The following is a 72089-nucleotide window of genomic DNA, read 5'->3' on the forward strand; positions in this document are numbered from 1 at the left end:
CAATTGCAATGATTTTCGCTGGATACCAAGCAAATTAGTAACAGGATCCAGTTAGTGCACAACTTAGGGGTGTTAACAAGCCGAGTTGCTCCGAGCTAGTCGAGCTTGGATCAATAAAAAGCTCGAAACAAGCCAAGCTTTTTTGAGCTCAAGCCAAGCCAGAGTCTCAATTGAAGCTCGTTTTGTTGTCTAGCCCAAGCTCGAGCCTTGTATGGGAAAGCTCGTTTAGGTTTGTCGAGCCTTTTGTATTTTTAAGTTTGACCTCTTTTGGACTTCTATGTATTAAGTTAACACTTCACAGCCGAACTCGAGCTGAGCTTTTACTCGTTTAAGGTAATAAACGAGCTCCAGTTCAGCTTAGACTCGTTTAAGACTTTTCTCCAAATATATAACAAATACTTTAAAAAATGTATATAGGGGGGGGGGGGGGGGTGGCCAACGGAGAAGATTTGCCAGACACCAAAGAGGCCCATCAGTAATCTCTTGTTAGACAGTACTCTTTCGGTAATCCCTTCTTAACCTCCATTGAGAATCCGTGGATGACTAAATTACTTGGGCTCCTATTACTGTAAAGGTTTTCATAGATGGAAACTCGTTTGTGATGACTTCCACCTACGGATCAATTAATGAAGTGGCCGTCGAAAATACTCATTGGTTTATGAATATCTTCGTTGAACTTCAATTGTACTCAATGTATTGACTAAAGAATGCATTTATTTTTCAGTGTAAATTATTTAATTGATATTCAAACAAACAATTTTGTAACACAAATAGTATATGGAACAAAATAACATAACGTCCTAAAAATATAAAGTACACATATGTGAACTTAAAGTTTCATGCATCTATAGGTGAGAAGTGATTTTCTTTATGGTTGTTTAGAGCTGGCTGTGCAGAAAAAAGATGTCCCTAATAAATAATAGGCAAATTGGATGTTATTACTCACATTTTTGTGATTGACCGATTATAATCTCAACTCTCAACTGTGAATGTTCCCGCTAGAGGTCCACCTTTTAAAAAAAAATTCTCAATGAACCTCCGTAAAGAAAAAAAATAGCGACTATAAGTTTTTTGCAAATTTCAAACTGATGTTTTAATTAGTCTTTTTATCGGAAGTAGGATACGAGTTGATTGAGGTAAAACTTACCTCGAAACGGTGTTCCAAATGACGAAACGGTGCTTTACTTGTGTTTGAACTTTGAACTTTTAATTAAAAAAAAATCAAGTCATTTGGAGGATCATTCGAGATAAGTTTTATATCAATCGAGTTGTATCATAGTTCCAATCAAAAGCTATAAAATATCAGTTTGAAATCCGAATAAAACTTAACATCGTTAAGTTTTTTTAACAGATGTTCAATTATAAAATTTTATTTAAAGGGTGGGACCTCCAACTGGAATATTCTCAACTGAGATTATTAAGCGCCAACCGCTCAAAGATATGATTATTAAAATTTAACTTGCTTAAAAATAATAATCATCTATCTCAGATCATATTTTTGTTGGAAGAAAGAAATTTATAAACTTAGATCAGATCCCGACCCAGTTTATAAAAGTACATTCAACTTTGTATAATGTTGACCGAGCACGTTCCTTTGACTTATATCGCTGTCACGGATACCAAATCCACAACTTCTTGATATTTATTCTCTCCTTTTTGTTTTGGTACATGTCAGCCTATAGGAACTTTTTCTTTGTCATCAAGTTCTCAACTTGTACTACATGTATAAGTCCCCAGTTACAAAATTTAAATTTAATTTAGTTCCATAATAAAATGATATTAAACATTATCGACTATTGAGCATCCAACGTCGCTGGTTTCTTCGGCTGATTCAGCAGGAGGAGGGGCGAGGTGGGCGACCGTCCAATGCCCGTTCTCCCCGGTGCCAGAAATTTTGCATTAAGTGTCTTATGTTTTTTTAATACTTTTTTTTGATAAATATATTTTACGGGCCATTTATCCTACTCAACCTGGCCCTCAGATTTTCGGGGATTCCTGGAGACGGCTCTAGCTAGTTCTACTAGAGTTACTACCGCCAAACACATGGTTTGACTATTTCTTCTAAAGCAAGCATTTGTTTGTAAGGTGGAGTGTTTGATGAGAAAATTCCAACTACAATAACTTTCTTGATTCAATGCATTTTAGTACTGCTAGTTGCAATGTTAATGATTCATTTTGCGTGCTAATTTATATGTTGATTTTTAATTAATAAATCATTAATTCGGATGTACTGGTACAATCCAAGTGGGCTTAATTTAAGTTTGAAATAATATTAAACTTGGTGTTTGGTACAACATAGCAGCCATTATTGGCTCTTAATTAGTCTACCTTGGAAAATTGCTAATGTTAAGTCATTTTCGGTACCTCAATGCATAATAATTCATATGGCGGCTTTGGAACTAATTATTGATATAGTAACCGTAAGTGGAACATCTTAAATAAACATATGAATAGTAAAATGTTTTAGAAGGTTTTCATAGGCTTGCTTGTGAATCAAGTTAGATGATATGAAGATAATGCAAACTGGAAAGAGAAAACGAAGCTTGTTTTTGTAGAGAAATTGCAAATTTGACATCATGTAATGCCAAATGTTAGAAAATCAATCCTGTTATCGTCTAGAATAAAAAAAATAAACAACAAACTAAACGAGGAATCGGCATTTCGTGCATTTATCAAAACAACGAAATTTGAAGACAACTCGTCACAATCAAAACTAGGACTCCGGTTGAGAGAGTTTGGGTCAGAAAGAATGACTCGTAGACCATTTTCGTCCATACTTCATGGGTCTCTTGCTTGGTTTTATCTGTTGGTCCATGTACAAATTAATTTGTCAATTCTTTGAATGAATAAAATTTAATAAAATTGAATCTTTATCCGCCATATGATATGGATGTTGATAGTGCCATTTCCATAATTCTAGTACCTAACACTTTTCTAAGGCTGACTTGTAATTTATAAATACAGCTCATTTATTAAAATATAAACATAAACAAATTGAACTTGCAAGGAAACAACTAGTTGGCCCTCAGAATGTCTCAAACTACAATACTCCCATATTTTCATGATCGAATTTCATCAAATACATACTCAATCCATGATCACACAAACTAAGTTGATAGATATCAACATGTTTCAAAACAATGGAAAAGTGTTCAAGATTGCATGCTATACACAGTTTCTTCTTATACTTTTACCTGTGGTGGTTAGCGGAAGGTTATTAGATCACAGCACTTCTAAGCTGATTTCAGACGGCGGAGATGATCTGGCGCAAGGATCCGAATCGTCGTTCTTACGTCTCAAAGGACTTGATTCTTCAGAAGAGCATTGTGAGCAAATGTATGGATTCTTACCGTGCTCGGAAAATATTTGGGGCCATTTTTTTCTCATCATCGTTTATGAATACCTGTTGTATCATGGAGAATGTTATGTTTCTTCTGGAGGTAAAAGGATTTTCAAGATTCTTGGTCCTGGAGTCTTTGGAGCAAGTGCTTTTCAAGTTCTTGGATTTCTTCCCGAATCCTTAATACTTCTAGGTAAACATGATCTTTATATAGATTATTGTTATTGTTATTGTTTATAATTTTATTTCTAGCTACCGTTTCTTGGAATTTACTCTTGATGCCAATCAGAACTAAGACACTAGGTCATGTGGTATATTCTAACGCCCAACATAAATTAAAATGACATGTCACTGTAAAGATTGATTAAATCACTAACAGAGTCATGGAGTATGTTTTTCACGTGTTAAAAGACAAAGAACAATATATTAAATTAACAATTAATAGGAGTGAGATGGAGTTAAATGGGTTAAACCATTTTTTTTGGGTGAGATTGAGTGAAATAGAGAAAAAAAAAAGTGATGTGGTGCTTATGTGAAGTTAAGAGAGGTTAGAGTACACCTCGTGGCTATTAATGAATGCATGACTTTAAATACCACTAGCTTATTTTGAGCAACTCCATAATTAAACGTACTTGGATGAGAGTAATTCTAAAATAAGTGACATCCAGTTTTTTATTTCTTTATGTTATTTTATTTATTTATATTTTGAGGTTGTGGTGATTTAGATATGGAAAATGTTTGTAGATGGGTTTGGGTTTGTAGTTGTTTCTGTGTCGTTCATTGGTTGAGTAAAACAGAGTCTAGATATGTGTTTTCTTCTCCTTATATTTCTTTTTCTTTTCAAATAGTACAATTAATTTATAAGGGTTCAATTCCTTTAGAGTGTAACATTTAGTTTCAAAAAAGTTTTTATAATATAACTTTTCTCTAATTAATAACTTGTTATACATAATTGAGTTTTCAAAAGAATCTAAATACACATTTAGGGGGTGTTTGGATGAGCTTTTAAAAATGTTTTTTTTTTTTGCTTATTTGTTTTTTGAAAAGTAAAAAACAACTTTTTAAAAGATCCAATTTGAAGCTTTTTTGAAAAGTAAAAACATATTTTGCTTTTCAACAAACAAAAAAGCATATAAACAAGTTTTAAAAGCTCATCCAAACACCTCTTTAGTTTAATTTGCTTCTTCTTCTTCTTTTTTTTTTTTGACATGTTAATATAAATTCTACTAAAAACCGAGTTAAGTATTTTTCTTCTTTTAAATACAAAAAGAATACTTTATATTGAAGGAACTTGGTTTTTAATAATATTTATATTGAAACGTAGAAAAGAATATAAACAAAAGTGTGTATTTGTTTATTATAATAAAAGTTAAATATTAAAAGTAATTAGATAAAATTGAATTATATGTTAAACCAATTATTAGAAAAAAAATAAAAAAATAAAAAGATTATGCTACTTCCACAAGAGAACTTTAAGTCCGCTTACCCAACCAGCAGACTACCAAGAAACCTTTACCAACCCAAAAATCACCTATAAACGCTTTCCATAATCCTGAACCACTTAAACATCAAAAAAGTTCATGACATTGTGGGAAATATTCACTCGGGCAACCAAAAACAAAGTCATGAGCATCCAGCTGAAAGCAAAGTAGACAATATTGATTGGTATAAGATATCCGATGTTACAACCATCTTGTATTAATATTTATGTGTCTAATTACAGTTTCAGGACTTTTCAACACTCAAGAGATGGCACAAGAATATGTTCTAACCGGAGTTGGATTACTAGCTGGATCAACAATATTTCTTCTCACTTTATTATGGGGAACTTGTGTCATCATTGGCAGTAAAGATTTCTCCTCAGAATCTGATTCAAATGCTTCATTGAGTCCCACCCAAAGCCCTTACAAAAAGCTTTTTTCATTTCTTACTGGTTAAAATCAAACTCTGTTAGTTTATTATTTCATAGTTGTGTTTCTTCTTTGTTGTCATTTTCGTTCTTTTTGCACGACGATTTCAGGTTCTGGTGTAACAACAGATCCGGAAACAAGTTCAACAGCAAGAATCATGCTTCTTTCACTTATACCATTTCTGTTTCTTATAATTCCAAAATTGTTTGGAATGACATATACTCCCCATGGATATATCTTCATCATTACACTTCCTATTTCGGTTGCGTTCTTGCTGGTATACTTCATTTATCAGGTACAAGATTTATCTTGAATTAAGTTTTAGTTTTGTGTTTTAATAATGGATCAATCGTATTGTGTTTTATCACAAATGGATCAAACCCATATATAAGTAAAAGAGAAACCGGCCAGATGGATTGAAGGAGACAAAGGGGTTGAAATAATGCATACAAACTCCTAAACCATTAAAATTGTTCCGGTAACATTATTAACTCATTGATTACTAATGTTAAGCCCGCCCTCGTGTGTTTCAATTCAACCGGCTCATTATAACTGATTATCCAACCCACACATGATAATTTTGAATTTTTTCTTGTGTAGGTGTTTGAGCCTTCTATCCAAAAGAGACGATTATCGTATGTCAAACACGAGCATTTAGTTTTAGACCTATTAAAACATATGCAAGAACACACCGCAGAAAAAATACTCACCGAAGATGGTCTAGCAAACCTGCCTGCAATAAAAAGGTCTTTTTCTTTTTCCTCTTTTTACATGTGCACTTCATGTCAGACAGGAGTGGCGCTTTAATAACAACAACGATTAAGTTTACAAAATTTTATCAAGATTGTACTGGTTTGCAGTTTGTTCACAAAGATTGATCAAGATGGTGATGCATACATATCTTTTCCTGAGCTTAAAGGAGTACTTCAAGATATCAAATTCAGGCAATTAACTTGGGACAAACAGCAAACAATTGAGCAAGTTATGAATGAGTTTGATGGTGATGGTGACACAAAAGTAACACTTGATGAATTCACTGATAGGATGACAAATTGGCTTGATGAAACTAAAAGCGCAGTCAATAAACCGTATCGATCAGTCAGTTCCTGGAAAAATTTATATCAGGTACTTATTGTAAATTATTTCAAATTTGAAGCCAATTAGTATGCTCTGATATTGCTCTCTATATATGCATATTATGATGTATTATTAAATGTATAAATTTTAGGTTGTCCAACCGTGGGTTCAAGCAAAAAAGAATGAACAAGAAATGATGAAACTACTCGTATCAGAAATTATCAGCCATACTAAAAACTCTCCACTTGGGAATTTTTATAAAGAAGATGGCAAACCAAATGTATCCGCCATAAAGAGGTATATACGTATATAATATAAGACTTTGAATATTTGATTGTTGGAACGGAAAGTCACGTTTGGTAAATGATCGGATTCCTGTTGAAAATGTTTAGATTGTTTAAGAGCTTAGATGTCAACAACGATAATTCTATATCGCGATCCGAATTAAAAGCACTTTTGATGGATTATGACTTTGGTGAGACATCATGGAATGTGGATGAAGCAACATCTCACATAATGCAAGATCTTGACAAAAGTGGAGATCAACAGATTGATGAAGAGGAATTTGTTGATGGGTTTAAATACTTGCTATCCACTGATCAACCGACACCCAAGACACCCGGGCCTAAAGATATATCGCGGGTAAGCCTGTAATTTTATAAAGAAATTATTTTTGTGGTACAATTAAGTTGACTTTCTGCATGTCTAGATCAAGCCAAATTTGAAAAACTGAAATTAACTGCATAGTTACGAATATACATGAATTACTCAAGTCAAAGATTCACGCGCTTTACGTAGATAATGAAGTAACTTAGAACTTAGGAGGAATACTCAGTTTCATAATAAAATATAATGTTTACATCAAGACAGACAGAAGGACTCATTTGGAATTCATGGTCCAACAATAGCACATTGCTTATGAGCCTTGTAACTTTATATGTAGCCCGTACTAAACATATTTTTTAATAATGGCACATATACCCCTAACAATTAGCACAGGCTGCCTATGGGGCCAGTAACTCTAGACGTAGCCCATTTAACATTATTTTTAAATTAAACCATTTTCTAGCTCGTTTGCACTATAACATATTGCAACTTATATTTTTGAAGTGTATAATGAAAATTTTCACCTATATTAACATGATTTGATGAGTATGCAGAAACCTTGGGAAAAATGGGTAGATGGTGACGTGGATCGATCAATGTGGGCATGGACAAAGGCCATAATGCTATTGGTTCTTGGGATTGCCATGTTGGCACTTCTGGCAGAACCACTTATACACAGTGTTCAAAATGTGTCCAACTCAGCAACCATACCATCTTTCTTTATATCTTTTATTTTGGTTCCTTTGGCCACTAATTCTAGAGCTGCTATTTCAGCAATCCAAACTGCAAGTCAACGGAAAGAACGAACTACTTCGTTGACTTTTTCCGAGGTTTGTTCCTCATCTTTTCACTTATCATCTTTAAATCCATATTTGTGAAGGCGTTAGACGTGTTATTGGGTTGGGTTGCATAACTTTATAGATGTGTTAGTGGGTCGGATTGTGTAAATAATTAGTGTGTTGAATATCATTAAAGTAATAATCTTCTTTTAAATATGAACCAACTTAAGAGGTTATGTGCATTTGAATAATAATCTTCTTTTAAATACACTATGTAACACTCGACCAGTTTGACTAGTTCAACTCATTTGACACCTGTTGCAATATAACATAACATAACATAACATAAGTGAAGCTTATGCGGGACTTTATGTTCATTGATTACCGATTAATTTTCTATGCTTGATGCAGATATATGATGGGGTGTTCATGAACAATGTTCTTGGATTTTCCGTTCTTCTAGCAGTCGTATATTTTCGAGGATTGGTATGGCATTTTACGGCTGAATTGTTGAGTGTGTTTATTGTTTGTGTCATCGTGGGCACAACAGCCGGCTTTAGATCAAAGTTTCCTGTTTGGACATCGATCACGGCATATCTGCTCTATCCCTTATCTTTGATCTTTGTCTATGCTTTTGCTGATTTCTAATAGGAAAAGAAGATAAGTAAATTAAATTTTGTTTTGTCCATGTATGTTATAACATGTAACCTGTATTAAATTTATATTTTCCATGTATAGAATTTTTTTTAATTTTTTTTGTAGTTGTGGAATTTTGTTGTTGAAATCACTAAAAAGTGAAAACTACATTATGTATGGTGGAAGTTTTGTAAGTCCCCCGGGGCGTCGCTGATCGATACGAGATCCGCACGAGGTCTAGGAGTGCGGAATCCTCCTAGACGCGTTTAATGGTGTAGAAGACGAAGAACACGATTACACATAAACAAACACACGAACAAACACACGAATGGAATAAACGAATCTGCAGATGCTTTATATAATAACCATAACACGTTACATACCGAACATAAACAAAACACGGCCGACCCGAGGTGAGCTCTACCTCGGGTCGTCCCACACGACTCTCCCTCTCTGTTTCTCTCTAGACAATTGAACTGATCACAAAACACTCTGACTTTCTGGATACTAAACCCTAAACAAGACACACATATATATAGATAAACCAACTTCGCGGGCTTGGGCTTGGGCCAGTAGGCGAAGCTGTTCTAACTTCGCCTAAGGCGAAGCTGTTCTAACTTCGCCTAAGGCGAAGCTGTTCTAACTTCGCCTATGGCGTCTCCGCTGGTCAGAATTGCATAGCGACGGTCACAAAATGCACCAACAAGTTTTGTTTTTGTTTTGTTTAGTATTTTATAGTACGTATATTTAATACTTCATTGAACTTATTATGTTGTGTTTGTTTCCTAAAATTTAAAGAATTAAAATGTAAATTTCATTTTTAATATGTTTGTTGAGCATAATTTGTTTTTTCTTTTTCTCTTTAAGAGGCCAACTAAGAAATATTTGATAGAATAACAAGAAAGACATACAACAAACCGGGCCTAGCAAGAGGGTAGCCCAATCCCACTACAAACCAATACGGCAATACCATACAGTCATACACCCCTTATACACCCGTTGCAACTCAACCCAGTTACACTTTGAAACCACACCAATCTTTCAATGATAATGATATCCCACCTAATTATTTTTTTTATCCAAAGATTAAGAGCTTTTATTTCCCCTACTATGCATTCCACCATAATGATGTCCCACACGATAATGTGTTTGTTGAACATCTTGTTAGAATTAAAATCTCAAATTCATCTTTGGTGTGTGACTGAAAAATAAATCTAATGTAACATAAATTTTGTCTATGTGTGTGAAAGTTTTCTCACATATGAGAGTAAACAAAGTTTAACATAGTTATAAATAAGAAGTTACAATACTTGTATATATTTTATTGGGATAATTCTCAAAATGATCCAAAAGAGGAGAGAGAAAATAAAAAAAAAATCCTAATTTTGTCCACATTCCCAAGGTAACCCATGAAATATGTACTGACTAGACGTTTTGGGAAAATAAACGACGAGATTTTCAATCCAATCAAAAGTTGACATGTGTAAAGGTTCTGACACACCAGACGAGATTTTTAAAAATCTCGCCTGTTCCGACCATATTTTTAACTAAATCCACTTTTTATAAAACAGTCTACCAAGACTGTTTTTTATGTTTCTTCTCTGGTCAATCCATATTTTTTTTCTTGAGATTTGAACTTTTTTAATTTCGTCTTGGTAGACGCATTTAGATTGAATTTGTACCAAAGAGTTCATATTCTCAAGTTTTCTTATCTTCTTCCTATTCTTCTTCTTATTAATGATGATGGATAGGATACAAGATAAACAAGCAGAAGATATAAGAAGAAGATAAGAAAACTTGAGAATATGAACTCTTTGGTACAAATTCAATCTAAATGCGTCTACTAAGACGAAATTAAAAAAGCTCAAATCTCAAGAAAAAAAAATATTGACTGACCAGAGAAGAAACATTAAAAAATAGTCTTGGTAGACTGGTTTATAAAAAGTGGGTTTAGTTAAAAATATGGTCGGAACAGACGAGATTTTTAAAAATCTCGTATGGTGTGTTAGAACCTTTACACATGTCAACTTTTGATTGGATTGAAAATCTCGTCGTTTATTTTCCCAAAGCGTCTGGTCAGTACATATTTCATGTGTTACTTTGAGAATGTAGACAAAATTATGATCTTTTATATTTTCTCTCTAATCTTTTGAATCATTTTGAGAATTATTCCTATTTTATTTGTATTATACATGTGTACTCTTTCAACACATAGTGGTGTCAAAATAAACTTAATTGACTTTTAAAATCTATAATTAACCTGTAAGGATTGATATAAACATGAAATTTATTCTCTACTTCGTATGTGGCATAATAATAACTATTAAAATTAAAGATATATATAATGTGGAAAGAAAAACTTTATTGTTGCACAAATAAAATATATTAAATTAAATGAGTTTAGACAAATTACATATAAACATACAAATTTTGGTGGGAAAACCAAGGTGGTTAAAATACCAGCATCTGGTGCCCTTTGCACCAGATGAAACAAAATGTTACCTGTTATGTGAGATTGCAATGGAATCGATCAATGATATCTTACCATCATACTACGTGGAATCGGTAAATTGGAAATTTGTAAGTAGTTGGTGTGTCCTTTCCCCGATTTATGCATTTAAGGTAAAAGACTTAACTTACACCATGAGATATGAGTATACGACGGTAAGACACGAGTGATTCAATTGATCATCCTTAAAGTACTGGTGCTTATAGAAGGCAAGGAATGCAACTCTTTTTAAGAAAAAAAGGTTTCGATCAACATGATTCAATAGACATAAATTTTGTAATTATTTATGTGGGTAAATTAGTGGGATTGGATTGGACAAATTTTGGCAATACCAAGACTTCTTTTCATCATTAAGATTCGGATAATAAGATGTTATTCCCAATACTCATATTAATTCTATTTATTTTGTTTGTTGAATTTTTAGAAATTCCTTTCAATCAAAATGTGAATATATTATCCAAGAGGTTAATCTCGTCTATAAATCTTTTACATAAAAATTCCAACAATTGGTGCTCGTTTTCATTTTGAATAGCCATTAGATAACTATAGTGTGAATATGTAATCGGTTGTGTTGTATTATCAATGTCTTATCTACTTGCTAGTCTTGGTTCTTGATATTAATAAAATTGACAATTCAAAGAAAAATATAATATACAAATTAAATGACAATTGTCAAAAGTCTTGCAAATGTCCCAATCACTTTGTGGTAACGGGCGTGGCAACTTGTTAACTTCGTGAAGACCTGCACTACAGATGGATGGTTTGAATTTGCAAGGCACAAAGATAACAAAATAACATATTTTTTTAATCAATATATAAATCGATATTAAATATCTATTCAACCTTATTTTATTTTATATATATATATATATATGGAATGATCAAAGTCATCGAACAATAGAAAAAAAACAATGGGTGCGTCGGAGACCAAAATTTATAATGTTTTTTTTTCTTCTCTAGAAGCAATGAACAAATAAAGAAATATATATTGTATTTTAAACTTAAAATTACAACGTTTTTAGAACTCAATTATAGTAGAAAGTATGGTTGAAATAGAATATTTTAAATTGTGGAAAATTGCATTTTATAATTTTTCACATCATTATATGTGAATCTAGAGTGTGTTGATCTACAAAATATGTGGATTTTGGTGTCGTGACTTGGCCAACATCGTTGAAGAGGAGACTTATCTAGTTCAGAGTCCTCTTATGATGGTGTGGTGTCACTCTTTACCTTCTCGGGCCAGGAGAGATATTGTAAACATGAGACATATGCTAGAACCATAGACCGAATCCTCCATTTCACTTTGATGATCAAGTGAGTCACATATACAAAAAGCGTCATATATTTATACGAATATGTAGGGTGTAAGAGATGCGGGAGGTTTTTCTAAGAGAATTAGGATGAAAGGCTAAAGATGAACCTACGTCATGGTTGGTTAAGTCCCGTTATCAGTGATATCAAAGCTTAACGAGCGTAAGTTATGTGAGCATGAGCTCATTAATTGGAATAAGCCGAAAAATAGATATTTTCTACAATGTTCTTAAAGATGCGTCATTAGATTGTAGCTTAAATATAAGGTGTTAAAAATTTTCAATTTATTGTGTATTTCTGCAGCGCTAATGATTTGTAAGACCTAAATATATTTTTACTCTTCCATTGTTTTAAGTTTTGTTGCATATTGATGTTATTTATTAATATAGTTAAATAATTTTTTTAGAACAGTTATTTAGCATCAATATTTTCACTTTAGTGAGATGGTCATGAGTTTTTCCCTTAGATCTCTTATGGTTTATTTTTTCTATTATTTTTTTTACAATGTGGATTACATTGTGTTATATCTCAAGTTTAAGCATGGATGAAGCGCCACTGGGTGGATTCGGCGGTCTCACGACATAAGACCCCTCCGAAACTGGTATTCGAGGGGTTTTAGCCGGTGTTAGTAGATAAAAAACAATTAAGGGAGGTGGCTCAAGTTATAACATATTTAAGGTTTTTTACCCAATCATAACCGCTATAAGTTAAATTATGTTAATTATATATTGTTAACTTTAGTACTTGGCAAATTTGAATATTTGAATGTTGTAGTTGATGAATATTTGAATGTTTGTAGTTGATGATCCACAAATAGGATAAGATATGGATCAGACTGACAGGTGGGTGGTTTCAATAAGTGAGTCACAACAGTCAATCAATATATAATTTTATACTTTATATAAAACATCATCAAGACACATAATGATCAAATAAGACCATAAAGATAGAAAAAATGTGGGACTTACCAACTGGGAGTGGAGGCCATACTCCATGTGTGAGAACTGAGAAGACACAAACACCCAAACATGCCACGTAGAAGGAGATATTTTAGGCAAAATCCATAGACGTCGACTTATAGGGCTATGTCGGTATCATGTTTTGAGGTTCATGTTTTTGGGGATGAAGCATCCGTATTATCATAAAGTTTAATATCTTTTTCTCTAGGTTATAAATTTAAAGCTTTTATACTTTTATAGTCTAATTTATAAATTTAGAACTTGTAAAGTTATATTTTTTGATAAATATTAAGATTTATATAAGTTATAGTTTATCGAACTTTACAAAATAAACTTACTAATTACTTCGGAATGATAGAGATTGTGCTAATATGTCAGGTGACTATGTGCGTTTTTAAATGAAAAAAACATTTATTCGTATGGTAACGTTTTTTATAACTTAAATATTCCAAATGGTAAGCAAAATACATATTCTAAGGCTATGTTTTATATTTTTGGATCATGCTAATACATTTCTTGGTAAAAAGCTATTTTGGGTGAGTATTAACAAAAAAATAATTTGTCATAATAACAACCTGATAGCTCAATAACTAATTAGATTGTTATGTCTATTTACACATTTTGTTTCAACAATTTATATATGAGTCTTATGTTATATATTGTTTTAAATATAAATAAAGTAATTTGGAAAATTTTAGCATCCAGTTTTGGAACGTTGAAAAATGACTTGGCACCTTCTTGATTTTGAGTGGCCTGCAAAGTCGTGATGACTTTTAATGAAGATATGAAATGACAAGTGGGATGATATTTGTTTGTGTATTATGAATGGTCGTGATAGTTATGTAGCATGCTGCATACACATACGAGTATTAGTATATCTTTTTGTTGTTTTATATATGTTGTTTAAATACTCTTTAAAGGGTATAGATTTATATCAAACGTTTATAAAAAGTGGAAGAAAAATGTCTGTCCATAAGTGTGTAACATCAATCAAGGCGTATTATTACCTCGTCTTTGAATTGTGAGTGAGCTTTAGATTTATACAAAGAAGAAATCATAGACATAAATACATATTTCATCAATCATTTAAAGTATCCTTGGACGCAGTCAAACAAAAATCTCCAAACCAGAGACATAGTCTAAGGAGATGTAAAGTTTTCTTAAACAATATACTTATCATATCCACGCCATATCATGTTGGGTAAAGTTTTAAGGTGTTGTAAGCGAAGCAAACTCCGCTTGACATATTTATTGGGACTTGATGATCATAACATGTCAATAGAATTACCTAACGCTATCACATGCAATGTTTCATGATTAGTCCTCGGTATATGGGCTACTTGCCTACTTGATAGTGTAAAGAAACATGGGCTATCAAAAAGGAAAGACGAGCTGGTTCAAGTGGTATTAATGGTCACTTTGTGGATGTTATGGAAAGCAAGAAATAACATCATTTTTAGTAGCAAACCTTTATCGCTAAGCAAGTTGGTGGAAATAAAGTCAACTTCATTCCTTTTACTCTTCGAGACAAAAGATTGAAGATGAAAGGAGAGAAATGGTGTAGTTTTAATTTTGAATAATTAGATTTTTATGTGCTAAAGGTTGTGCTTAAATTCCCTGGTATGATTGTAGTTTTCTTTTATTTTGTGTTCTTTGAGGCATGGTACCTTCCTTTTCCGAACAATGAATTTATATAAGCAAAGGTCGAAGCCGCAAGCAACCTCCACAACCTAGAGGAAGGCCAAAACAAACAAAACAATTACATCAAAGAAAAACTACGCCAATTGTACCATTTATTAATTTGCACATAGATATATGTTTATACCAAAGAAAACTAGAAGATCTAATGTCACAAACAATGTCTTCAACCTTCACCTATTTGCCTTCGAAGACCTCTTCGTTTCAGGCCTTCCAAATACTCCAGCAAACAATTATAAAATTACCATGAAAAACCTCCATATCCCTCGGTCCAAAGCCCCACATGCTTATAAACCTCTAAAAGGTCTCTCACCGAGAACGCGAAGAAGGACGAAGCTTTACACCAAGAAAAAACAGCTAGCTTTCCTAACATCCTTTGTAACGGGACATCCGATATAAATGTGTTCGGATGATTCCTGCCCAACATCACAAAACACATACAAGAAATCCGTAAGAGAAACATTCCTGACCAGTAGCGCCCATTTGGTGGGAAGCTTTTCTACTTCCGATACCCAAACACGAATATTGCACTTAGACGGGACCCACTTACATTAATTCAACACATAATTAAGGCTATTGTCCCTGCTTAATATAATTTGCTTTTTATATGCTTTTTAACCGACCTAAACCTAGAAGTATCCCAAGGGTCCCCTAGCCAAGACCAGGAGTCGGATCCGGTTTTCCGGTTGACCGTCATTATAATTCTGAAGCTTGTTTCCCATTCTTCCGTTTCGTGAGTTGTTCCAACAGATTTGATTTTCAACCTAAAAAAACCTTTTAATAGAGCTTTATTCTTTGTAAGTTGATAAAGTTTTGGAAGAACTAATAAAGGGGATACCTTGCCCGTTGTGTCCCCATTGTTTTTTTTTTCGGCCAACGAATCCTTAAAATGATCTACTTACTAAATTCACCGCATCGGGACACACTCGTCTTTCTTTGATCCAGGAAAAACCTTCACTTAAGGCCAACGACCGTGAACACTCGCCCAAAAACACAACAATGCGGTGAGATAAAACTCGTTTAGTTCAAGGAATCAACTAGGGAAATCTACCTACGCGTCTAGTCTCCCATCATTAGCCTAGTCCCTCTAAAACTAAAGGGAAAATTCCCAAAATAGCTCATTTATAGTTAGTGTTTCCAAGTTTATCCCCCATAATTCAAGTTTCCAATTTTAGCCCTTTGCTATCTTGTCGCCGACGACATGATAGCGAAAACCGACTATGCGTTAGCGAAACAAATAGAATAACAACACATGTCCAACGACTCACATGTGTTATTGTTATCTCGTCGCCGCGATGTGTTCTTCGGCCCAGACGATGTGTTCTTGTTAACGAAGTCAACGACTCACATCGCCGGCGACTTGTTAGGTATAACATAGGGTTGACGACGCGTTATGTTACTAACGTAGGATAGCAACGATGCGTTATCACTAACGTAGAGTCCCGGCGTCATGTTATATAACCTAACATGTCGTTTCAGCATATAGTTTCCCAGACCCGTTTAGAATTGAAACTCCCGCCCAACCTTTCAACTTCCACCAGCCCATATCTCCTTTTTACCTTTATCCCCTGGTAACACCTACGTCTGCCACTATCTCCTTTTTACCCAACAAAGGTTCCGGCTACAAATAGGATCTAATTTCAACTTACCTTTCTCAGCTTGAACAATAAAGACTCTTTTTCAACCGGAAAAAGATCGTTAGAAGAAATAGGATCTAATTTCAACTTACCTTTATCATCTTGAACAACATACACATAAGCTACTGAATTCTTTGATTTTTCTACACGTTTAAAAAAAACCGACATGTCATAGTCGTCTTCTATATCAATAGGGTACATGTTTGTTGAGAGCATATAAGATAATCTGAAAATATAGGTAAAATTAAACCGAAGTTTAATATATTTTATCATGTCTAAATAGCTCATGTTAGATCTTAGAGTTACACAGTGTCGTTTACAATCAAATGGAAGGTACTCACAAGTTCCTTTTCTAAATTCCCAGTTGCCACCATAACAAACTACAATGTTATCAACTTCCATTTTTTAAGTGAAGATGTTTTAGTGATAGAGAATCAAAAAATTTAGTCTCTAATCTAAGTAAATAACCATATACTCTGAATGTAGGTGCTTAACGATATGTTTGTGGTGAAGAGGAAAGGGCACGATGCATTAGTGGACAACAAAGGGGTTAGGCGATGCATTAGTGGATAACATAAGGGTTCTACGACATGTTAATGCTTAAAGCAGAGGGGACACTGGATTTGTAGCAGGCCATACAACATTGAAGGCGGCATCGGGCAAGGTTGCTAAACACGAGTGAGGTCCCCTCTTGTTGGGATTAGGGACACTAGATTTGTAGCAGGCCAGACAGCATTGAAGGCGGCATTGGGCAAGGTTGCTAAACACGAGAGAGCTTGTTTGGAGAATCAACACGTGTTTATCCCCTTCGTCTTTGACACTTTTGGTTTCTTAGCTCCGGATGCCGTGGACCTTTTGAATAGGGTTCAGAAAGTTGTGTATAGTAACGTATTAGCCCATAAGAATCAAAACTTTGTTTTTAGTCGGATTGGGTTTGCTATCCAAAAGGGGGTTGCGGCGCAGCTTGTTACCCGCTTACCTGCCACTTCATTGTAAATCGTTTGGATTGGATGTTTCTATGAAATATTTCATGTTTTGTTTTTTGATAAAAAAAAGAAATCTTTTTACATCCCTATAGCTATCAGTATCACATTAAATTTTGATACGCATTTACTTTTCATGATCTTGTACCTTAAAACTACTTTCAACTTTAAGTTTAATTTCAACACACCTTCAACCGTCACACCAACCAACCCACGCCACATGGCATCCAAACCTCTTCTTCTACTTTCAATCTCATCTCTCTTAATCCTAACCGTCACCAGCCGCCTAATCACCACCACCACGTCACCAGATCTCATCTCCGACGGCGTTATCAGCAATGAACACTCATCCACTATACTCCGTCTCAGTCCTTTCATTTCAACCACAGAAGAAACACCTGAAGCGTGTGAACAGACGTACGGATTCATGCCGTGCACTAACACGGCACTCGGTAACCTGTTTCTAATACTGGTGTACGGTTACCTTATGTTTCTCGCGGCTACTTATTTATCAGCTGGAAGTGAGCTGTTGCTCGAGATTTTAGGTCCAGGTCTTGTCGGTGGATTACTGCTTCCGATGCTTGGTGCTCTTCCGGATGCGATGCTGATTTTAGGTTATATTCGTATTCGAATCGGTTTATTTATATTATTATTATGAATTTGAGCTTAATTTTGTGCTCTTCTCGACTCGATGCTGATTTTAAGTTAAAGTTGCAATTGAATCTCTTTAGTTATTATTATTATTATTATTATTATGTATATGAGCTTATTTTGGTTTATAGTTTTTTTTCTGATCTAATAAGTTAGATTTGAAGTTGAATCTTTCAAATTATCATGAATTAGAGATTGATTTTGCGCTCTTTGATTCGATGCTTGTTCTAGGTTAACTTTGCAATTGAATCTGTTAAATTGTTGTGAATTTGGACTTAATTTTGCTGTATAGTTTGTTTCTGATCTAGTAAGTTAGTTTTGAAATTGAATCTGTCTTTTTTTCATACATTTGAGCTTCATTTTGTGCTCTTTCGGACGCGATGCTGATTCTAGGTCAAATTTGCAATCGAATCTGTTAAACTGTTAAATTATCATGAATTTGAGTTGAATTTTGGTTTATAATTTGTTTTTGGAGATGTGAGTTATTGCGTTTGATATTGACTTATTTAGGTTAGGCTTGTGCTAGATCCAATTGTTTGAAGATGAAATTTGTGTGTTGTAGGTAAAATTTTCAGTCAAATATGTTAAATCATCATGAATTTGAGCTTAATTTTGGTTTATAGTTTGTTTATAGAGATGTGAGTTATTGCGTTTGTTGCTGACGTGATTAGTTTAGGCTTGTGCTAGATCCAATAGTTTGAAGATGAAGTTTGTGTATTCTAGGTCAATTTGCAGTCAAACCTATCAACTTATCATGAATTGAACCATAAATTTGATTTATATTTTGTTTTCGGAGATGTGAGGTTTCCGTTTGTGATTTGTTACTGACATAATTAGTTAAGGCTAGTGTTGGATCCAGTAGTTTGAAGATGAAATTTGTGTATTCTAGGTTAAATTTGCAGTGAAATCTGTTAAAATCATGAATTTGTTCTTAAACTTGTGTTAGGTCCAATAGTTTGAAGATGAATTTTGAGTGTTTTGAAGTTAATGTTTTCTATACAGATCTATCAGATTATACTGAATGAGTGAATTTGATGTTACTTTTGCTTTCTAGTTATGTTTCCAGAGATGTGAGTTATACATGTTATACTGAGCAGATTAGTTTGGCTCGTGCTAGATCCAGTAGTTTGAAGATGAATTCAATGTTAATTTTCGCTTTTGGAAGTTAAATTTTGTTGATTTCATTAGTTTGATTTTTTTGAATTTTGAGTATTGTTTGTGGATTTTGACTTTTGAATAATTTGAAAAGTAAAAAGTTCAAGATTAGGACCTCAGGTAGATGAATGCTTTACCTTTATGCTTTGTGTCAAATCAATCATAGATTTCCACTATGCTTTTGTTATTTTCAATTTTAAAGTTGCTCTTCTATATATTTTGTTCTTTTTGCTAATTAACTGTCACATTCTTAATGAACTTTTGTTCTGAAGCTCCATATTTTATTATTGACAACCTGCGATTGGACCCTAGTCAACATGTTTGACTTTTCTAATTTGAACATCATTAGATTAAAGCTTAGAAAAGTACTTTTCAACATTTATCAACTGTAATTTACTAGTATAAGTTATTGTAGGCATATGTTTTTCGCTTTTGAGTCGTAATTTTAAACATTTACCTCATTTATGTATGTATGTATGTATGTATGTATGTATGTATGCACCTTATGATCTGCTTGCTTCTTGTAGTATCTGGAATCACTGGGACCATTGAAGTTGCTCAGGAGCAAGTCTCTGTAGGAATGGGCTTATTAGCTGGTTCAACTGTCATGCTTATTACTTTGATATGGGGAACCTGCATCAATGTTGGCAAGTGTGATTTACAGAACTCAGTTGCCATTGATAACCAAGATACTAAAGGATTTAACTTAGTTGGTATGTCCCAAATGGCCAAGTCTTTGTATAATAAAACCAAGCATGTATTCTTCTTAAGTTAACTTTAATAAATCTTATGTATGTTGAATCTGTCACACTGCAGAATCTGGTGTGAGTACTGATATCTGGACAAGCTATTCTGCCATGATTATGGCTGTATCTGTACTCCCGTTTATTGTTGTCCAATTCCCACAAATTATGCATTCGGATTCTGGACGACACTTGTCGGTTTTGATTGGCCTTATTGTATCAGTTTCTCTTTTAATTGCCTACTGCATTTATCAGGTGAATATTGGTACTCTTGACGATTAGGCTTGTAAACGCACTGAACAGTTAAACGAATGGGGTTTTCTTGTTCGTGTTCGTTTGGCAAGAAATTGAACGTGTTAATGTTCGTTTATGATCATTCGTTAATAGTATAGCGAGCAATTCATGAACGTAAACTAACATAAACGAGCATAAACGAGCGAATATAACCGAACATAAACGAGCAAACACCAAACTAAAGTAAACATGAATTGTAATGGACCTAACAATTTAAATGAATACATAAATATACAAGCTTAAACAAACGTAAACTAGCGAACATAAACAACGAATGTTCACGATCATAATAAATGTTCAAGACATGTGTTCATGTTTGTTCGTTTGGTAAGAAAATGAATGTGTTCATGTTCGTTTATGTAATTATGTTCACAAGTTAATAGTATTAACGAGCAATTCATGAACGTAAACAAACATAAACGGGCGAATATAACTGAACATAAACGAGCAAACACCAATTAAAAGTAAACATGAATTGTAGTGACCTAACAATTTAAATGAATGCATAAATGTACAAGCTTAAACAAACGTAAACTAACAGACATAAATAACGAACGTTCACGAACATAATAAATGAACAAGATATGTGTTCATGTTTGTTCCTTTAACTAAATTGATAGAATTATGATTGAATCCCTGCTCATTCTCATTAATTCAGCCCTTTAAATAGGGAATTACAAATACAAGAGATAACTCTAAATTTAAATAAGATCATATTAATTATGATTATGATATCATGATAGAATTATGATTGAATCCCTGCTCATTCTCATTAATTCAGCCCTTTAAATAGGGAATTACAAATACAAGAGATAACTCTAAATTAAGATAAGATCATCTTAATTTATACAAATATTATACAAATATTATTATTTATAATAGTTATCTATTATAAATGAACAAAATTTTTTGTTCATGTTTGTTCGTTTATTAACAATTTAACATAAACGAACTTCCTGCCGAACGTTTCACTGAGCGTTCGGATCATTTACAAGCCTATTGACGATTGTTGTTTTATATCGTGACTCTTTAATTACCCAATTAGTAACTTGCATGCGTTTTTCAGGTTGTTCAGCCGAAATTGCAAAGAAGACGTCTTGCTTTTGCAAAGCATAAGCATGTAAAATCAAGATTTCTCAAGTACTTAAAAGCGCGTGCACTTGGAAGACTCTTGGACGATCATGGAAAACCTAACAATGAAGTTTTAGAAAAGTCGGTTCATTTTCATTTTTTGTTACTTCTATTTGCACTTTTTAAGTATGCGCTTCATGTTAGTAATCTTTTACAAAAACACACGACAGGTTATTTCAATCTATTGACTCAGATGGTGACTCACATCTCTCACATTCTGAACTTAAGGCTTTGGTTGTCGGAATGCGATTATTTGAAATAAACTTAAACGAAGACGATGCTGTTAATAAAGTAATGAAAGATTTTGACACATCTGAAAACAACTTGATCGACGTAAACGAATTCGTTGCTGGAATTACAAAATGGCTCGATGAAGCCAAGGCTTCCCAAATAAACACTCATCTTGCTGGTCCCGACACGTTAAAATACATTCATGACTATTATGAGGTAAAAGAACGCTTTTTTTACTTTTTTTTAGATTTATTTTCATAAAAGATGTATTTTTCAGGAGACAAAAAAAGAGCATGATCTGTTAGGGGATGATGCTGGTGAAGATGATGAAGAGGAAGGTGTTGATGATCCACGTGGGACAACAATAAAAGCGGTTTTGTATTTGTTGATCGGCACGTTTATTGCAGCTGCTTTTGCTGATCCACTTGTGGATGCTGTTAGCAATTTCTCAGCTGCCACAAGTATTCCTTCATTTTTCATCTCATTCATTGCTTTGCCTTTAGCAACTAACTCAAGTGAAGCGGTTTCTGCAATCATCTTTGCTTCACGCAAGAAGCGGAGATCTGCATCTCTTACATTTTCAGAGGTTTGTGTGTTTCCATTATTAGATTTGATCCAATTTGGGGTAATGGAAGGGTCAGACGGGTTAGTACGGGCTGCAAATTCAATTAGGGATGTTCATCGGTTCAAATATCGATTTATTCGATTCGGGTTTGAATTTTTTCTTTGTTGTTAATCGAAAACCGAACCGATCCAAATTAAATGTGCCTAACCGAACCGAATTAAACTGGTTTATTCGGTTCGCTTATTCGATTAAGCCGTTTGTTATTCAATTTATTTGATTGAATTTGGTTGGTTATCCGAATAAGTAGGATTTGTGGAACTGATAACTGAACGGAAAACCGAATTCACAATTTGGTTAGGTTTTTTTGGTTACCGATACGGTTTAATTTTTGGGTTTTACGGTTTTTGGTTGTTTTTTCCACACCCCTAATTGCATCAGTCTTTGCCAAGTTGGGTTGACCCCAAATATGTTGTTGTCTAATTTTATATAAACAGTTAATGCATCAGATATTATTGCATAAAAAGGCTGCAATAATTATTATTACATAAAAAGGCTTTTAGGAAAATTTTTAATCTGATCTGGCAGATATGCATTAGTTCTGATTATAAAAACAATATTATTACGATAGTAATCTTGTTTTTGGAAATAAACTAAACTAATTGCAACTTGTAAGTATTGAAAAAATTCTTTGGGCCATGGTTAACAACCACTGATCTTTATCTTTTTTTAGGTGGTTGGTGTTGGTTTGTTATTTTTGTTAAAATATTGTATTTTTATTATGAATTATGTCAAAAAGCTGTTTATTTTGTGATTATTCAAGTCTTTTTAGTATTTTTTAGGGACAAACGTGTATAAAAGTATACAATATATGTTGTTAAAAAGTCCTCACACTTCATTTTATGATTTTATCTATCAATGAGATCCCTGAAAATTTTCCTTTTGTAACGGTCCAGTTTTTGAACTGAACTCGTCTGATACGTTTGGGCTGAACCGATTCATAAGTAACGGGCCAAGCTTGCCATTTACCACCTCTAGATTTAAGTGATTTGAATAGGTGACTTTTATATTGGAACTTTTCAGATATTATATCACTTGTATTTTTTGTTGCAGTTATACGGGGCAGTAACGATGAATAACATACTTTGCCTGTCGGTCTTTCTAGCGCTTGTATACGTGAGAGGATTAACATGGGATTTTTCGTCCGAGGTGCTCGTTATTCTGATTGTTTGCATCGTGATGGGCGTGTTTGGAAGTTTAAGCACCACTTTCCCTCTATGGACATCTTTCATTGCGTTTGCCCTCTATCCGTTTTCCCTTATCCTGGTGTATGTTCTCGACTTTGTTTTTGGTTGGTCATAGGGTTAATGTTGTTTTGGACGTGTTCTATTGTTGTTTTCTACACGAGCTTTTTTATTTTGAAAAACGAGATGTGTAGGAACGAACCTCAGTTTATTGGTATGGGATTTGATGTGATCTTTTGTAACTAATATGGAAGTTACTTAAATAATTGGTTTGGTCCATTTTTTAAAGATCTTAAGAGTTTTATGTCATGCTGCCATGCTGGTGTGACCTGACGACCTATTTATTAGAGGTGCGCAAACCAGGTTTTTGGCCCAAACCGGTTTTGCTGAAGCTGGGTCGAAGAATACATGATGGTCAAATCATGTAACGGAGAAAGTTAGGTTGTTAAATTCAACTTGTATTAATAACCGATTAGTGAAATGAAACAAGTAGCCAAAAGTTTGTATATTTTCCTATGTGTTCTTTTCTAAATCCTTAACTAAAAGTGGTATCAGAGCTATCTGATCCTTTCGGTAGCTAATTGGTGGCGTCTCCTCGTGGCGATTCATGGCGGAATTTTTTTAAGACGACTAAAACATATCAAGGGAATTGTTCTGCAACTCTGCAAGTACTTGTGGCAGTAGAAACTAGAAAGGACGGGGCATAACTGTGCAGAGATCTAATCGAATTTCAATGCTTTTAGGAAAGTTCACTTCCAAATATTAAACAAAATGAAAACCGAATTTTTATATAATTTGGTATGAATTTCAGGGGTTTCCAGTCCTATTCAAACATTAAACATCTCGACTAAAGTTATCGACATCATTATACGTTATAAAAGTGTTTAATTAGTACGAGGCGAAGTTGACTCAAAGTAACAGGTATGGTCATGAATTTTGTTAATTTCAATTCCATGGTTAAAGTTGAACTTATTTCAGGGGTGTTTGGGATTCCTTATTTTACCTTCTTATGCCTTATTTAAGGATTTAAGGCATAAGGTATAAGTTACAATGTTGTTAACTTATACCTTATACACTCACAAAATCCAACTTTTCCAAACACCTTAAAACTTATAACACATAAGTTATAAGCTATAAGGAGCAAAAATAAGGAATCCCAAACAGCCACGAACACCGGCATCGTTGACTCAACTAATTTTGTGTTTTCCGACTTCGATTCATGTAGAGATATTCTCCTAATTAATCAAATCTAATGGATTAAATCTAATCCATCTAAGTTTAATCTTGGCAATTCCAAGTTGAGGGTGACCCATTATAGGGTTGAGCCACCATACTCCTATAATCTTCCTCAACATTCAACAAGTTGTTTTTCTTCCCAATACTATATGGCTCTGTATATAAAATTACTCTCATACATGTGAACAATGATGTGAATCTGAGACGAGCGTTCGTATTTCGCAAATATGAGACAAGATGATGAGGGATCATCATTGATAATTGCAAAAACATTCATTAGAAATGTCTTTTGGTTGAAGGATTTGATATTCGAGTAGGTGTTTCCAAATTTCCTTCTTCGGTTCACATCATTAGGAAAAATGTGTGCTCGTAATCGACAAATTTAATTCTCCAGGTGACATCGGAAATCGATTGTCAATATGTAAATTCTTCAAAATCAGGTCTTGCCATCTAAAAGTTTAGTGGGAAGCCGATTTATGGTATAAATATCCATGCTAAAGGCTTCAACCCAATAAGCGGGAGGAACATGTCCATTAAAGAGCTTGTTCAAACCGGTTTCAACCAAATGTCGGTTCTCTTGTTCAACCTGTGGTTTTGTTGCGAGGTGCAAGGACACGGAATTTGGTGAAAGGTGCCATTGGTCTAAAAAAGTTGTTTAACATGGTGGTTTACAAATTCCGTACCACCGTTACTTTAAAAGACTTTTATCTTTCAAGAGAATTGAGTTTGAACAAAATTCATAAAAACTGTTAATATAGTATGAACCTCCAACTTTGTTTTGAGGGGGTAGAACCACGTGAACCGAGAGAAGTCATCTATAAAAAGTATATAGTACTGGGGATTACTAACTGATCGGAGACATACTCCATACATCACAGTGAATTAAGCAACAGTTTGAGTGCATGATTGGTAGTTAGATCAAATGGTAAACGATGACACTTGGATAATTCACATGAGTGAGAAGTAATAGGGTTGGGAAGTAATTAAAGATTTAACAGATAAATGCCCTGCTTTATTTAAATACAAAATTGTATCAAATGATACATGCCCAAACGTAAATACGAAAGTTCAAAAGATGCTTAAGGAGTGCTATAATCAACATAAAATGCCCTTAGAGCAGTGTGCAACACATAGAGTCCATCTTCACAGCGGCCTTGGGCGAACTTGTTTAGTGCTCCTAATATAAAGAAGATTTTTAGTTAAATTAGGAACAACCAAAACATCATTTAAGCGAATACGATTAGATAGTTTGGTGTGTCCAATACGGGAAACAGGAAGGGACTTGTAGTTTCTATACGTAACCTTATTATCCCTGGAGTATGGGTGGCATTGTTCACGTTGTTGGGAGAGAGAGTCGTGTGATCAGTGGACCCCGTATCAGCACACTAGTCTGGTTCTGAGGATGTAACGTGGCATTGAGCAAGGAAAGATTTGGCTAAATCAGTTTCCGAAGGTGCGGATCGAGAGGAATAGCTTGGAAGATTTGGATAGTGTTAAACTTTTAGACAAGCCAATTAAGAACACGAACACGGGATTTGATCAACACACGATCAACTATTTTATTAAGAAAACGACTAACGAGAAAAACTTAATAATTAACTAACAATTAAACCAATGGTATATATAAACCCAAGGTTCTAATCCTATACTAACTCAAATACATAATTTGAATCCAAAACAAATAGGATTAAATAAAATAAGACTAACTTATCCAATAATAATAAACTAATTATTATATTAATTATTCTCCATGATTCTAGGAGTCTTCAATCTGAGTTGGTGTTGGACACGTTTAACACTCCTTCTCAACACCAAACTTCTTCTAACCGTGACACACACGAAAAACGTACCTTGACTCGAAACAACCCATGATTCAATTCAACAAGCCGTGTCTTCCGGCTTTGACTCAAGTGTTGAATTCCAACACTCCCTCTAGATCTATACTTGTTCCTCTCAGGTCCTTCACAACCCGCAACATTCATATCTCTTTGGACTCGTCACACGCCTTCAAACGAAGTTGCGTCCTGGCCAGTTACGCCTTAATCTACACAAGATCTAGGACATATTCAACTCACCTCCAAACAGACTTATCACAAGCCTTGATCATCTTCGGTGCTCTCCTACGAACCCACTGTTCGTACAAACCGAAACCATTGAGCCCACTGTCTTCTATTTTGACAGCCCCAAAACCATAACTATTTGACCATTTTTAGCCACCGGTTCTAGCTCCATAACGCATCCCTCACGGTTGTCAACAACCTAAACTGCTGCTGACGTGTATGTTATGATTTGGTCCCGAAACCGGACCCCGAACATCTGATGTTGTTGTCTCGTTTAGACAGCCCGATAATGTTACCACTCGGGACTGTTGGATCATCGATCCAACCCACTAAACTACCCCGACACACGGAGATTTAACCATACCTACATACGATCATGGCACAACATCATTGCTCGACACGTGGAGATTTAACCATCCTGACACACGGTGATGGCACATCATCGCTGCCCCGACACACGGAGATCTAACCATCCCGACACACGGTGATGGCACATCATCACCGCTCTGACACACGGAGATCGGACCATCCTGACAGATGGTGATGGCACACCATCAGTGAAACCTTCAACTAAACGAACACCAAAAACAAAGTTAACACACAACCTTGTTATACTTCATTATACCGGCAAACCCAAACCACCTTGTAACTCCCTCATGTCACTAGCTCGCCACTGAACCGTTGTGAATCGGTTATACGTCGCCCAAAAACAACTTCAAACTAAACGTGAACACCTAAATCGAAAACTAATTACAACCTGGATACATTCGATAGGAAACTGCAATAGAAACCTCAACACCTTCGATCAAAAACTCACCGCCGAAGGGGACCTGGACACACCTTAGATTGGAAATTTACCGTAATCGGTTTCATCGGTGGCTGTTTTACAACTTTTTATTTCATTTCTTTGATAAATCAATACTCCAAAGATATTTGCAAGTCAAGACAAATAAGCTTGCAAATAATTCTTCCTCCTTGGAGACTAGTGCCACGAATCAATTTGCTTCAAGCCTTCAAAGGTAGACTTTGACCTAGAAAATAATAATTCTTGCAACTAGTTACGAACAATGAGGAATAAATTGTTCCTTTGGCTGCAAGCAACAAATCCTCATGCACACCAACTTTGATTTGACAAACAAAAACCAGGAGTTTTATTAAGAAAACCAGCAGCATGAAAAATCTTCTTCACATGAGCCATTAGCCAACCAAGATTGAGTATATCTCCTCTTTTGCAGCTACGAACGCCCCTGTAGTCCCAGACGGAACTCTCGCATGACATGACAATGTACGAGCCCTAGGCTCTGATACCACTTGTTAAACTTTAGCCCTGTGAAACAAAGGCCTGGGCGTTTAAGAATCTTGGGTAACTTGTTCAAGATTGGAGTCGTGATCGAGATTGAAGTCATGGCACATCTTCACGTTGTAAGTGGTATTACAATTAATTGAAGGAAAAAGAAAGAAATAAGCAAGCAACCTCCTGAATTAATTACGAGGCGGCTACTGTTGATTGTGGAATTTATTTGGAAGTAGGTTGATGATATAATTAAGCAACCGAGTTTCTTGGTGAAACTCTTATTTAGAGTCGTAAACAAGACTTAGCAACAGTAGCATGTGGACCCGGGTTCCGATGGTGAACGAGTTGCGACCTATTTGTCGATTGAATCGATTGAAGTCGAAGGAAGCGAGGGCCGGAAAGGTGTGTCCAGGTTCCGCGATAAGTTTCCGATCAAAGGTATGTCGAGGTTCCAGTTGTGGTGAGTTTTCGATCGAAGGTGTGTCCAGGTTTAGATCGCAATAGGTTTCCGATCTAACAAAGGTGTGTCCCGGTTCAGATCGAGGTGAGTAAATTTTCGATTAAAGGTGTGTCCGCGGTTCTGAACGATGGTGCGTCCATCACGAAGATGGTGCTATTGGTGATAAACTATTCAGTTATTTGGTGAATTGTCTCCAAGTGAACATGGGTTGCATGATAATGTGGTTTTTTATTTAAGTGGTGAAACTTTCTCATGCAAGTTGGTAATTGTTAGAAAAAATATTTTGTTTGTCAAATAATATTCTAGTTCAGGTTCTTTGAATTCGTTAGTCGAATAAAGGTGAAAAGCTTTCCAACAACTGTTAGTCGGTGTTAGTGTTTTGTTATTGATCTCCGCTTGAAAATCGTAACGTACAGGGCAACAATGGTTCACGATGTTGACAACAACGAGGGATGAATTCTGGAGCTGGAACCGGTGGCTAAAAATGGCCACATAGTTCTTGTTAAACTTTTAGACAAGCCAATCAAGAACACGAAAACGGGATTTGATCAACACACGATCAACTATTTTATTAAGAAAACGACTAACGAGAAAAACTTAATAATTAACTAACACATTGAACCTAGGGTATATATAAGTCCACGGTTCCAATCATATACTAACTCAAATACACAATTTGAATCCAACACAAATAGGATTAAATTAAATAAGACTAACTTATCTTATAATAATAAACTAATTATTATATTAAATATTCTCTGAGATATTAGGAGACTTCAATCTGATTTGGTGTTGGACACGTTTAACACTCCCTCTCAACACCAAACTTCTTTTAACCGTGACACACACAAAGCACCTCGACTCGAAACAACCCGCGCGTCTTCCGACATCGGCTCAAATGTTGAAATCCAACACTCCCTCTAGATTCATACTTGGTAATTCCAAGGTCTTTTACGGTCCCGCAACACCTGTATCTCTTTAAACTTGATTTCTGGTCTCGTCACACGCCTTCACACGAAGTTGCGTCTTGGTTCGTTACTCCTTAATCTACAGAAGATCTAGGACATATTCAACTCACCTCCAAACAACCATATCACATGCCTTGAATATCTTCGATGCTCTCCTACGAACCCACTTTTCGCACAAACTGAAACCATTGAGCCTGCTGTCTTCACTTTGACAGCCCCAAAACAGTAACTATGTGGCCATTTTTAGCCACCGGTTCTAGCTCCATAACACATCCCTCACGGTTATCAACAACCTGAACCGCTGCTGAATTGTACGTCACGATTTGGTCCCGAAACCGGACCCCGAACATCTAATGTTGTCTCGTTTAGAGAGCCCGGGACTGTAGGATCATTGATCCAACCCACTAAACTACCCGACACACGGAGACTTAACCATACCGACACATGATCATGGCACAACATCACTGCTCGACACACGGATATTTAACCATCCCGACACATGATAATGGCACATCATCATGGCCCAACACACGGAGAACTGACCATCCCGACAGACGGTGATGGCACACCATCAGTGAAACCTTCAACTCAACGAAACACCAAAAACAAAGTTGACACACAACCTTGTTACACTCCGTTATATCGGCAAGCCCGAACCACTTTGTAACTTCCTGGTAACAACCCTCACTGTCATTGGCTCTGATACCACTTGTTAAACTTTTAGACAAGCCAATCAAGAACACGAACACGGGATTTGATCAACACACGATCAACTCTTTTATTAAGAAAACGACTAACGAGAAAAACTTAATAATTAACTAACACATTGAACCGAGGGTATATATAAGTCCACGGTTCCAATCCTATACTAACTCAAATACACAATTTGAATCCAACACAAATAGGATTAAATTAAATAAGACTAAATTATCTTATAATAATAAACTAGTTATTATATTAAATATTCTCTGAGATATTAAAAGACTTCAATCTGATTTGGTGTTGGACACGTTTAACAGATAGTTAATTCTATCTAACAATTATCATGAACATGTTTCTCTTTCTTATCATAATTATCTCAATATATGTTCTCTTTGCTGTTGTTAACTTATTATGCATTTGTTTCTTTGCTACAGCTGATACACGATAATGGTGTCGTGTAACACATGACTAGATGAATAACTAGTTATTGCAATGTTTTCATAATAGAACTAGACATTGAACCGATCGTCTTACAGGTCTACTAGTTGGACCAATAAAACGACTTTAACTTTAACTGTTTAATTGTACGTTATATATAAAATAAAATTATTATACGTCATTATGATATTATCAAGTTTTATTACATGATCTAGCAACTTTTTCTTCGTTTTATCACTAAACTTATGATTACACCACCCAAAGTATATACTCGATTGTGGCTTCGTGCTCTCCATATGTAATTCTTTTAGGACATATGTAATTTTTCCGGGGTCTTTAACTACCGCTCTCCTAACTTTTACTATTTGCGTGCTTCTTGAACTCAACAACACCTCATGTTGTTAAACACTTAAACTAACATTTATCATTTTCTCGCTAACAAACATTTTTGACTAATCCCGCTAATTTCTTTACCATCAATATTCTAATTTGTATATATTAGTATTGGAATTTCTTTAACCCCAATAACACTCTAGGATTATGATATGGTCTTCTCAATTCATTATTTTGACCATGTTCATTTTTAGCAGACTTGCAAGAACTCAAAGTTTATCAACAATTTTCTTTGGTTCTTCTAACACATTTCAAAATAACACTTTTAACAATTCATCTTTACTCATAACTGAACATGTCATGTATAACCCAAAATCTCTAACTTGGTTAAATTTCCATACATTAACACACATAGAAACTCTTAAAGGTGACTAGGATCTATGGCTATTGAAGTAGAATGATATACAAACATCAAACTGGTTGGTTTAAACAACACCTTAGCTAGTCATTAACTTTAGAATATCACCAAGATATGTTACTAGATCGTTCCATAGTGCCAGTGCGCCTCTAGCCATTTTTAAATTACTATTTGTTAGTTATTATCATGTGTTTTTTTATTTATAATTGTATTTATTAATACTATTTATTACTTATTATTAACTATTATTATTGGGTGGCCCGCCGGTGATTCAAATTAGCCGTTAAAAAAGTAGCACTAAAAATAAAGAAAAACAACATGATATGAATGGAGCATGGACCCACCAACCTTTGAATTTACCCGTTCTTTCTCGCGTGCATCACCCTCATGTGCCACAATAGCACAACCCCTATTGCAGCATGCCTAACGTACGTGGCTCAATCTTTATGGAGGTATGTTTTACTGTGGAGGTCTTTATTAGTTTCATCAGAAGGAAAAAGAAAATTATTTATGAAATGGTTAAATTGGTTAAACATCAAAAGACATGAACATATGAAGAGAAAATGTATGACCTCTATGTTCAAATAGGAATTCAAACAAGAAATCAATTGCAAACGACCTAGCTCCCAAGAATTCTTACTATTTTCCGGGGACGGCCCTAGCTCTCATAGTCCATTTCCAAACAAGATTATGTAAAACTTAGAGCAACACCAACTTGAAAGACCCGAATGGTTAATACGAAAAGTATAAGGGTGATACGAAAGATCTCAAGGGGCGGTTTGGTGGAGATCTAAAGTTCAGGGACCAAGTTGAATAACTTGGTGTCATAGTTATCTTTTTATTTATTATTAAATAAATTAGAAGTCTAGTATTATTATGTATCCTAGTTTGAGTAGGATTAGAATTGTGGGTGTTATATAAACCCATCATAAGTTTCTTTTGTTTAGAGTAGAGAGAGTCGAAAGTATTTGTTCTTGTTTCTTATTAATGAAAAGAGTCGCATAAACGTTTTATGCAAAATCGTGTTTGGTGTTCTTGATTCACTTGTCTAAGGTTTAACAAGTGGTATCAAAGCCTAACGATCCAGGCTCGTGTTCCGACCGGCGGCAAGTCTTGATTGCGGTGGTAGTTCAATCAAAGGCATAAGAAGCCAAGAAACCTATCGTAGTTAAGGTTCCGGTTGAAGGTGTTAGAAGAAACCGATCGTGGTCAAGAAATAGTTCAAGATCGCTACGGAGGAGAGACTGGAGGCTACTCGAAGATTGATCGAGAGTCATCGGCGGTACGTATCCGAAGCGAGGAAAGGATCCTGAGGTTTTGAAAAGCTCAGTCGGTAGTTCCGGATTGTTTGATTAAAGCCCAAGTAAAAGAAAAGTTTTGTTTACTTTGTTTTTTTGTGGTCGCCGTTGAAGAATAGAAAAGAAAAAGAATTAAAGAGGGCAGAGGGGTTTTGTTTGTGTTTGTCTTATATGTAAGACATATTAAACCCAGGAAGCAAACCATGAATATTATATTACCTACAGCCACCATCTTATATTGCAATTGTATTTGAAATATATTGCAAATTAGTTTCTAGGATAACCACTACTGCCAAAAGTCAAAGTTGCAATTTTGTGTTCATAAAGCGGCCAACAGTTTGTGATCCGTTGATCACGATTAACCAACCAGACGTGACAATATTGACAGTCAAGAAACCGATACGATGTCAGAGTTACAGGTTGTCGGGGGAATTAAGAAACTGAACCAGAGCAACTATAAACAATGGTCGACATGCATCAGGTCGTATCTTCAAGGTCAAGATCTTTGGCAGGTAACGAATGGTACCGAAACGAGACAACCTGCAAACGATATTAATGGTAGTAACGGGAAGTGGCAGGTGAAAGCGGGTCAGGCGATGTTTATCATCAAGACAACAGTTGATGATGATGTTCTTGATCGCATTCAAGATCTCGAATACCCAAAGCAAGCGTGGGATACGCTGGAGACCTTATTCACGAAGAAAAACGATGCTCGATTGCAACTAGTCGAAGGTGAGTTGATGACGATTTCTCAAGGTGATCTTCCTATTTCATAATATTTTTGTAAAGTGAAGAATCTATGTCGCGAGATTGGAGAACTCGATCCACAATCTCGGGTTAGCGACGCTCGTATGAAGCGGATACTCATCCACGGGTTAAGGCCGGAGTATCGTAGTTTCGTTACCGCTATTCAAGGGTGGGCGACCCAACCGAGTATTATCGAGTTCGAGAATATTCTTGCTGGACAAGAAGCCTTAGCAAAACAGTTAGCCAGTGTGTCGGTTAAAACCGAGAGTGAAGCCTTGTATGTCGGAAGGAAGGAGAAGCATCGGTTCAACAAAAATAAGATCTGTTATGGTGAGAAAGGCAAAGGTAAATATTGGGAGAACGAGAAACGTGACCGACCCAAGAAGAGAGAATGGAACCGGAAGGGCCGGGTTGACAATTTTGAAGAAGATTCATCGGACGAAGAGAATCGAGACAAGGAATCAAGGTACCAATCAAAGGAGTTTTCTTTTAGGTGCCATAACTGTGGATAAAGAGGGCATATGGCAAAGTAATGTCGAGAACCTAAGGAGGAAGGTAATGCAGTTGTTGTTAGAGAAGAAGAACCATGGGATGTGGAGGCTAATATGGCCGAGGTTCAAGGAAAATACGCAGTTGACACCGAATTCAAACCGAATCTGGTAGATGAATGGTTTGAAGAAGGCTCCTGTTGGTGGACAGATAAGGAAGTAGTGCCAGAGTCGCCGTTAAAGGTAACCTTGGAATCATCTATTGTTATTTTAAATCTAGATGATGAGGAAATCATGGTTGAAGAAGAAGATACGGTTGATCAAGACGTAACCGTGATTGGAACCGAACAAGACGAGAGAGAAACCGTGTTGGAAGAAGTGCACGAGGAGGTAGCTCCGTCTCATGTTACGGGTTGTGTAACATCCAAAAATATTCTAATATTAAATAAAGAAAGTTGTGTTAAATTTTCGTGTGCTAAATAATATTAACTAGCATCTAATAAGGAAAAGATCATGGACTTGGACTAATTAAGATGGATTAAAGAGAATAGGCCTTAGGTCCATGGGCTTTAAGGGATATAAATACCCCCTAAACCAACCTAAAACCCTAATCCTCATTCCATCTTTCCATATATGCCTACACACTCCAAACACACACATAACCACCTTACGGCCGAGAGAGAAAGAGGGAAAGCAAGATCGAGCGAACATTCGTTTTTGGTGGATCTTGACTATTCGAGCCATATACGAGATTTATAGTTCATAAACAAGCTAGCCTAGACCAAACGAAAACGTAAAGGTATGATTTCGATCTTAAAGTTTATGTTTTTATAGACGGTTAGCCTTGAAACTTGAGTCTAGGATAGATCGGGTTTAAACAAAACATAAAGTTGTAAACTTGATAACAAAACATGAGTGTAATGAACCCAAAAATGGAAACGGCTCGTTTAAAATGGAACCCTAAGATCTAGTTTTGAACGTTTTAGCTTAAAGGTCCAAACTTTATGTGTTTTCGGGCCGAATCTTATCCAAAAATGACCATGGGAAGGATCGCGGGTTGGTTAAATATCATATTCAAGGATTTCACGTTGAACGGAGATGATTATGGGAGGGTTAAGAGCGACGGTGGCTGCGGCTGGGCAACTTCTCCTGCAGCTAAGCTCGCTGCACAAGTTCGCCAAGCCAAGTTCGCCAAGCTAAGTTCGCTTAAGGATAAGTTCGTTTAAAACTAAGCTCGCTAGTGTTAACTTCGTTGAACATTAAGTTCGCCAATGTTAACTTCGTTGAACATTAACTTCGCATGTATACAAGTTCGCTGCCTTAACTTCGCTGGCGTTAAGTTCGCCACTGATGAGAGCACTTAAGTTAAGTTCGCTTAACCTAAGTTCGCTTAAGTTAAGTTCGCTTAATGTTTGGTTCGATTAAGATGCTACGTAAAAGTAATCCAGTACTAGACAACGAATCGGATAGCGAATCAGACTTAGTTCATTATGAAGAATGAGTTAACGAATTAGAAAATAAATTAAAATCCTAATGGAAAATGTGTTAAGACAGTTAATGGAAATAACATTTTTCCAAGCTGACCTGGCAGCTCGACCCCAGCCAGGGGCTCTGCCCCTTGGACCCCGCTAGGGGCTGCCACCCCTAGAACCCCGCTGCTAGGGGCGCTGCCCCCGGACCCCCGTTCGTTGTTGGTAATAACTAAGACTAGAAAGATGATATGAGTAGTGATAGTTAATTGATACATGTAATTATTTACAGTCAGCCGTGCACAACTGAAAAAAGTGATTACCATTAACGGTGAACGTAACCGCATTCAGGTGAGTTTCTAGCCCCATTTCCTTGTTATGTTTTCGAGGCTGTGTGCATACTCGATGTGATAGTTAATACACTTACCTTAAATGGTAAGTGTATGCCATGTATGATTTATATGTTATTTAAGTATGTATATTTTGGATGTGAATGAAAGCTTATCGGTACGTGAACGATCTTCAGATATTGCATGTATCGACATGAAAGGTAACATGTAGTATGCCAAGTATGAAATATGTATGTATGAAAGTACGTGATGAATATATAATATGAAGGGTAAGTATGGTTAGAAAGGGAACCGACCCTAATAATGTCGGCGAACGTAGGGGACCGACCCTAATAATGTCGGCGAATGTAGGGAACCAACCCTACGCGAATGTAGGGAACCGACCCTAATAATATCGGCGAAGGTTATAGGGCGGAAGGCTCTTTAATACGTATGTGTATGAATGAAAGTATGTATGTGATTATGAAAGAAAGAATGAAAGTACGTAAGTATGTAATATAATAAGAAGGTATACCTTCGGGTGCATATGTAAATATGTGAATGGATTGTACGTTGCCTGATTAACTAGAACTCACTCAGCGTAGCTGACTTTTAGTATGCACGCAGGCTAATCGACTGAGGCAGCTGGCTTGAGGGAGACACATGGCAATACTGAAGAGACTGGCATCTAAAGATTTGTCGTGATGTTTTGATACTATGTTTTATGTTATGTTTTTTTTAAAAGACAAGTTATGGATGCTTGTAATGGATGGTTGACAATTTATATTATTCCGCGAAAGTTTTAATTAACTCTGATATTTAGAACTGTGTTTTTGAGTAAATCCAACACCAAAGTAGGGCTACCGGTAACGGGGCCTTACAGGTTGTCATGGTGGAATAGAAGAAGTTGAAGATCAACAAACCAACAAAGTTGATGTTGGAGTTTGCATGAGGTTTATGCAAAGTTCGGGTGATCCGAATGAACGAATGAATGAAGAAGTTGAGTTCGAGAGGGAGCATGCATTGAGTGGAGATGGAAGAATTGCTTTGAGTACCATGATAGTTGGCCATGGAGTTGAGAAAGCAAAAGTTGTTTCCCATCTGAAAACGGGTGATGCAGTTCTAAACAATGGTAATATCGAAACTAGCTCATTTGGAACTAGGAAAAAGAAACCTGACGATAGTGTAATGAAGTCAAATCCAAGAATCAAGCTCAAAGAGGTTCGAGCTTTACAAGGTTTGAAGGATCTTGGAGGAACAATGGAACTTGGTATTGTGAGGGAGTGTAAAACTTGGAGCAACACCAACTTGAAGGACCCGAATGGTTAATACGAAAAGTATAAGGGTGGTACGAAAGATCTCAAGGGGCGGTTTGGTGGAGATCCAAAGTTCAGGGACCAAGTTGAATAACTTGGTGTCCGGGTTCTCGGGTTTTTCGGTCCGGGCCTATTTATGCACACCCCTAACTTAAGCAATTTACACACCATTCCCCCCATCTAATCATAGGCTTCATACGCAACGTATGCTGACATACGCAACGTATAGAATAATAACTTAAGTTAGTTAAATCAAGGAAGCCATACGATTATATGGAAAACCATACAAGTCGTATGCTATAGAAACTATACGAGCCATATTCTTTTGTATACAGTTCGTATTATATGGAAGACGAGACGTATAAGATTTCATACGAAGCATGTAAATCTAACATAAACATATGAACCGTATAAGAAAGAATACAAATCGTATGCATGTAGGTGTTGAAAAAACATGAAAAGTAATCTATACGAACTGTATAGGAAATAATACAAAACGTATGACGAAGAATCTTTAAAATTGTACAATTACTTTTGCAGGAAGCATGAAACGTGTTTCAACATTTAATCCATCAATCTCTCACTGATATTTATGTGTAATCGATTCTTTAACCATATTGTAAGACGAATATTAGGTATAAAAAGAATCTCTCAACCATATAAATTGTGTGATCTCATAGGGTTTTTTACCCACTTACTTCTTTGAACGAGATAAATCTAACAATGAAGTATGTGTATATTTTACTCACTTCTTTCTCCCCATTCATCCCTTCCAAATGTTGTTAAAAATATTACCAACCTAAATTTATTTTTCCAACCACATTGATAAATTTTGTTGATGAAATGAATAATTTTGAAGAAAGTTTTGTGGAATCCGATGAATCTTTCGCCACCATTTTTGTGAAATATGGTCATTTTTTCGTAACCGAACATGTATAGGTTTTCTATTCATGTTTGTATTACGTTATCCTGTTATTAACAAAAATGAATCTTATTTTAGGTATTTATGTGTTTCGATGAGTTGAAGCAATGGGCGTACAACATCGGACTTAACAATGGCTTCGTGATAGTGACCCAAAGGTCTAAGACAAATGTTGCTGGCGACAAGAACAAGGTGTTTCTTAGATGTGATCGTGGTGGTGTATACAAGGGGAAGGCAACTGTCAGACTCGCTGGTGGTACTAAGAAAATCATCTGTTCATTTCAGTTGATTGCAAAGTACCACAAAGAGGAAGATGGTTGGAAACTAAAAGTTATGTGTGGTACACATAATCATCCGCCTGCTATATATATGGAAGGTCATGAATTTGCAAAGAGGTTGAATCATGCGCAAAAAGTTTTGGTTAAGGATCTGACAAACCATAACGTGGATCCCCAAAACATATTATCAATAATAAGAAAGCAGGACCCTCGTTGTGCGTCTACGGTAAAAAACGTATACAACAAACAACAAAGGCAACGAGTATCCCTCCACGATAATAAGTCTCCGATGCAGGTTCTTTTCACACTCCTGGCTAATACTGGTTACCTTCAAGAGCAAGAGGTAAATGAATCCACTCACAAGTTGGAGAGGCTATTCATCGTTCATGAATTATCGTTCCCGATTTGGCGTGCATTGCCGCATGTGTTGTTCATAGATGAAACATACAAGACAAATAGGTACGGTTTGCCATTTGTTGAGATTGTAGGTGTAACTTCTACCCGTAAAACCTTTTGTGTAGCTTTCGCTTTTATAAGTGACGAAACAGAAGATAGTTATACGTGGGTTTTAAGCCAACTAAAAAGGACGCTGGACAAGTGTATGCAGCCACGTGTCATACTAACAGACAGGGAGTATGCTTTGATTAATGCATGCCAACGGCAATTCGCAGACGCTGAAATGTTACTGTGTTGATTTCACATATATCAAAATATTACCAAGCACCACAAGCAAAGTTTTCCACTTGAAGAAGACCGGGAGGTCTTCCTCCGTAAGTGGAGATTGTTACTCAATTCTCCCACCAAGGAGTCGTACCTTTACCATTGCCAGCAACTTGAAGAAAAGTACTCTTCAAGCCACCCAAGTAAGAGTGCTGCACTAAACGTGATTTATACCATCTTTATTGTTTGCTGACCCCAGCTAACTGCAATCTGGCGTATATCATGGCCATGTATTGCAATTATTATAAAGTAAGGAAAGGCACCAACAGCATGTGTGGCGGGCCATACATTACAAAGATTGCAGAATCTTTGGGTTATACAAAAGATATAATGTGGCTGTCCTCCATGACTGTGTTCCCTCCGAAGGAACTCGACGAGAACACAGTTACACTCATGCGTATTGCCGAGGTTTTTCCCGATGGTGGTCTGCAGTGGTCCTTGCGGCCAGAACTTTTGTTGTTTTCGGGACAGATGCTAGAGGTGGAGGAGCGGGATATAATAATTACAGAGCTGTTGGCAGCTCAAAATCAGGGGTTGGGGAGCGGTCAGGTATATCGTGAGGCAATATTTAATTGTATTTTAATACTAACGGTTGAAAATAAACCTTTTTTTATGTACAGGTTCATGGGCCAAATGCCGGTCAGGAGCAGTCGCTTGTGCAGGGGCATATGCAAGGACATGGACAGGTATATGATCAAACATAAACTGTTAAAATTTAGATGCAAACCAAATAAAACCAAACCAAGTTACTATTTAAGGTTTACTTTAAATGTTATAAAGCTAATTTATAATATTGTTCAAATTGTTGTTCAGAACTTTCTTACATTTAAATAAAATGGTTATTTATCTGTTTTACATTTAAATATGTATGTGATATAATATTGTTCAAAGGTTATTTGTCGGGTTTTGGGTTTTCTCATCGGGTTCGAGTTTCACTGACATCCCTACTTACATTGCCATCCTAACGTTTATGTACTTGTTCAGGGGCCACGTGTCGATGAGGGGCAGTCGCATGGCAATGCCGGGACGGTGAATCAGGATATGCGATTAATTAATATGGAGCAGCGCATGATAAGGATGGAGAAGATGATAGAGTGGTTGGTTACAGACAGGAACGGTCCCATTGATGATGTGCCATTACATGATACCCCGGCTCCACCAAAGGAGTCGCGACCGCAGGAGGAGTCGGGCTTTCATGATGTTGGTGATGATGCTAGTGATGACGGTAGTGATGATGTAGGTGATGATGATGCTAGTGGTGTTGGTGATGATGATGATGATGATGATGATAGAGGTGACGGTGATGATGATGATTTTGGTTATGAAGATAGTTTTGGTGATGGTAGTGACGGGGATCATGGTTTATGAAGATGCCTAATATGATAAATGTACAATTTAGCTATTATGGTTTATCTTTTAAAGTTGACACATGTAAACGTTATCTTTTTTTGTTGTATGTGTGGATTCTAGTAATTTGGATTGATGTAGTAGTAATTTCCTTTTCAAACATGTTGGGGTTTGATGAATGTTAATGTTTATATTTTTATGTATTTGTTATACAACTATGTGAGTTTAGTACTTAGAAATGTTCATGGTTTCGTCTTTTTAGGTCAAACCCAAAACCGACCCAACGTCTTCACAAATCCTAAAATATGGATGTAGTTAAAGTTTACTGATGCATATAAAAAGTTTTCGATATTATAAACATTAAACAACGTTGTCAACCAGTTAACGTACCCTGATATATACTTTGACAATAAATAATATTATTTGACGTTTTGCTTAATGAATCTGTTACAATAAATGTACAATAAATAAATGTTTGTTTTAGACGGTTGTTACAAGTAAAACTTATTTTGTTACACATTCAAATACGAACTGTATACATTTTAGATGATTCATATTTAAGCTATACGAAAAGTATCCCTTTTATACGAAGCGTTTATTAATTTTACTTAAAAGTTGTTCATATGAATCGTATGCTTTTCATATTATTCGTATTGTTTATACAAAAGCCATATGAACCGTATAACATTACATACGAAGTGTATGACGTCTAAAAAAGTATTACAGCATACGGGTCGTATGCTGAGCATACGAACGTATACTGAATGGTGTGTAAATATGCCTAGCTAATAGGTATAGATGGTGCCTTTTTTTAAAGGAATTTTTACATATATCCTCTCCCTAACTTCTTTTATTACATATATTCTCAATGCTAAAACTTAAATTACATATTTCTTCTTCTTCTTGTAGTCTTCAATTACCATTTTAGCCTTTTACAATTATATGTAAATGCACCTATATTTATTTGAGCTCAATTGAATGTTATGTAATTTGACATTTTTGACTTTTGATGCTTTTTTTATAGTGCTTTTTTTATAGGAATTAATAACTCAATTGAAAGAAATTTATTTCATAACCTACAAATAGAAAAGCAGTTGAAATTTTATATATTATATAACCATATCAATGCATTTAATAAATAAGTACCGCGTAATTGAGCATATATAAAGTACGTCGAATCATTGACGCATATAGAAACAAGTAATAACAAATAAAAAATCCCTTTGGAAAAAAGCTAATAAATAATTAAACAATCACACGAATTAAAAATAATTATAAAGATGAAAAAACTTTTTTCTCTCTGTGTTTCCTGTGAACAAAATTTTGACAAATTAATGAACTTTGGAAATCTAACTATACTATTAAAGAAATAGAGTTTTTGGACACATTGCTTCTTTTTATTGTTCTAGTCATATTACTTCCATATATATAAACACTTCTTTGATTTTCTTCACAATTAAATAATTCAAAAAAAATAAAAATATCAAGTTTTTCTAGATTTTATTCACATTTAAATAATTCTAAATTTATATTGAATGTCAACTTATATAAGATGGCCAAAAGACATATTTTTAAATCATAGTCAATACATTAACTATTTTTAAATCATAGTCAATGCATTAACTATCTTTAAATGCATTATTATGGCCAATAAATTAGAGCATCAATTTTAATATGTTTATTAGGCTTTTTTTAACATTCTTAATTAATTTATGAATTCTTTTTATTTAACTTATTATATTCCAAAATTGAGACGCTAATTAATTAATTTTCTTATCCAACTAAATTAAGGCACTGTTTTAAATACATTTCCATTTTTACCATTTACGGAAATAAATTATGATATTATATCATATCAGTATCTTTAAATACTATTAAATCAATACAATGTGGACACATGGCCTTCTTTTAGGTTGTCCACATGTGCAATCCAGTCAGCATGTTTCCATTCTCATGTGCTCTAATATTCTGCCACGGGTCATCAAACCTTTTTTTTAATAAATCAAAAATTAGTTGCGTTGACTAGGATTCGAACCTGGGCTTTGAGCGAGATGAAAGTCTTAATACATAGCACACAAACCATCCAACTAAGCTATCTTGATGTCTTTAAGAATGAAAAATATATCCTATATATTAAAAATCACATTGTATTGGAAGTGGACAATGGAAATTAACTCAAAAATGGAAATAAATCCTATGTATATTTGAGTTAATAATTCATAATTTTTCACCCTAAACATATTTTTCTCTCTTTCTCTATTAGCCGGATCTCTTTTCACCATCTAATATATTCCGGCTACTCTAGATCTAGATTTGTATTAATCGTTTTTCGGTAAGTTTATATTTTATAATAAACTTTCGATTTTTGATATATGTATTTCCGGAAAATTATATTTTCTTCCGGTTATTGTTTCCTCTAACCTTTTTATCTTTATTTTCATTGTCAACCGATTTTATTAAAATCAGTTTAGGTTGTAAATCAAAAACGATGATGAAGCTAATATGTGGACGTATTTACGTTTTTCCGTTAAGTTTTTCCGGTTATGTGTTATACCTATAACAATGGTTGTCTTATACTTATTTGAAGTTTTATATTTTTTTTCCTCTCAAATATTCTGACTAATCTAGATCTAGATTTGTATTAATCATTTTTCGGTAAGTATATATTTTATAAAAAATTTCCGATTGTTAATATATATATATATATATTTTCGGCAACATTATATTTTCTTCCGATTATTGTTTCCTCTAACATTTTTATCTTTATTTTCATTTTTAACTGATTTTATTAAAATCAGTTTAGGTTGTAAATCAAAGGCGATGAAGCTAATATGTGGACGTATTTACGTTTTTTCGTAAATTTTTCCTGTAAGTTTTTCCGTTAAGTTTTTCCGGTTATTTGTTATACATATAACAATGGTTGTTTTATATTTATTTGAAGTTTTATATTTTTCTTTCCTATTTTTTTGTTTTACATGTTGTTCTTCTAGGTTCTAAATAAAAAATCACATTCATCCATGGAAAATATCATTATTTCGTTTTTCCGGTAAGACACGTTTAAATTATCCGGTTATAAATTGTAATTATAATCTTCCATAATATCAATGTTATAACACAAATATGTTATTTTTCAAATTGGCCCAACTTTTTATTGTTTGTTTTTCCAGTTCTAAAATTATGTTTAATTTATGTTATTTTTCCGTCCAATTTTTTATTTTTTCTTTACTAAATATTAAGAATCATAAATTCCGTCTAATTTTTTATATTTTTCCGGCCAGTTTTGTTTTAGTACTGTTTAATGTTTTGTTGGTTATGATCTTTAATTTTTAATTTAATATTCCTGAAATATTAATTATAAAATTACTAATTTTTTATTAACATTTAGTAAATTATAAATATACTAAACTTACTAAACTAAATTATAATATTGATCTTTAAGATACATATTAAATTATAATATTCATCTTCCAAATAAAATTTATTATAGAATTTTATACAAATATTAATGGTGATAACTAATTCTATTATTAGTTGACCTTTTGTCTATAATTTGAAATTCAAATTCAAATTCAAATTATTACGTACTATATTTAAAGTTTTGACTAAAAAAACTATAATTAAGGAAATAATTTATGTTTTTATATAATATTAAATAAAATTATATAATAGTATATAATCATAGATTCTAAATATACTTTGTTTTTCCAAATAGTATATAATAGTATATAATCATAGATTCTAATCATTAATCATAGATCAATCTTTTATTTTTCCAAATATAATATATTCTAGAAGTTTCTAAAAATTATAATCCTTTATTTTACACTAATCTTATATTTTTCACTAATTTGTAATTCAAATATATTATAATGTATGACTATAAAAACGATAATTAAGGAGAGGGTTTAATGTCTATATATTATTCTTGTTATTATTTCATTTTTATATTAAGCAACTTATTATTGTCTTTGTTAACTTATTTTTATTAACCTTAAATATAGTAAACAATTCTAAATATACATTTTCAATATAACTAATCGGTTATTTTAGGAAAAAAATATTTACAATAAACCGATTTAATTATATTCAAACTTATGTTTAGAAAATTTCTATGCATAATACGTTTACCAAAATGTATATTCTTCACATCCTACTATATAATACGAACCCTTCATATAATCGTTTATCATATTTTTCATAATTAAATTTTCTGCAACATTGTAAGCTCATACCCTTTTAACAGCATTTTTTATGTTTCAAATATTTTAGTTAACTGTGATATTAATATTAAATTTAATTTTCTCATTTCAGGTTATGTCTCCAACTTGATATAGTTAATTTCATGGAATGGGGATTTGTTGATATGATTTCTTATTTTTTTGTTTAATATTGATGTATATTTAAACTCTTTTTAAATTTAATTTAAACTCCTTTTTAATTAACATATTTAAACTCTTTTTGAATTCGGAAATTGACCAATCTTTCAACAAATTTTTCAAGGTTTTAATACTCTCCATAATTTTAAACTAATTTCAAATTTCCATAACTTTTAAGTTTTCAAATTAACCGATTTAATTTTTATTTTTGTAATTATTTCTAAATCAGTCATATTAGTAAAATTAAAACCGATTTGATTTTAAACTCATTTCAAATTCTTTCCATAACTTTTTGAAGTTTTCAAATTAATCGATTTGATTTTAATATTCAAAAAACTGATTGTCAAACTAAAAATACTTACCATAATTGTAATGTAATCTTACTTTAATTTACGTGAATATTAATTATTAACTAATACTAAAATAATAACCGCGTTATTTTAGAACACAATATTTAAATTGACAAAATTTCTAATAACCAATACTTAATATATCATAAATTAAATAACCGTTTTAGTATCATTTATAAATATTATTCGGCACATATGATTTAGTGAATATTATTAAAAATGACAACTTTTCATAAAATATTAATGTCACTTTCTATTTCAAAAATTAAATTAATCACATATTAATTTCTTATTGTTATTATTTATAGTAGATTCAATTGATTATGAGATTCCACACCCGAAACATAAGTTTCTTTTTATATTCACCGTTTTAAATTTGGTTATGTATGTTCAATTTTTTTTTTGAATTTGTGTTCACAAAATATTAATGTCACTAAATTTCTCAATAATATATAATAAACACGTATTATATTTTTATCCATTTTAACTAAAAAGTTTTTTAAACATAATATAAATCTTCTAATTATAACATCCAAACAATTTGATAGTCTAAGTCTTCATAATGTTTTCAAATAATATTAAAAATATTTGATAATTTATTTCCTATACGTTTATATTTTGTTCTCATTGATTTTGCATCATATTTTTTCACCTTTAATTATTTTCAAAGTTAACATAAAATTTTTTAATCTTTCCAAAGTTATTTGAAAATTCATTTATTGTAAAATGTTTTCAAGTTTTCCAATTTTAACATAATGTCAGTGATTTAAAAGTTTGTTGCAAGATTGGTTAAAAATAAAAAAAAAATTCATAATTTTTTAAAGTTGACTAATTCCAATTTAATAAAAACAACTTTATTAATGTTCAAATGTTACTCATTATTAAATATGTTATTATGGTATACTTAATTTGGATGCTATTGTTTTATTATATTTTCAGGTGGTGACTCAAAATGAGTTTCTTTTTGTAGAATGTTTGAAGAAGTTGATGGTGGTTTAATATGAAAGCACATGTTTATGTGTTTTGTTGATTTTTTTGTTTGTTCGATGTACATTAACTTATTGTAACTTTTAACTTTTAAGATCTACACAATGTAAATGGTTAAGTCCGAAAGTTTGAAGAAGTATTGTGTTGTTTGAATTTGTTGTTTAAATTTATTATGTTTGTTATGTTCAAATTAACTTCCTGTAATTTGGAAGTTTTAATATTAAGACAACGTAAATCTATTATTTTTTGGTTGGTATGGTGATGTGTTAATTGACAATGTAAATCTATCAACTTTTAATAGTTAAAGAAATATTATGTTTGTTTAAATTGATGTTTATGTTGATTATATTTAGTGACAAATTATTCCACCCGCGTGTCACGCAGGCATATACCCTAGTTTATATCACTTCATTACATATACCGATTGGAAAATAATTTCCTAGTTTATTAAATTTATCATTCTAGAATTGTATTTCTTATAAAATGAAGAATTATTATTCACTCATACACAATATTGGAGTTTCTGTATACACTGTTCCAATGTTCATTTTGTATTATTTTTATGACGTCTCAATTAAGTTAATTGATATTTTTGTTATTTGATATTGCAAGATATGTTGTTTATGTTTTCCTTCTAGTATTTGTAATGTTCATCTATTTAAAATGTTTACGTAACACTAAAACAATATAACATAGACCTAAAACTAATGTTAATACTCTCAACAAAAGATGTTTAATACATTCTATATATTGTGGATTATTATCTTTCATTCAATTAACAAAACTTAACTACCATAGTGCATTTTTTTTCTTCTACTATTATTAAATCTGGTTGTGCATATTGATATTTATATATTTATGTTGTCGCTTATTTTAATATGGTTGTGTGTATTGATATTTTTTAGTCGCTCATTATTTTTCTTATTTACTACTCTATTAAAGCAATACAATAGTTCTACATGACATCATTCTAGGGTGTTCACCTGGATACCATGTCACATATTTCATTTCTTATTAATGTCAAATCACCCCCTTCATATTATATAAAACGTAACGTTACATACCCTAAAATTCATTTTTATTTATTTCTCTCTCTCTCTCTCTCTTGCGGTTTAGCCATTTCTGCCGACCTTCTCTTCCATATTTCCAGTAAAGTATTTATTTTACGGTAATGGTCGATTCTCATGTATTATTCGTTATTGTCATTGTCATTTCATTTTCTTTGCACTTTGTTGTTTGTATTGTTTTTAATTGTAATATGATTTTCCTTTAAACTATTTAAGTTCTACATTAAACTCCAAGATTCAATGGACATGTTGAAGTTTCTCTAACTACTCTATCTTCCATACAATGAATGGTTTATTTAGGTTGTGATTAAAATTTCTCTAATTGCATCTATCTGCCATTGGTAATTATTATTAAACCAAAATATATGCTTTTATTTTTAATTTAGCCGGAATAATATATTATGTAACATTAATTTATTTATTTTTTCAATTCAGCTTTTAGCGGCCCAACTTGTAAAATAGCTAATTGCCCGGATGGAGTATTTGCTGAAAAAATGGCTTTGTTTTTGTACAACAATGGGAATTAAGTTACGATTATTTATGTATTTATGTAGGTTACACAGTTCATGTAAATTAAATCATTTTTATATGGTCAATCTTTATTTTGACTGTTAACATATATGAATCTTATCTTGAAACTTCTATCAATTATTAAATGTGTGTTAATTCTATTTTTTTATTTTCTTTTTACATAACTTATTTTTCAGTTTATTACAGACTTCTATTTATTTTTGTTTTTATATAATACTCTTAATTTATTCTTAGTATTTATAACAAATTTAAACCCATTTTAAATACAGAATTTGACTAATATTTCAACAAACCTTTAAATTTTTCATACTCTTCAATCCCATCAAGATTTTCATATTTAACCATTTTTTATTATCCTTAAATGTCAAAATTAATGTCTAAAATAAACCCCTCATTTTAACGTTTCAAAAATAAAAACCTTTCCATAATGTTCGAAAGTTTTCTAATTAACCAATTTAATTTTAAATTTTATAATTATGTCAAAATTATTTAGTAAAATTAGTAGAATACAAATTGATTGTTTCGATTTAATATATCTAACTAAAAGTCATTGAATGTAACTAAAACAAAAGTTAAAATTAAAAATTATTTTATAATAAAATGTACATTTATTTATTTATGTTTTTATATAATACCCTTAATTTATTCATTCATAACAAATTTAAACTCATTTTAGATACGGAATTTAACCAATCTTGCATCAAACCTTTAAAGGTTTCCATATCTTCAATCACATCAACGTTTTCATTTTTTATATTTGATCATTTTTTAATTATCCATAAATTTCAAAATTAATTTCTAAAATAAACCCCCCATTTTAATGTTTCGAAAATAAAATCGTTTCCATAATTTTTGGAAGTTTTTTAAATAACCGATTTGATTTTAATTTTTGTAATTATATCTAATTTATTTAGTAAATATTTCTCAAACTGTATCGCTAACAGATTTGTGATTTGAGTCAATATGTGGAGTTTGTGACCGAGCTACTATCGCATTATTATTTAAATTTTGTTTTGAGGTCTTATAGATTTTTTATTATATTGTCGTTACTTTTTTGAATGACCAACAAGTTAAATTGCAGCTTTTAAACTTTCAGTCAATTATTCAAAGTATTACCATAATTATATAGTTATTTATGAGTATATAGATTTTTAATTAATATGATTATGGCAAACATTTAATAATTGATTTGACTAACAATAATTATTACCTTAATTATATATCAAATATTTAAATTATTGTCTTTTAATACGTTCATAAATGTCTTATATAATATTATTGTTACGGATTTTAATACTTTAGACAAATTAATATTAATCAAATTATTAAGTCTTTTTTTTTTTCAAAATTTGACATATATATAGATTTTTTTATTTCTAACTTTATTTTTACTTTGTGGTTGAATTTTTATTTTTATGGAAACGGTGTCACCGAGTGGATTTATAAACATTCAATTGACTTTCTTTATATTATTGTTTGCAATTGTAGTTAAATGTGATAGGCTAAAACAAGAAGAGTTTAAGGATCATAACAATGTGTAAGGCCTCGTTACCGGTGCCCTACATTGGACGTTGGATTTACTCATTAACATAGTTCTAAACATCAGAGTTAATAAAAACATTCGCGGAATATTAAACTTTCATAAAAAACATTACATATTAATCCATAACTTGTCTTAAACAACCATCTTGTCTTTAAAATTAAAACATAAATAGTAGTATCAAAACGGCATGACAAATCTTCAGATGCCAGCCTCTTCAATCTTGTCATGTGTCCTGCTCAAACCAACTGTCTCAATGTGTTAACCTGCGTGCATACTAAAAGTCAGCTACGCTGAGTGAGTTCTAGTTAATCACATAACTTACTTTACATACACATATACGTGCCCAAAGGTACGCATTACATACCTAACTTGTTCATCATTCTTTCATATACATTCATAACTAACCTTACATTATAAAGAGCATTCGCCCTACATACCTCGGATATTATTAGGGTCCGGTACCCTCCATCCTCGGATATTATTAGGGTCCGATCTCCCTTCTTCCTCGGATATTATTAGAGTCCAGTACCCTCCATCCTCGGATATTATTAGGGTCCGGTCTCCCTTTCTCTCCTACTATCATGTCATACCTTTCAATATATATAATTGTAAGTTTCATAGGTACATACATCATTCGTCCATCATATACACAATCATATCATCAAACCATTACCTGGAAGTGCATGCAATATCCGAAGATCGTTCACGCACCGACAAGCTTTCATTCACATTTAAGATATATATATAAATAACATACAAATCATAGGTGGCATACACTTACCATTTAAGGTAAGTGTATTAACTATCACATCGAGTATGCACACAGTCCCGAAAACATAGCAAGGATTGTAACATCCTAAAATTTTAATGATGAATAAAGGAAGTTATGTTTAGTGATTTCGCCTAATTAAATTAATATCGGGTAAGGAGCGGGTCTTGGACTTGGATTAATTGAGATGGGTTAAATGAGAATGGGATTTCAGGGATATAAATACCCCCAAAACCCCAAAATACCTTCATTTCCATCATTTTCCTAAAAACACTCCAAAAACACACACATACCACACTAACTTCGCCGCCGGACCGAAGGCAGATCCGGGCAGATCCGGCAGACCCGAGTGAGAGAGAGAGCGATTAGTGGTGATAAGCAAGTAAACGAGATCCAAACAAGCCCAAAAAGGTATGATTCTTGATCTTTGAAGTTTAAAGATCCAAGCTTTTTAGTGTATAAACGACCAAAAATGGTCGGGTAGCGTAGTGGGTGATATTGAACCATAGCAAGGGTGTTAAAATCGCTCGAAATGCCGATCAGAAACTAAAACAGCGGCTGCCTGGGCAACTTCGCCTTCATCTGGGCAACTTCGCCTTCAAAGTGACGAACTTCGCCTGCAAGCTAAGTTCGCTTGATGAACTTCGCCTGCAAGCTGAGTTCGCCTGATGGCAACTTCACTGTAAAGTTAAGTTCGCCTAACTGGTAACTTCGCCTGAGGCCAAGTTCGCCTGATGACAACTTCGCCTGGAGCCAAGTTCGCCTGATGGCAACTTCGCTGTAAAGTTAAGTTCGCCTAACTGGTAACTTCGCCTGAGGCCAAGTTCGCCTGATGACAACTTCGCCTGAAGCCAAGTTCGCCTGATGGCAACTTCGCTGTAAAGCTAAGTTCGCCTAGCTGGTAACTTCGCCTAAAGCTAAATTCGCCTAAGGTTAACTTCGCCTAAAGTCAAGTTCGATTAGAAAATAAATTAAAAATCTAATGAAAAATGTGTTAAGACAGTTAATGGAAATAAAATTTTTCCAAGCTGACCTGGCAGCTCGACCCAAGCCAGGGGCTCTGCCCCTTGGACCCTGCTAGGGGCTGCCGCCCCTAGACCCCGCTGCCAGGGGCGCTGCCCCCGGACCCCGTTCGTTATGGGTAGTAATTAAGACTAGAAAGATGTTATAAGTAGTGATAGTTAATTGATATGTATACTTGTTATACAGTCAGCCGTGCACAACTGAAGAAAGGGATTACGATCAACGGAGAACGTAACCGTGTTCAGGTGAGTTTCTAGCCCCATTTATGTGTTACGTTTTCGGGGCTGTGTGCATACTCAATATGTTTGTTAATACACTTATCCTAAGAGATAAGTGTATGCCTTATGTGGATAATGTGAAATGTATGAATGATTGCTTGATAGTACGTGAACGATCTTCGGATATTGCACGTACTGTCAGGTTGTAACGCTATGTATAAGGTAAGTATGTTATGTATGTTTATGTGTATGAACATGATAGAGATAATAGAAGAAAGAAATGATAATGTATGGTTACGAAAAGGGTACCGAGCCCTACTAATACTCGAGGTATGATGTATGGTTGTATGGTAACGAAGAGGGAATCGAACCCTTCTAATATTCGAAAACTAGGGACCAGACCCTTATAATATCTGTGATGATAGGGACCAGACCCTTATAATATCTGTGATGTTAGGGAATCGAACCCTTCTAATATTCGAAAACTAGGGACCAGACCCTTATAATATCTGTGATGATAGGGACCAGACTCTTATAATATCTGTGATGTTAGGGAATCGAACCCTTTTAATATTCGAAAACTAGGGACCAGACCCTTATAATATCTGTGATGATAGGGACCAGACCCTTATAATATCTGTGATGTTAGGGAATCGAACCCTTCTGATATTCGAAAACTAGGGACCAGACCCTTATAATATCTGTGAGGTTATAGGGCGAAAGGCTCTTTAAAAAGTATGATTATGTATGTAAGGAAAGCATGAAGGTAAAAATGAACGTATGATTATGAATGTAAAGAAAGTATGAATGTAAAAATGAAAGTAAAAGCACTTAGGTGTATATGAAAGAAAGTTAAGAGATTAAGTATGAAGCGTAAGAATATATTGTATGATTATGTGATTAACTAGAACTCACTCAGCGTAGCTGACTTTTAGTATGCACGCATGTGAGTAGGATGAGGCAGCTCGCTTGAGGAGACACATGGCACTGAACAAGAATCTGGCATCTGAAGACTTATGATGTTTTAATTTAATGCTTTAATGTTGAAAGACAAAGGATGTTTTGAGACAAGTTATGAATTATGTAAAGTTTTATGAAAGTTTTATATTCCGCGTAAATGTTTTAATTAACTCTGATATTTAGAACTGTGTTTATGAGTAAATCCAACACGAAAGTAGGGCTACCGGTAACGGGGCCTTACAAGGATTGGGGCTAGAAACTCACCTGAATGCGGTTACGTTTATCGTTAATAGTTATTCCCTTCTTTAGCTGTGCGCGACTAACTGTATAACAATTACACGTATCAATTAACTATCACTACCCATATCGCGTTTCTAGTCTAATTATAACCCTCAGTGAACGGGGGTCCGGGGGCAGCGGGGTCTAGGGGCGGCAGCCCCTAGCAGGGTCCAAGGGCTTCTTTGTAATTAACTATCATAACGAACTGGTCTTTGTAAAGAATTGGACCTCATTTGTTTGGTCTGGTTAACGAATTGAACTCATAGCGAACTGAACCCTTATAACGAACTGAACCTTTAACAAACTGAACCTTTAACGAACTGGGTTCATTCGTCAGTTCTCTTTTAACGAACTACTTATGAATTGACGTACGAATTGCTTAACGATTTAGTTAGCGAAAGAAGCTAGTTCGTTATTCTTCCATGGCGAATTGGCTTATCGAATCAGGGGTTGATTCGTTATGACCCCGTAACGAATTAGGGTTAGGTCAGAGAATGTCAGAAACATTCTCTAACATGTTATCCTCGTACCCGCCGCCTTTCCGGCGCCGTCGTCGCCGGAAAATCACGATTTCGCTGGAAAAACGAGATCTAACTCGTTTTCCACCGTTTTTCACCGTTTTTCGTCCTGTTCGATCCAGATCTGAGCTAGGGTGACCCCTAAGCTCATCTTTGGTTCGGTTTATACCCGATTCCACCCGGATCTCATGAATTTAACGGTTTAAAGGTGTCGGCTCTTCGTTTCGCAACTAAGTCTAACGGGTTTGAGTTCATATATTATCATATTATCATTACCTCGGGTTGATGCTCGGTTTCTCTTAGTGATTTCGGCTAGAGAGAGAAAGCAAGATGAGAGAGAGTTAATGTGTGTTTTTGATGGTGTATGGAGTTAGTGGAAAATGAATGGATTAATACATAAGTTTGGTTTATATACTATGGGTCATGGGCTCAAGCCCATGGTCTTTTCTCCCTTCCTTTTAAATCCAAGTCCATAACCCATATCTTTTTAACCCAACACGAGCCCGACTCATAATAACTCATATTTTTTTATTTATTAACCGAAACGAGAAAACGGAATGTTACACAATGCTTGCATTCTTATTTGATCATTCTCAAAGAAAGTTTAGGAGATTTCAGTAAATGAAATAGTTTCATAATATTATACTTATTAGGCATGACTTTCTACACATTCCACTTTGGATACATTTCAAAAACATAACACTTATATAAAATTATTCGTTCGCATAAATACAAAATTTATAATATATTTCAATATATTAACATATATTTATAATTGACGTTTTTTATATAAATTTCTCTTGTGTAGTGCACAGGTCACTAACCTATAACCTGTTAAAGCATATACTTCGAATGTTTTTCTTAATGTTACAAAGTTTTTGGGCATGTAACATATGAATTAAATAGATTTTGCATGGTTTTATTAATGTATTTTATTTTTAGATACATTTCAAAAAACATTTCATTTTTGTATATCGTTTTTTATATAATTTTCTCTTGTGTAGTACACGTGTCACTAACCTATAACCTATTAAAGTATATATTTTCGAACATTTTTCTTAATGTCACAAAGTTTTTGGGCATGAAACATATGAATTAAATAGATTTTGCATGTTTTTCTTAATGTATGTAACATGTATTTTTTTGGTTCATGGTTTAAGTTATAAAGATAATTGAACTTGTAATTTTACTCTTATAAATACCTTATATTCATATAGAATTATATTTTTTTTAGAAATACAACTTTTTACAATTCATTATATGTATAACATATACATATATATATGACATATTATATAGTTTCCACCTATTTGGTAAACAGTTCTTTGATTTACTAACCCGTGTTGAACATTTCTCCTTTTATTTTAAGATAATTTATTTTTTTACAGCCAAATCTTAGCCTTACTAAATATATATTTAAATCCGTGACAAATTTTTTTTTTCTAAATATAAATGTTATACACAAAAAAATGTAATATAATAATATCGGTATGAATGTTTAACTTTTAAAATAAATCACACCAAATTTGGTTTGCCATTTTGAATTAATAGTGCATAAATATATAAAAAACTTATTAAAAAATAATAAATAAAGATTATTACATGAAATATCTGAATTTACGTATTATATATCATAATTGTCACGACTCAAGGTGGATCTTTAAAACATCATTTATTATTTTTAATATTTTTTATGAACAATCTAAATTATGAGTAATTTAATTAAATTATATTTAACACATAACTATTTTCTTACGCAACGACTCATAATCAATTTCGGAAATGTTAGATAAAGAAATAATGAATTACTTAAAGAGAATGTTGAATTCTCAAAATCCTTTGGTTCAAGGATACCGGATGATAAGTGATTGTTTTAAAAACGATCTAAATAAGGATTTAAAGTTGTGCATTATGGATTTAAAGTTGCATCGTTAATCGTTGGTGATATTGGTGACTCAATAGATAAGCACGATATAATTGTAACAACTCAAAGCAGAGAATCTCTAGCAAGTGTTAGAATATATGTGAGTAGGGCTGTTCAAAAAGCTCGTTGCTCGAAGCTCGCTCGAAACTCGCTCGAAAAAATCTCGGAGAAAGCTCGCTCGAAATTGACTGGATTGTAAACGAGCCGAGCCGAGCTCAACTCGATATCTAAACTAGCCAAGACTGAGCTAGCCCCGGCTCTACTCGAGCTCACTCGATAGGCTCGAATTATTTATTTTAATTTATTATATTTTTTTATATGTATACATAGAATTATCTAGTCCAAACTCCAAATATCCATTATTTGACATATGAGCATCCTTTCACATTTAAAGACTCTGGCCCAATACAAAACCAGTTAAGAGGATACCAAAATTGCAAAACATAAACATAACATCGATTGAAGTTGTTTGCTGTGCCACTTAATCATCCACAAAACCCTAATCCCAATCGTCGCTCTGCCGCTCTTTCCTCGTTCGCCCAAAAACCCTAATTTGAAGTCACTAATCTGTTGCTATCAATCACCATAACATCGATTGAATTTGTTTGTTGCTTATTTAGTTGATCACAGGTAACACTTCTCTGATTTCACACCACAAAGCTCATTCTTTTCATTAATGTATTGATATTTCTTTTATTTTTTGATTTTACAGGATTAGTTGATGTGTAACTTGTGTTTAGATTTTGCTGAAGTGTTAATAAAATTATTTGTGTAAAAAGAAGTCAAGGTAAACACACTACTGTATATTTCAGTTTCTGACTAGTTTTGTAATCTATAAAACAATTAAAGATGGATATTTATATACAATGTTTGCTGCTTATTTAGTTATGCTTGTTTTCTGCTCAAGTAATTTTGCTAATTTTAGTTTCTTTATGACACTTAGTAACAACTAGTAGTTGACCCGTCCGGTGGACGGGAATATCAACTTAGAAATGTAATTACATTAATTAATTTAGTTACAAATGTGACGGTTTGGTTACTTTACAACACATTTTGGGAGTTACGGTTTCACGGGAACAACAAATAAAATATAATTGTATTATTTCGATAGGATGCACAATGCTTACCTTTTTTTAGAGTTTAAAATTAAATTATTTCAATTAAGGCAATAGGCCCAAACATTGTGTATGAAAACGTAATAAAGGTTATAAGTAACGTTCGTGTTGCATGTAAGCTTTGTTTTAGGTATTAATGGTATATTGTAAAACAAATAATGCATTCCTCATATCATGTTTAAACCTTAATATATAACATAGATATGAAGCAATTATCATAGAAATTTATAAAATCTTGAATTGAAAAGCAAACCCAAATTATAGGATGCTAACAAACGGTATATGTTCCCTTATTTTGTGGGAGATCATGGGTTATACGTAAAATGGGGTTAGTGGGTGTTAGGAATAACAAAAATAGGTACAAATTATATATATATATATATATATATATATATATATATTATTTTTCTTGGATTGGGCGACCTTGACCAGCCGGAACACCTAATTTTTGGAGGCACAAAATTATATATATATATATATATATATATATATATATATATATATATACTAGTTTGATCCTCCCGTTTTACGGGGGTTTATTTAAGTTTTTGTTTTTAATCGTTTTGCTATTTTATAATGATTTATTTTATTTTATAACGTAGTTTTGTTTTAGTTTAATACATATATATTAGTTTGTTATTATATTTTTAGCGTTTGGGTATTTCCAATTAAGATGTGTAGGTTTTTTAGACTTTTGACGAACAAACATAAACGAACATGAGCATGTTGATTTTTTTAAATGAACAAACATGAACATAAATATTTATATAATGAAAAAGGGGACGTTGATGTAGTTGACGATGATGAGTAGTATCGGAATTTAACCAACGATGGTGATGATAGACTAACAACGGAGAACATGTAAAGGAGATAAATTAAATTAGGGTTTGATGATGAAAATGTTTACTAATAAATAAGATCTTATAACCCATTTGATGGATATTAGGGTTTGGTAAGAACCATAACCCGTGAAAATTATTCTTTGATGATTAAGGGGTTATTTCACAAATAAATAAGATTTTATAACTCGTTTAAGGGTTATCCAGGTTTGGTGAGACCCATGAGCCGCAAAAATTATTGTTTGATTATGAAGGAGTTTCATAAATAAATGAGATGTTATAACCCATTTAAAGACTATCTGGGTTTGGTAAGACCCAAACCCATGATTTCAGGTCAAATGCATGAGAAGCCTCCATTTATAAATCAAGCAATCTGATGGCTCTAGAGAATGAGGGGAATAACCTGAGAATGACACCTAGGATTTTATGGTAGACAATTATATAGATAATTATATATATATATTTTTAAATTTTTTATAAAATTGGTACAAATCTTAATATTTTTATTAGATATTAAGCCAAATATTTATTTACCCATAAACCATTTGAGATACTGGGCCTACGGGTCTTTTTATTTCGGACTAGCCAAGGCTTATGGGAATAGGCATGTAACTAAATCCTATTAGTATAATTAAACAAAATTCTACCACTTGAAAAAGTGCCAGTAACTAACTTAGTGTTAACTTCCCACTACCCATATCCACATTTTGTATGTATTGGGTAGTTATTTTGTGTGGTGGGTCAAATGTGTTGCAAGGGAATAGATGACAATGATAGTTACATGCACTTTTTTATGTGGTAGAATTTAGTTTGATTATACTAGTAGAATTTTTAGTTACATCCATGCCTATTTTTAAAAAATCTATGGTTCCCCAATGCAAATAATGAAAGTGATATTGACATAAAAATAATAATTCCACACAGTATTGGAGTACTGGTCATGTAATAGTATGGGCTGATATACTGGTTACATGATGGGCCAATCATGTGAGAAAATAGTGGCTTTACGGTTGATAAAACTTTTTTGTGGCAAAAAGTTGTATGTCAATCTACGTAAAAATAAATAAATAAATAAATAAATAACACACACCAAAAAGTGCAACATTACAACTCATATATTAACAATAAAATTAAAATGCAAGAGTCATATAATTCACCATGTTAATGAAAATGTTACATAGTTTAAACGACACTAAAAAAATAAAAAACAAAAAAAAGAAATGCGAAACAACTGACACGAGAACATAAGTGCAGATACATCATGATATTACTAAAAAAACAGTAAGCAACGCCATCTTCAGTCAAGATCAACTCGATTGTCGACCCTACCATACTTGGTCCTTTTAGTAGGCACACGACCCTTTTCAGACTCATCTTCGGAGCTAACAATCTCTATAACATCCTCCCATTTCCATTTATCAAGTGCCATATAGCGTTTGTTGATTCTGTTAGCCTTGACAACCTAAGACAAAATATATTAATCAATTATTAAATAATTTCAGCAAACACAACTATCAAATAGGTACCTCCTTATTAAACTCGAGGTCAACGTCCTTTTTGCAAACACAACAATACAAAGGGATGTTATCCAAGGAGTCCAACTCGTTGGAAAAAGAATATGTTTCTTGTAATTTGTATAACAGAAAATATGTTAGCAGTTGATTTGGTAGCCTAACTAACAAATAAGCAACTTATATTATAACCTTTTGAAGAAAGGATGGTTCAATTTCAACCTTGACAGCTTGATGCAGCTAAAACCACGAAACAAAACAGTTAGAAAATCCTTGTAAAACCCACATTAACAATTACATTTTACATCCTAACAATTAACGAAACCAAAAAAACATCAACGTACATGTGGGTACTGTTTGGGAGCTTCAACAGAAACTTCCTGTATTCAAACACATTGCTAGGTTAGCAAACTTCATATGTCACAAATTTATATTATTGTAATAGAAAAATAACAAAAACAAACCGAAATAAGTTAAACATGCCTACCTTCACGGGAATGTCATCAACAATATTACCGGTTTTAAGAATAAACGTAAACTACAAGTAGAAAGGGATAAATGGTTAGATGATTAGATCCTACAAACTTAGAAAAAAAGAAACTAATTGGCATACCTCCTCGTCATAGAGAGTTGTGTGATGATTATATTCTTTTTCCATGATAAGAGTCACTTAACAACACAATAAACAATGCATTTGTGGTATCTAGAATTCAATATATAGAGTCATAGCCACTACCATAGTAGTTACAACTCCGCTTCCCAACTTTGTAGGAGATAGTGGACATGTTATGTGAGAAGAACCGTTGAAAATCTAAACTAAAATTGTAATATGGTGCATGCATAACGAAAGCTTAAAATTTTATATAACTATGTCAAGTAGTGGGTGGTTACCCATGTAAATGGGTTAGTGGGGTAGTTACATGTAATGAAAGATAACCGTTTTTAATTCATCCTTATCGAACGGCCTATATTCAATCTTGGATATTATCGGACGGCCAACATTAGTTTTCACTCTTCTGTAACCTATTATTATAATTAGTAAATATGGTTAAATGTATTTTCTTAAACTTGTTGGATATTTTCTTTTAAAGAATCTGTTGGTGAAATCGGGACAATATTAAAAATTTTGTTTAAATCTGTAGAATGTTTTCTTGCAATGAATCAATCGGTGGGATTGGGAGTTATGATCATGTTGATTTAAGTGATGGAGAAAGTGTGGATTTAGTTGATGAAGTGAGACTTGAGTTTAATGAGCTTGAAGTAAATGATGTCAATCGAGATGGCCCAAGACGTAGGACTCTATCTAATGTCTGGGGAGCATTTTGTAGTTGTTGTAGAAGAGTACAAAGACAAAATAGTGAAGAAATGTATGTGCAAACATTGTAAAAAGAGATACATTTTTAGTGTTGGACGTTCTACAACATCTCTTAAGCAACGGCACATAGCCCGCTGTCAATTTATCTAATGAATGGTCTTACAACCAATTGACAAAAGGTATATCGTGATTATGTTACGTGTTTTACTAATTTTATTTTAGTAGAAAAACATTAATATTGGCTTTGTAGCATTGTTGTTGTGAGGCTATGAAAATTTACATTTGTATTCAGTTTAGTTTTGAAATACCTGCTGTAATATCCATTTGCTATCAATTTAAAAAAAAAGTATTTTCATTTTTTAACAGGAAATATATTGTTGAAAGTTGGTGTTGTGGAAGTGTGAGTTGATAGCCTGATGCAGGCTCTTATTTCGTGTTTTGATTTGATTTTAAACATGTTGGACTTATTTTGTTTTGGATGGTGTTGTTTTGGACGTATTAAACTTATTATGTATTAGGTTGATGTTGATTTTAATGGATTGTTTGTTCAATTTAACTTGAATTCCGCATATTTTATTGTTACTTTTTTCAGTTCGAGCCAAATCGAGTCGAGCCGAGTTGGCTCGATTTAAAACTGAGCTGAGCCTGAGCTCATATTTCCAGCTCGATGTGGTTTTCGAGTTTGAGCTGAGCCAGCTCGATTAAACTTCGATCTCGAGCTGGCCCTGACTCGAGCTCAGCTACTCTCTTGAACATGCGTATATGTGAGAGAACCGTATGTTGCGTTATCAAGAGTGAAGAGTAGAGATTGTATTAAAATGTTTATTTTGGATAAGCAATGTAAAGTTACAAACAAGACAACAAATATGGTTTATAAGGAAATATTTATTAGTTTATAAATTGTAATTTTTAAAGTTTTAAATTATGTTTCCAAAAAATATACTATGAATCTTCTTTTTTAGGAAGTTTATGTTTTTAAGTACTTTGTTTACATAGGAATATGAATTGCAATTATATCAAATAACTAGCTTTAGAAACCCGTGTATTAAATGGGATAAGGTTATATATAAATTACAATGAATAATTTTATACAAATAAAAAAAAGATAAAAAAGTCTCTTTATATCATGTGAAAAATGTATTATAAATCTAGTCGTTTTATATCATCAAATATATTTGAATTTTAAATCAAGAATGTGTTGTTCTACCATCGATATACTATAATGAAGCAATGCCATTGGAAGTAGCATTCAAAATAATGAGGTCTTTCGATGCGAAAAATGTAGATAAAGTCTTTCACAAAAATGTTTTACATTCCATACCCGGTCATAGACAAAAAAAAAAAAAAAAAAAAAAGACACCAGATTTTCCTTTTTGAATATCTTTCATGTTGTCCTTATAAACAAACGATTGTTCAACTATCTCAATATTTTTATAATAAATATAAAAAATAGAAAATTTGTCTATGATTTTTAAGACTGTATATTTGTAAAAAAAATTATTATAGTTTTCTTCAATATTAAAATGTCTCAAAAATTGAATGTTAATGTACTCTTTAAACACAAATTCTTTTATATATACATTTCAATTTTAAAGAAAATATATTTATGACACTTAATTATTATATTAATTTTTTTATATAATTTTTTTTATATTAAGTATGTTTATAATATAATTTATGACATTAATAATTCAATCAATGGAGATTGACCAATTAATACGATAGATTGAATCTATAATCAATGCTATATTTAGAACCAATATTTTTTTCCATCAATTGATGAGAAGTGATTTTGGCGGGAATTTGATGGTGAAAATTAACCTCACAATGTCATGTGTTAGAATTATTTTCTTTTATTAGTATAGGTAGATTCTCCCAATAAACATATGCTACAAACTTTTATCTTAAATATGTCTTTAGTTGACGATTTCTATATTTTCACATGTGTTGTATACGGGTCAATAACCTAGTATATAATAAAGGAAGTGGGGGTGGGATATGTGTAAAAATCCCTTTATACAACATTATGTGATATAATTTGTTGATATCTCATGCTAGAAATATTGAACCTATAAACTATGTAAAAAAAATATTTTTTTTTTTATATTTACTAGTGTTAAAAAAAATCGACTCCAACTGAATTTATCAGTTTTGATATGTTCTTCTCAAAACCACTCGGTTTGGGTTTAAATTGAGGATATATGTAATTGTTACTATTAAGAAGGGGATATATGTAAATTAGTTTTTAAGGATAAAATGGTCATTTAATTAGTTAATTTAAATGAATATGGAAGATATGTAATATATGTGGTTTACGAAGGTAAAATATGTAATTTAAGGTTTAACATTAGGAAAATATATAACAAGAGAAGTTAGGAAATGAATATATGTAAATGCCCATTTTTTGAAATATCAGATATGTTTAGATTATAACAAACAAAAGAATACAATTCATTGATAAAATCAATAACCATAGAAAAAATGACATTCAAATTTGAGAGATGAATGGGAAAAACAAGAGCACATCTGCCAACAACAATAAATAATAATACTAAAAAACAAAAACAATAATAAAAACAAAAAAAAACAAAAACACAAGAGGATTCTGGTTAGCCAGCCTCCTATAGCTTCAAATTGAGATCAACATCTTCCACTACTTCACCATTACTGGTTCCATCAATCTTTTTAGCTTCTATAGCTTCAAATTGAGATCAACATCTTCCACTACTTCACCATTACTGGTTCCATCAGTCTTTACGGCTGGAAAGAAACTATGCAATGGTTGTTTGTTTGACCATTCTGTTTCAAATGCATCTCTTGTTTGACCCTAAACAAAAAATCAAACCATAAGTCATGCGAAAATGAACTAAAGGACGCGGTTAATGTTTGTTGTTGTTTATTACAAAAGAGTCACAAATAAGAAAATAAGAAAATAATTAAACAATTGTCGAGTCAAACTGGTTGAAAATAAAAAAGTCTACTATTAATGCGAAGTTCTTAATCTTAATGATTTAAAGATTCGGATTTGTTATTCTGTTCCCCGAATCATGTCTAACAAATTAGTTATTTACTTTTTATTATTTTTCTTTAAATAACAAAACAAAAACTTTAGCGCGTCACAACCTGACCAGCCCAACCCGTTAAACCTCACACCCTAAACCTTAAGAAAAAAAACTCACTTGATAAGATGGTAGCAACTTCTCATTTGTCCTTGAATGTGAAGGAGGTGAAAATTGAGGTGGGGCCAATGTGAGAAAATCTTTTGTGACATTGGGGTTTTCTTCCATAAAGTTTTTAGTCTTTTGGTCCTTTGTGGGGCCCAAATTTGAAGGGTTTTCTCTGCAACAAGATCCAAATTCCAAATGTTAATAAAACCTTAAAATTTTTAGAAAAGAAACATCTATAATGCATGAATTATGGATCCAAATGAACCCTAATTTTGTTACCTTCTAGATGGAGTTGATTCATCTGGTTTTAAAATTTGAGAGACATAAGCAGGAGGGATATTTTCCATTGAAAAAGGATATGGTCTCTTCATTCCAACCATCTATTATCATCAAAGTGTTAAGAACTATGAATTTTTTTTAAAATTAGACACAAAAGGTTACATAAATAATTAAGAAAAATAAAAACCTTATTGCCACTATAGCTTTGGATTGAAGGGGGCTCAATCTTCATATTCATCATAGATGTTGATGATGTAGTTCCTAATGACATATTCACCTACAAATATTACAAAATTAAATTATACCCATGACAAAAAAAATTATCAAGTATAAACACATAAATAATTAAAGACCGTATCATATGAGTGAGATTTCACTAGAACGTTTAACATTTATGTTTATAAAAAAATAAAACTCATAAAGACTACTTACCATTGATGAAGAACATGGTTGTTGTGACCAACCATTAAAATTATACAACCTACTCCAACCATTACCACTCCCACCGCTAGAAATCAAAGGGTGGCGATTGGGCGGAAACGGCGGTGGCAGCGGAATCCCCGGCCGTTGAAACTTAACCGAATTCGGTGCCAAAACACCCGCATCCTTCAACTGCTTTTCAATTATTATCTTCTCAAGCTGAGCCACACCCATACCTCTTTGTGGCACCTTATTTTTCTTCACTTTTTTCGCCGATTTGCCATCGGTGTGGTTTTGCCTAAGGGTGTGCTCTTCATTCGCCATTGAACACATCCTTCTAAACCACACTGAAAATCTATAAATAGAGAGAAAAAAAAGTGTGAATCCTAGAAAAGATTTAATTAAATTCAAGAGATATGCACCAAAATATTATGTGATCTAAACGTATCATAATTATTAAAAGATTAAAACAATTTGAAGGTAAATAGAAGAAACTGAAACGTGCATCTTATTGTATAGATAACATAAAATCTTGTTTACTTTAATATATGAACCGAATCCAAAAATAAATGCTAATAAATATGAATAATCAGCTGTCGGAGAGTTGAATCGGAAAAACATGCCAGAAATTCGAAATTCAAAATCTTAAACTTCCAACTTCATAGGAATCTAAATTGACGCACAAATCTTCGGTCCTAGGAGGATCTTTCAAATTATTCACACGTACACATGCATACAGTTGTACATGTGGTTTTTTTCATACCTATAAATTTCACCAACAATGGAAGTGAATAATAATGCAAAAGCTACTAAATTATACAAAATCAAATGTTATTTTGTAAATCCTCAATTTTTTTATTATTAATTTTGTATTAATAAATTATACAAAATTAATTTTGTTGTTCAAAACAAAAAATTTATTACAAAGTCATAGAATCGTATTTATATGATTTTTTCATAAATGCCAGGATATGTTGTCTCACGTTCTGTCTCTTACTTTTACTTACGTTACAAATCGTATTATACGTTACAAATAATATTATACGTAGAGACAACACGTTTTGTCTCTTACTTTTATTTATGTTAAAAAATTAAATTTATATATATTATAGGTTGTAAATCATATTATACATAGAATTAAAGTATGATGTCTCACTTTTTGTATAAAATTAAATAAATTTATATAATATTATACTACACATTATACTTTGTAATATAAGTTTTTAATTAAGTAAACATTGAAATTCATTAGTGTAACATATGATGTTAAATTTGCACATTAATTTCAATGAATTATTTAATTGATTTTGTAAGTTATGGTTTTGTGTTGAAGAAGCTTAATAAGTTTATAAAATTACTTTATAGAATGTATTCTTTTCATGGTATAGTATGATCTTTTTCCAAACATAAAACATAATATCTAATATACTATTTATAAATTTTTACATATTAAATTTTTTTTGTGTTGTATTGAGATAGAGAGGTGAATACGGTATTAAGGTAATAATATAAATTATGAATATTGAACCGCGTGTTGTAGCGGGAGACACCGTAAAATGATCGTAAAATGATAGATATTTAAATCAATCAAAAACCATAAAACCGAATATCAGCAATCAGCTGAAGAACATCAAACAATATGCACTCATGTACTTGGCTGAAGAACATCAAGTAAACAAAATACGTGTAAAAACAACAATAAAGATTATATAATAAAGAATGGGAATTGTTAAAATACAAAACAAGACAAAAATAAGAAGTGTGATAATGTTTTGTGATAACACAAAAAACCGCTTAACAAAAAAATAAAAATAAAAAACCTTAACTCAAAATATAAATAAAAAACGAAACAAATTTAAAAAACTTAAATGTTTCCCCATGATTCTCTTTCAAAAAAAAACGAGGAAAATGAACAAAAGACAATTATTGCTAAAACGACACAATATATCACAAAATATAACACAATGTTTAGTAATATAACATAATATTAAACAAAAAAAACATAATCAATAACGAAAATAAAAACACTGATAATAAAAAATACATAATGATTTTACCCTCAACATTGTTTTTTTAGAGGAAGGCGGTGGAAATATTTTTGTGTTTTTTCTTTACTTTTTTTGTTTTTTATTAAATTTTCAGTTATGAATTTTTTAATTATTTTTTTTAACTATAAATCATTCACAGTTTTGTTCTCATTATATAGAAACATGACCCTACATAGAAACATTAAAATAGGGAAGGAAATAAAAACAAAAGGGTCAAATCAATTAAATTAAAGTGACACTTGAATAATTATAAGAAAAAAATTTAAAGCGAAAACAAAAGTAAAGAGGAAAAGGCCAAAAATTAACTAAACTAATTAAGGAATCACTAAATTAAAAAAAAAAAAAAGAGGGGGGGAGCAGGGGGGAAGTCATTCACGAATAAGAGTAGATTGGGTGCCTTTCAGTATGGGCTCGGGGTGTCAATGAAGCATATTTAGAGCCACACCGTTAAATACCGAAACCAAGTTACAAGTCGCAGTTTTAATCATATTGCAGCATGGGGCATTTTAAATGATCGTCCCAGATTTGTGGTCTTGGTTCAACATCACTGACGACTTCGATGTGATGTGGAGGATTAATTTGATTTTTTAATGAATTAGTATTTTAATTTATTTTTAATGACACTTTTATAAGGGTTAAGTTATTTTATAAAGGAAGAACAAAAATAAGAAAGATGAGAAAGATTTGTAGTCACATAAAAAACCCATAAAAATTAATAATAATAATAAAAACATAACTCAAAATTTAATAAATAATAAAAACACAAAAATGTTTTCGCCGTCTTTCTTGTTCTTAAAAACAAAAAGACACAATGGTGAGTGAAAAAAATCATTGTGTCTTTTTGTTTATCATTGTGTTTTGTGTTTATTTTCGTCATTGATTGTGCCTTTTTTCTTGACATTGTGTTATATTACTCAAATTTGTGTTATATTTTGTTTGGCATTGTGTTATCTTATGCGATCTATTGTGTCTTTTGTTAGTTTTAATTATGTCTTTTGTTCATTTTCATCATTGTGTCTTTGATCTCGACATTGTGTCTTGTTGTCAAAATGTTTTAGTTTTATTTAATGGGAATGATGACGGAAACATTTTAGTTTTTAAAAATTTTTCCTTTTTTAATATATATATTTTGAGCTAAGATTTTTTTTATTATTTTTTTAATTAATTGTTAAGAGGTTTTTTATGTGGTCACAAATCATTCTCACACTTTCATTTTTGTCTTTATTTGTATTATAACTTTACCCCTTTTATGAATCATGTGATTTTTATTTTATTAATGATTTTTTGAGTTTAGAAATAATTTCAATTTACTTTTTATTTCTATTTTTTATAATTTTAATTATATAAACTAAGTGAAAGATTTGGTATGAAAGACGAGCATTCCTACACTAGAAATACATATTAGTGTGATGTGTGGTTGAAATCACATGTTTATAGTGTGTAATATCGTGTGTTTTATTTTTTTTTATATGTATTGAACACATGTACTTTGATTGGTTTTATGTTTACAGGTGCTCAGAGTTCAAACGAACTAATTTGAAGCATTTAGGATGACAAGGAATTGAGTTATGGACAAAAATGAAGCAATAAGGGAAGTTCAGAAATGATTCGTGCACATCGAAAGTAAAACAGACATATCTGGGAAATTAGTTACGGAACCCATAATATATGAATTTTGTGTTTCTTAATGAGACGAGAATGAAAATGGAATAAAAAGAACTGTAAGGCAGAGAGCTCAGACCGTAAGCTACGGGTTAGCCGTAGGCTACGGGTCTCAGGTCGTAGCTTACGGCCTGATCTACCGGGAGTTCGATTTTTGAACGTTTTTTTTTTCATATTTAGTCCGGTTAAACCCTAATTCGATAATTCTTACATACCCTAGCCACCAAGGACGACAAAGGAGCAATGCTTCACCATCTTAACACCTTTCAATCACCAAAACATCCATAGTTTTATCCTTCTGATTCATATTCGAGTAAATCGTTATGCATAGGCAAGGATAAACCATTTGTGACCATTTCATGTGTAAGGTTTGCATATGAACTGATTATTTTTATGAACATTAAATGTATTGGGATTTAGTCTTAATTAATTGAATCTATATGTTTATTGGAATTGATTAAACAATTGTGTTTTTGGGACTTTCGTTTATCAGCAATTATTTGGTTTGTGTTCATCAACATTTAGGATTAAGTTTTTATCGTCATTGAACCGTTTACCATTAATCATCGATAGATGCTAAGTTTTATATTAGTGAACTGGTAATTAAGTAGACCATGTTTAGTTGTGTCAATTCTTCAGATTAAGTTCAATGAATCATCATAACCAAAGTACTGTGTCTATTAATCAATTATCTATTCTAATGCATGAATCATGTTTATGTGATTTTCCTATTTATATAAATTATTGTCAGTCAGTTTATTGCATATCCCAAACCTGAAGTGTAGTCACTGTTTTCATAAATTGTTTTACATCCAAATTAATTTTCAAACCACTTGACATCGTGTAACATCCTTAAAATTTTGATCCAAATTTGACAACTTAGTAAAGTTGAAGGATCAAAAATAATCTCAAAATATAAAAATTTAAATAAAGAAATAGAATTATTTCATGTTAAAGAAATAAGGAAATAAAAACATTCCATAAAGAAAATCCATCTCACATGAAGATGGAAGAAAGTAGAAGCATTCCACATGAGTATAAATAAGGAAGATAAAACCCATCTCACATGAAAAGTGGTTAAGAAATGGAAGCTCTTTATAAGGAATAAAGTTTCCATAGTAATATTCTTTTATGTTAAGCATGTACCAAGTGGTCCTAGCGGAGGGTGCAAAGCACCGACACGCACGGGCTCGGGCTCGGGCGAGGACGATGGCGATATCGATGGCGAATGCGAAGGTGACGCCGACGCCGACGGGGAAGGGCGATGGGCGCAATGTGGCGCTTTGATGGCGCACTTTGCACTTCGCACGCTCGCATCGCCGCATTTCACACACCAAAACCACTCTCTCTAGAATTACTCTCTCTACATCGTTTTGTGTGCCGAGCATCGTATGCGCGCCGAACCTCGTAACTCGTGCCAAATACCCGACGTTTCCTCGAAGTGTGTGCCACCCTAAAATAACCCGACATTCTTCCTCGACGTACGTGCACGACCCGACGACCCCCGAACGTTGCCTCGATTTGCGTGCCAATGAAAGTAGATCAAAAAATACCCCGACGTTTGTGCAAGTGCGGAAGTGCTGCCGAAAGTCTAGGTAATTATTAAGCTAAGCAATGTAGGGGTTCTGCCAAAATAAAATATTATTATTTCAAAGCTTAGACCCTAGTTCGGGGTATAGTCTAGACCTTGATCTAATTAAACGGTAATAATTAAAATAAGACTTATTTATGATTAAGAAATACAAATTATATAAACAAATGTTATAGCTGAAAATAATTTCTTCATGATTAAGAAAGATAAGCTATTAACTATAAAAGGTATAATCTAGTGTTTCGTTATGATTAAAAAACATAGCATATGATAAAGAGAAAGAATTCATGACCAAAATGTTTTATTCAAACAAATGATCAATCAATGTTTAAAACTGTCAAAACCAGACTAAAGGTCTGTAGCCGGATTAAAAGACGATTCAGGTATTTATATAAACCTATTTTATTATAGGTTAATCATTCATTCATTCATAAAGGTTTTCAAACGAGATCATCACATCATTTACAACAGACAATCACAGGTGAATACGCTAAACCTTTTTCAGTTAAGATAAACGGGTTGTTTATCTTAAACAAAGTCAGTCAAATAAAGATTTATGGGATTACGTGGTCCCTATTAAAGTACAAGATAGAAAATAAAAGCAACACAGACCAAGTACGCATGTGTCTGGATCCAAACATAATTAATCTAGTCTTTCAATCACGGCTACGTGGCTGCCGACTAGAGGTCATAATAAAAGTTCTCCAATGTGCGTTAGTTCCCGGAGAACCGTAATTGTGTGTGTCTGGCAGTTGCACAATCCAAGAAATAAGAGACGTTTCTGCTGAGTGTGTTCAAGAAAACTATCTTTTCAGCCAAAGAAAGATTTTTAAAATGTTTTTGGAGTCAACGATTCACCAGTATATTGCTGACGTATTCTTCCCCCATATTTCAGGAAATAAAGTTAAGTACATGTAGCAAAGAATTAGAGTCATTCAAGAAGATAGACGTTTGCAAGGTAGAGATGACTAAGTTTTAAATCATTAAAATATCATAAACAATATTTAAACATGATTTCTAAAATTAAACAAGGTTTATAAATTATTCACTTGGATATTTATTATCCGAGAAGCTTTCAAAATAAATTAAATATTTTATTATTATATATAAAGGTTTACTTATAAATTAATGTTTCAAAAATATGTATTTATATTTTATAAACTAAAGACTTTCACTAAATAACTGAAACTCTGATATATTTACAAAACATGTACCAACTATTGGTCACACGCCTAGGCCCTAAGCGGGGTGTGACACATCGTCTGTTTGTTTAGTTTTATAATTAATAAGTTGTGAGTCAAACTTACACTTTCCACTGATTCTCTGTTGATTCGACACCTTACCTGCCCTTACTAGTAAGTATATAACATCAATGTTTGAGTTAAATGCCATTTTAGTACCTGTGGTTTGTCTAATTACGCAACTTTAGTACCGTTTTTGAATTTTATGCAAATGACTACCTAACATTTCTAAAACTTGCAACTTTAGTACTTTTTTCTAACTCCGTCTATTTTTATCCGTTAAGTCAGGGGCACTTTGGTAACTTTACAATTTTCTTTCTTTTTTTCTTTTCTTTTAATCAAATTCTTACCTTTGTATGCTTTCCTAACCAAAATATTCCTACACAAAAGATCTCCCCACCCCTTACCATTGATGCAAAAAACTGAATATGTAAAATCAAAAAATCAACACCATCCCCTGCCATCGTCTTCACAAATCCTAAACTCTCACCGCTGTTTCTTTCAACCCCAAACAAATAAAATTGATGGTTTTGACCGGTGATGGAAATCCTAACCCCAAACGCATAGAAAAACCCTAATCTTGAACCCCATTCACATCTCGCTGCTACTCAGCGCCTCAACTGCTCGACATTGAAAACCCAATCCGTCGTCCTCCCATGCGTTTTGATTTGGCGAATTCAAGCCGCCGTTCATCCAGCGTCATATAGTTGAGAGAGAGAGAGAGGTGTGCGGTGGGTATTGGTGGTCGCCTGGCGGTGGCGGTAGAGTGGTGGATGATGGTAGGCTAGGGTTTTTGTTAAAATTGATGAAAGGGGATTAGGGGTTTACTGCAAACTGGGTGATGGGTGGATGCATATTTTTCTATAAAAGGAGGAATTTGATTAAAAGAAAATTAGAAAATAAATAAAATAACAAAGTTACCAAAATGCCCCTGACTTAACGGAAAACAATAGACGGAGTTAGAAAAAAGTATTAAAGTTGCAAGTTTTAGAAATGTGAGGTAGTCATTTGCATAAAATTCAAAAACGATACTAAAGTTGCGTAATTGGACAAACCACAGGTACTAAAATGGCACTTAACTCTTTTTATTTACCTTTCGACATCGATCAATGTGACGTTGATATGAAGGAAGAACAAGTGAGAGCTGGTTAGGACTATGGGACTAGAATGGGACAATCCTACCACCTCAATGTACTTGATATTCAAAACCATGTTAGTCATTGTATTAGTTTTTCCATTAGTGGAGAGATAAATTTATTCAATTAAATAGGTAAATATGAAGAACGGGTCAGCGATGGTTTGGACGATTCACGTAATCTATTTACTTGAATTATTAATTGGGTCAATGGTTTGTTAGTAATTTAAATTAGCCGTTTAATAAAAAGGTAAATTTGAAATTTTAGACACTGTAATTGCTACATTTGATATTAATTGTTTTTATTGAGTAAATATATACAACTTTTAAAAATAGGGGGTTAAGTTATTCTACGAAAGCGGATAAAAAAAAAGAAGAATGAATATGATTTGTAGCTACAAAAGAAAACTCCTAAAAAAATAAAGAAAAAATAATTAAAAAAATCATAACTCAAAGTTTAATAAAAAAACACAAAAATGTTTCCACCATCTTCCTCGTTCTAAAATTACAGTGTAGAGGACCAAAGATCATTATGTTTATATTTATTTTCATAATTGATTGTGTTTTTTTCTTAATATTGTGCCTTTTTTATTTTATTGTGTTTGTTGTTTATTTTTGTTATTGTGTCTTTTTTGTCGACATTGTGTGTTTTCGTCGTTTTTTTAACTGGAATGACGAGGGAAGTATTTTAGTTTTTTCGCTTTTATATATACTTTAAGTTACGATTTTTTTTGAATTTTTAAGGGAGTTTTTTTTTCCACGAATGTTTGTATACAATTCTCATTTTTGTCTCACTTTATGTTTTAACTTTTACCTTAAAATAGGTGCTGAATTGTCTCTAATTATAATAAATATTATTTTTGTAATTTGGTTAATGTCAAATTATAATTATGGTGAAACTAAATTAAATAGGTAATTAATTATAAGAATCTTTTTCTT

General features: G+C 33.0%; 3 protein-coding genes across 3 annotated transcripts; all 3 read left to right on the forward strand.

Moving 5' to 3' along the window:
- The first annotated feature begins 2981 nt into the window (after positions 1–2981).
- LOC143593518 (sodium/calcium exchanger NCL2-like) lies at positions 2982–8411 on the forward strand. The gene is made up of 9 exons (XM_077073128.1): positions 2982–3533; positions 5064–5273; positions 5361–5545; positions 5851–5996; positions 6111–6375; positions 6479–6624; positions 6720–6969; positions 7488–7763; positions 8124–8411. Exons 1-9 carry the CDS (start codon positions 3062–3064, stop codon positions 8358–8360), a joined length of 2187 nt encoding a protein of 728 aa, XP_076929243.1. The 5' UTR covers positions 2982–3061; the 3' UTR covers positions 8361–8411.
- Positions 8412–17627: 9216 nt separating this feature from the next.
- On the forward strand, positions 17628–23707 carry LOC143593522 (sodium/calcium exchanger NCL-like). Its single transcript, XM_077073132.1, has 7 exons — positions 17628–18062; positions 19782–19967; positions 20071–20252; positions 21358–21503; positions 21593–21869; positions 21931–22239; positions 23329–23707. Exons 1-7 carry the CDS (start codon positions 17669–17671, stop codon positions 23575–23577), a joined length of 1743 nt encoding a protein of 580 aa, XP_076929247.1. The 5' UTR covers positions 17628–17668; the 3' UTR covers positions 23578–23707.
- A 14200-nt stretch (positions 23708–37907) lies between these two features.
- Positions 37908–40352, forward strand: LOC143593519 (uncharacterized). The gene is made up of 2 exons (XM_077073129.1): positions 37908–38025; positions 39344–40352. Exon 2 carries the CDS (start codon positions 39977–39979, stop codon positions 40301–40303), a length of 327 nt encoding a protein of 108 aa, XP_076929244.1. The 5' UTR covers positions 37908–38025; positions 39344–39976; the 3' UTR covers positions 40304–40352.
- Positions 40353–72089: the final 31737 nt, after the last annotated feature.

The sequence above is a fragment of the Bidens hawaiensis genome, unplaced genomic scaffold (genome assembly GCF_021521415.1).
Source record: "Bidens hawaiensis isolate Kalapana, Puna unplaced genomic scaffold, B.hawaiensis_p1.1 tig00042291_1, whole genome shotgun sequence".
Classification (NCBI taxonomy): domain Eukaryota; kingdom Viridiplantae; phylum Streptophyta; class Magnoliopsida; order Asterales; family Asteraceae; genus Bidens; species Bidens hawaiensis.

Excerpts from the sequence above, each read along its gene's own strand:
- LOC143593518 (XM_077073128.1), top strand. The coding sequence starts at position 3,062 with ATGATCGAATTTCATCAAATACATACTCAATCCATGATCACACAAACT. Across the intron at positions 6,625-6,719 it reads AATGTATCCGCCATAAAGAG|ATTGTTTAAGAGCTTAGATG; the intron begins GTATATACGTAT and ends GAAAATGTTTAG. Across the intron at positions 6,970-7,487 it reads GGCCTAAAGATATATCGCGG|AAACCTTGGGAAAAATGGGT; the intron begins GTAAGCCTGTAA and ends ATGAGTATGCAG.
- LOC143593522 (XM_077073132.1), top strand. The coding sequence starts at position 17,669 with ATGGCATCCAAACCTCTTCTTCTACTTTCAATCTCATCTCTCTTAATC. Across the intron at positions 19,968-20,070 it reads TAAAGGATTTAACTTAGTTG|AATCTGGTGTGAGTACTGAT; the intron begins GTATGTCCCAAA and ends GTCACACTGCAG. Across the intron at positions 22,240-23,328 it reads CATCTCTTACATTTTCAGAG|TTATACGGGGCAGTAACGAT; the intron begins GTTTGTGTGTTT and ends TTTTTGTTGCAG.
- LOC143593519 (XM_077073129.1), top strand. The coding sequence starts at position 39,977 with ATGCGATTAATTAATATGGAGCAGCGCATGATAAGGATGGAGAAGATG.